General features: G+C 42.8%; 2 protein-coding genes and 1 non-coding gene across 7 annotated transcripts; all 3 read right to left on the reverse strand.

Moving 5' to 3' along the window:
• Positions 1-26,600: 26,600 nt before the first annotated feature.
• Positions 26,601-30,658, reverse strand: COPRS (coordinator of PRMT5 and differentiation stimulator). Of its 2 annotated transcripts, none has more exons than XM_032617976.1 (4): positions 30,504-30,654; positions 28,315-28,385; positions 27,700-27,917; positions 26,601-27,167 (listed from the first exon to the last, which is right to left on the reverse strand). In XM_032617976.1, the coding sequence occupies exons 1-4, from the start codon at positions 30,600-30,602 to the stop codon at positions 26,998-27,000; spliced, it is 558 nt and encodes a 185-aa protein (XP_032473867.1). In that variant the 5' UTR covers positions 30,603-30,654; the 3' UTR covers positions 26,601-26,997. The 2 variants fall into 2 exon arrangements, with proteins under 2 accessions (XP_032473867.1, XP_032473866.1); XM_032617975.1 differs by having other exon boundaries at positions 26,739-27,167; positions 27,700-27,921; positions 28,319-28,385; positions 30,504-30,658.
• A 2,201-nt stretch (positions 30,659-32,859) lies between these two features.
• Positions 32,860-60,380, reverse strand: UTP6 (UTP6 small subunit processome component). 4 transcript variants are annotated; one of them, XM_032617141.1, is made up of 20 exons: positions 60,174-60,380; positions 58,517-58,601; positions 55,566-55,668; positions 53,639-53,680; positions 53,310-53,402; positions 52,556-52,603; positions 52,053-52,116; positions 50,251-50,369; positions 47,177-47,254; positions 46,185-46,266; positions 45,659-45,740; positions 44,240-44,424; positions 43,614-43,693; positions 43,168-43,245; positions 40,755-40,934; positions 39,866-39,946; positions 39,550-39,659; positions 38,705-38,771; positions 36,037-36,109; positions 32,860-34,973 (listed from the first exon to the last, which is right to left on the reverse strand). In XM_032617141.1, exons 2-20 carry the CDS (start codon positions 58,522-58,524, stop codon positions 34,816-34,818), a joined length of 1,731 nt encoding a protein of 576 aa, XP_032473032.1. In that variant the 5' UTR covers positions 58,525-58,601; positions 60,174-60,380; the 3' UTR covers positions 32,860-34,815. The 4 variants fall into 4 exon arrangements, with proteins under 4 accessions (XP_032473032.1, XP_032473030.1, XP_032473031.1 ...); XM_032617139.1 differs by lacking the exon at positions 55,566-55,668 and adding an exon at positions 36,367-36,411 and having other exon boundaries at positions 60,174-60,365; XM_032617140.1 differs by lacking the exon at positions 55,566-55,668 and having other exon boundaries at positions 60,174-60,376.
• On the reverse strand, positions 46,976-47,098 carry LOC116746495. The gene has a single exon (XR_004347752.1). It is a non-coding gene; the product is annotated as a small nucleolar RNA SNORA54 (small nucleolar RNA).
• Positions 60,381-67,434: the final 7,054 nt, after the last annotated feature.

Raw genomic sequence — 67,434 nt, forward strand, 5'->3', positions numbered from 1 at the left:
AACCAACCAACCAACCAATACTGAAAACCTTTCCACTGTGGACCTGGTTGTGAACTCAAGTGAAGAACTCACCAAAATTATTTTAACATTGTAAAGAAACACTGGAAAGACTTAATAAAAGGTTCACTTAAGTAGTTTCTCAAACCACATTAGCAATCATTCCATAACAAATAAATTGACCTGGCTAGAAGAACAGATTTTGGAAATAGCTTCAGACGGTCTTGACACAAAAATCTGTTGAAGAGGAGGCACATATATCATTCTGATTAGAAATTCACTTTTAGTCTCCAATTCAATCAAGGCAGGCAGGTATTAGTTACAGGAACACTAGTTGCTATAATAGATGAACTCCAGAGTGTCAGTGGCTTAATATGGTAGGAATTTATTTCTCACCTCAGTGTTCCTGGTGGACAGGCAGCTTTTCTCCATGTGGTGACACAGGAACCCAAGCTCCTTCCATCTTGTGGCCCTACCATCCCCTGCAGCCTCTTTATGGCAAGTGGAAAGAAAACAAAAAAGTGGAAAAGCTTCATTGCTTCTTAAAATTTGACCCACAAGCATCACACGTCCCTTCCATTCACATGTCATTGATGGGAACAAGTCACATGGCTACAGTGGAAGTAAGACTGGAAGAAAATATTTGCAACAAATACATTTGATGAAGTTCTTTAAAGTTCAGTGTCTAGAATATGTTAAATATATTATGAAGAATGTATTATACATAATAATATATAGAATTTAAACTCAGAATATATAAAGAACTCATAATTCAATAACACAAACAATTGAGTTAGAAAACAGCAAAAGATTTGAATAGACACCTCATCAAAGAAGATATACAGCTGGCAAATAAACACATGAAAAGATGCTCAACATCATTGGTCGTCAGGGAAACTCAAACTAAAACCACAATTAGATCCCACTATACACCACTAGAATGGCTAAAATTAAGAAGACTGAGTATCCCAAATGTCGGCAAGGATGTGGAGCTACTGGAACTCACGTGCAAGGCCAGTCAGAATGTAAAATGGTACAAGCTCTCTAGAAAACAGTTTGGAAGTTTTCTTATCCATAAGGTGTTTAACTTTTTAAAGTTATGTATACCACTGGACCCAACTATTTTATTTTTATTATTATTCTTTTGGCTGCGTCGTGTCTTTGTTGCTGTGCACGGGCTTTCTCTAATTGCAGCGAGCGGGGGCTACTCTTCGTTGCGGTGCATGGGCTTCTCATTAAGGTGACTTCTCTTGTTGCGGAGCAATGGGCTCTAGGTGCGCGGGCTTCAGTGGTGGCGCACCGGCTTAGTTTCTCCGGGGCATGTGGGATCTTCCTGGACCAGGGATCGAACCTGTGTCCCCTGCATTGGCAGGCAGATTCTTGACCACTGCACCACCAGGGGAGTCCCCCCAACTATTTTAGAGTATACATTTTTTCAGAAATACATGGAACATTTAAGAAATTTAATTATATTCAGGTCTTAACAAATTTCAAAAGTTTGATATCCTGTAGACCACTTTTTCTGACAACAGTACAATTAAATTTGAACTCAATTACAAACAGAAAACTAGAGGGAATAAACGTGTTTGGAAATTAAGAGGCATATTTTTTAAAGTCATGGGTTAAATAATAAATCAGTGGAAATTTTTAAAATACTTAGAATTCTACAATAACAACAGTACTACATGTTAAAACTTATAGAGTTTACCTAAAGTATGACTGTGCTAGTAGGAAATGTATACTTTTATGTTTTTATTACATAATAAGTTTTTAAAACTAGATAGAAAAACTAATAGTAGAACAAACCCAAAGAAAGTTGGAAGAAAGAGAATTATATAAATAAGAGCAAAGAATAATGAAATATAAAATAAACATACACAGAAGGATCAACAAAACCAAAAGTATGGGTGTTTTTTTTTTCCTTTTTTCTTGGTCACACTGTGTGGCATATGGGATCTGGGATCTTAGTTGCGTGGCATGTGGGATCTTAGTTCCCCAGCCAGGGATTGAACCTGCTCCCCTTGCATTGGAAGCACAAAGTCTTAAGCACTGGACCACCAGGGAAGTCCCAAAATTATGTTATTTTAAAAGATTAATAACACTAACAAATCTCGTCAAAATTGATCAAGAAAAAAATAACAGAAGGCATAATATTAGGAATGAAAAATGGTATATAACTGCAGGTGCCACATAGATTGAAAAGATGGAGAATATTATATACAATTTTATGCCAAAAAGTTTGAAAACAGAAACATATGGACAAATTCCTAGAACAATAAGCTGACTCAAGAAGGAATTTAAAATCTGAATAATCCTATAACCATCAAAGAAATTGAATCAGGGACTTCCCTGGTGGTCCAGTGATAAGATTCCGTGCTCCCAATGCAGGGGGCCTGGGTTCAATCCCTGGTCAGGGAACTAGATCCTGCATGCATGCTGCAACTAAGAAGCACGCATGCCGCAACTAAGAAGTCTGCATGCTGCAACTAAAAGATCCCGCATGCCGCAACTAAGACCCGGTGCAGCTAAAATAAATAAATAATAAATATTTTTTAAAAAAGAAGAAAGAAATTGAATCAGTAGTTTAAAATCTCACCACAAAGAAAACACCAGGTCCAGACGGTTTTATTAGTAACTTCTATCATTCAAGGAACAAATAACTCCAATTTTTTTTTTTTTTTTTTTTTTTGCGGTACGCGGGCCTCTCACTGTTGTGGCCTCTCCTGTTGCGGAGCACAGGCTCCAGACGCGCAGGCTCAGCGGCCATGGCTCACGGGCCTAGCCGCTCCGCGGCATATGGGATCTTCCCGGACCAGGGCACGAACCCGTGTCCCCTGCATCGGCAGGCGGACTCTCAACCACTGCGCCACCAGGGAAGCCCAATAACTCCAATATTTAACTCCAATATTAACTCTTTAAAATTACAGTAAAGGGGCTTCCCAATAACTCCAATATTTAACTCCAATATTAACTCTTTAAAATTACAGTAAAGGGGCTTCCCAATAACTCCAATATTTAACTCCAATATTAACTCTTTAAAATTACAGTAAAGGGGCTTCCCTCGTGGTGCAGTGGTTGAGAGTCCGCCTGCCGATGCAGGGGACACGGGTTCGTGCCCTGGTCCGGGAAGATCCCATATGCCGCGGAGCGGCTAGGCCCGTGAGCCATGGCCGCTGAGCCTGCGCGTCTGGAGCCTGTGCTCCGCAACAGGAGAGGCCACAACAGTGAGAGGCCCGCGTACCGCAAAAAAAAAAAAAAAAAAAAAAAAATTACAGTAAAGGAAGAAACACTCCCCAATTTATTTTATACTAAAATTAATACCAAAACTGATATGAACAGTGCACGAAAGAAAAATTATGAGACAATTTCACTGAAGAACATAGACACAAAACTCTTCTTAAAAAATCAGCAAACAATTCCAGCAACGTATAAAACAGTCTTGACCAAGTTCAGCTTATTGCAGGAATCCAAGATTGTTTTAATGTTAGAAGACCAATTCATATAATTCAAAGATTTACAGGAGAAAAATGATATGGTCATCCCAGTAAATGGAAAATTTTTGATAAATTTAAATATTCATTCATGAAAAAAATAAATATAAAAAAAATCCTTAGAAATCTAGTAGAATTTCCTCAACCCCTAAAGAGTATCTACAGAAAATTGGCAACAAAAATCCTATTTAATGTGAAACATTGAATGTTTTCCCTTTGAGGCCAAAAAAAGAATGTCTGCTAACATTTTCATTCAGCAGTGTATTGGAGAAAGAGAACTAAAGGTATAAGGATTGGAAAACAATAAATCAAATATTCAATATCCATGTATATTATCGCTACACGGAAAAACATAAAAATCTATAGAGAAATTATTAGTTTTAATAAGTCCACAAGGTGGCTGAATAAGAAATTAATACACAAAAGTCAATGACTTTCTACAATCAGTAACAAATAAAAAAGTAATTATTAAAAAGATAATCACGCAAAAATATAAACTGAAATGAATAAATCTAACAAAAACTATGTAAGTGCTTTATGGAGAAAATTATAAAACTCTTGAAAAACATTAAAGATCTAAATAAATGGGGAGATTCATGGGTACTTTTTAATTTTAATATACTTTTCTTCTAAAATGCTCAAAATTAACTCTTTGGAAACATATAAAAACTATTTTAATTTTTAATATTTTTATTATATTCACTCAAACATCACTGGCCCATCTACAGGGTATCCAGACAGAAACAATTATGATTAAATTCAGTCATATTTACTACATTGCCAATTTCAGTAACAGGAATTACATAGCTGTACACGTAGTTTTATACACATTTACACATATGTATTTTTTGATCTTGCCATTAAAAAGGTGCGTTTGTCAAGGTAGAAGGATGGAATGCATATAGCACTTTGTTGGCCTGATTCACAACTTTTAAATATTTGGACAGATGGCATGTGGGCCTCCTTTTGCCTTCTTGTCATGGGATCCTCTGACATTAGGGGCAGGCCTGATGAGAGGCACTGCGGTGGTCCTGGCTGTGCACAAGGAACCCATTTCTGGTTTCCGCAGACTGTCTCAGCAGGCGCCAGCCCAGGTGAGTCAGGATATCTGTCCTGTTTGGAAACATCAATCAAACTCCATGAAGCTTGTTCCTGGGAGGAAGCTAGTGGACCTTCAGGGCAAACCTACTCAAGCTGCCAAGAGGGAAACAAGCATTCAAAGCCTCTCACTCTGGGGCTATGTTGAGTCAGGGCTGGAAGACGGGCATCGGTTGCGGGAGGTTCTAGAGATGAGGCTGGGGATCACAGAAAGGAGACAGAAAAGCCATTTCTCCTTTCTGTCTGTTCATAGCAAAGCTGAAATTCATTCAACAAATATTTCCAGAGTGCTAATCGTGGTCATCATCATCAAAATAGCTAAGATTTATTAAGCACTTATGTCCCGGGACCTGGTGAGGTGACTTTTACATATAACCATGTACAATACATGTTATACACAACAGTCAGATGAATGGGGTACTAGTATTTTCCCAATTTTACAGATGAGGAAACGGAGGCTTGATGTTAAATGACTTATCCAGGGTCATAAAATTTGTACATGACAGAGCTAGGATTTGAATCTGGAGAAACTTGGGTGAATCTGGAGAAACTTGGGTCTACACATTGGGCCATAAGCCAGTGCCAAAGTTGTAGAAGTGAGTTATGGTCTACTGGGAAAGTCAAATATGCACATAGATGTGTCTTGATAACTCAAGTTGGATAAAACTAGATGATCAAGAAGGACATCTAAATGAAGCAAAGTTAATGACCTGGGAGTGATGGGGCATGTTGGAAGTATAGTGAGGGGCCTATCAGACTCTAGAAAAGAAACACACAGAAACAGCATGGGTGAGTAGTAACCAAGTTAGCTTAATATTGGAATGTGGAGGACTTCTAATGCCTAGTTAAAGGAGTTTGGACTTTCTCTTCCAGTTAATGGTAAGGTAGAGGAGTGACAAACAGCCTTAAGATTCATTTGTCTCCTCTGTGTTGGGTGAATGCAGTAGACACAACCAATGACAAGATGACCAGTGGACCAGTGAGGAAGCCCATGGCATACAATGACGTGGCCTTATGGTGGTTGTTGGCCATCAGATAGGGAGAAAGGAATGGTTACAATGAGCTTGGCAAAGAAAGGATGGATAGGGCTTGCAGCCGTTTAGCTGGCCAAGGGAAACTAGTTAGGATTAAGACCAGGAATAATACTAGGGTACTACCAGGAATGCAATGTAGCCTCTAAAAATGATAGTTATGAACACTACATAGCAATTCAAGGAAATGCTTAAAAGGATAAGTGAAAGGACCAGAATTTTTACATTCACACGTACCTATTGATTACAAATCTCTTTTTAGAGCCCCAGAAAAAATACACCCAAACAAATTAAGTGAATCATCCTATCCCAAAATCTTATTTCTACTCGGTTAGTGTTATGGAGTGAACTGTGTTCCCCCACCTAAAATTTGTATGTCGAAGCCCTAACCCCCAATGTAACTATATTGGAGATAGGGCCTTGAAATTGGTAATTAAGGTTAGATGAGGTCATGAGGGTGGGGCCCTGATCCTATAGGACTGCTGACCTTATAAGAAGGGTTAGAACACCAGAGTTCTCCCTGTGCACACAAACAAAGAAAAGGCCATGTGAGCACAGAGCAGGAAGGCACCATGTACAAGCTGAGGAGAGAGGCCTCACCAGAAACTAATACCACCTACACCTTGATCTTGGACTCCCAGCCTCCAGAGCTATGAGGAGATACATTTCTGTTGTTTAAGCTACCGAGTCTGTGGTATTTTGTTACGACAGCACGAGCAGACTACTGTAATACGGTTAGCCAGCAAGTCACTAAATCCTGTCAACTCTTACCTTTGCAATTCTTGCTTTCTTCCTCACCATGTCCACTGCCAGCGTGCCCAGATGAATGCAATCGACTCTCTTACCTTTGACTTTGTACTTCCTGACTCGATTCATTTTTTTTTTCACATTCATTCTTTGGTCCTAGCTTAATCCACTTTTTCCTCAGAAATTGACAAGCATCCCTATTATACATCACAGTTACTAAAGAACTTTTCAAACAGTTGTAATTGCTTTCTTGATCTTTTCGAAATAGCTCCAATCATATCAGTTATTTTACATGTAAAGCATTTTGAATCTCTTTAATGATCCAACCTGTTCTCCTTTTATGTGCTTTGGATTGGCAAACACCCTCTTCAATTACAGCACTTATAAATGAATATGATTCTCAGAGTATGGTTTTACTAGTATAGAGTTTGCATAAGACTTTGCTCCATCTATATCATGTTAAAAAATATGAGTACATCCTTGCTCCCAGTCCAAAACAGTTAGACTCTAATACTCTTCTGCATCCATTTTTATTTATCTTAATGGCCTTTTCCTCATCTATGGTTCTTTTTACTTTTAATTTTTCTTTTTTACAGTAGGTTCTTGTTGGTTATCTACTTTAAATATATCAGTGTGTACATGTCAATCCCAAACTCCCAATAAATCCCTCCCCAGCACCCTTCCCTCCTGGTAACCATAAGTTTGTTCTCTAAGTCTGTGAGTCTGTTTCTGCTTTGTAAGTAAGTTCATTTGTATCTTTTTTTTAGATTCCACATAAAAGCAATATCATATGATATTTGTCTTTCTCTGTCTGACTTATTTCATTTAGTATGACAATCTCCAGGTTATCCATGTTGCTGCAAATGGCATTATTTCACTCTTTTTAACGGCTGAGTAATATTCATTGTATATATGGACCACATCTATACAATGACTTGCTTCTCATATTCGCAGCCACCAACCCCTACCTTGCCCCCTCCTGACTATCATCTCAAACATCTGAAATGTTTGAATCTGATGCCTGGTATTTTCCTCTAGTACCAACCCTTGGCTCCCTCTTTCCAGAACTCCCTGCACTCACCTCAAAGGTGCAAGTTCTCTGACCACTCCAGGTGAACTAGACTTTTGCACTGTAAATGCCCTTCATGCACATGTGTCAGTAATATCGGTAGGATCTATTCCTAGCAGTGAAATTTTGCTAGGGCCGCTGACGTGTTTTAAAATGTACACTTTAAATTTTGATAGACACCATCAGATGGTCTTCTATAGGACTTGTACCAGATTAAACTCTACCCAATAACATATAAAAGAACCTGTTTCCCCATACCACCATCAGCAGTCTTAACCATGTCTTTGATCTTTGACAGACTGAAAGGTAAAAATAGTATTCCACTTTTGTTTGAATATAAATCTTTCTGATGACAAGGGCTGAGTCATCCATTTCAGACAAGCACTCAAATAGCCGGCATGAAGACAGTCTCTTTCCACGTTTCCTGCCTCATCTCTGTGGGTCTTTCCTTAGCTCCACATTCCCAGGCTTCTATTGCAGACAGAATTTTCCACATGGAGGGGAAGAGGACCACCACAGCCTTAAGCCTAAATCATCCCAGCTTACCAAACAAACTTTGTTCTCCCAGCACCCATAGGTCAAATTCCAGGAAGGACTGTGACTGGTCTTTCTTGGGTCAAGTGTTTGCCCATGAGTCGGTCACTCTGGCCAAGAGGAAAGGAGATTCCACTAGGCCAGGGCTAGGTCATGATACAGCAGTTTGCAGTAGCAAGAGAAGCCCCTATTATCAGAAGAGGAAAGAGGTACTGAGCAGATAAAAACAAATGTCTACTCTTCCAGGTAACACCTGCGCTGATGGAACCCAGCACACAGGGCACCTTCCCCAGTGTCACATTCACTGACTTTGCCACATCCCAGCAGGAATGAATCGGATGGCACCGCCCCCCAAGAAAGAGCCCGGCATCCCGAGCTGACCCACATCTCCGGGGCCATAGGTAACCTATTCTGGTTGGTAATCCAGGAGAGGAGCATTGGAGCTCTTCCTGGAACAATGGGAATGTTTTTCTACTACAGTGATCTGTACCAACTTGGCAGTGGGGTTTTACAGAGAGAGGAAAATAGACACTGACATCTCTGATGCGAAACTGTGAGTCCCCCCAGAACAAAGCTGAGCCTCAGTTGGACAGGAAGTACTGGGGTTTGTGATGCAAAGAAGGAAAGTCTGCTGGCTTTAAAGGTTAGGCTAACACTGGTTTAAAGTACAAAGTAAGTCTGCAGAAGCTGCGTCCTGGGGGATCTTTAAATACGACAAGCCAATGCTGGCAATGGAAAAGTGAATTGGGCACACGTGTACATTGTTGGTGGGACTGTAAACTAGTATAAGCCTTTCCAAGAGCAATTTGGCAATCCTGTCTCTAAAATGCCAATACCCTTTGACCCACAAATTTCATTTTCAAGAATCCACTCCAAGTAAACAATACAAAGTGCTAAAGACGCTTTATACAAAAAAGATGTTCACTATGCTTATTATTTATAACAGTTAAAGTTTAGAAACAATATAAAGGAACAGTTAGATACATTATGGTAAATCCTCCCCGTGGGATATTTCTCAGTCATTAAAAACGAAGTCTAGTCAGTTCACAGAAAACAAAATATAAGTGGCTTATGAAAGATTATTCAGGGCTTCCCTGGTGGCACAGTGGTTAAGAATCCACCTGCCAATGCAGGGGACATGGGTTCAATCCCTAGTCCGGGAGGATCACGCATGCCATGGAGCAACTGAGCCCGTGCACCACAACTACTGAGCCTGCATTCTAGAGCCCGCGAGCCACAACTACTGAGCCCACACCCCACAACTACTGAAGCCCACGAGCCTAGAGCCCGTGCTCCGTAACAAGAGAAGCCATGGCAATGAGAAGCCCACGCACCGCAACAAAGAGTAGCCCCCGCTGGCCGCAACTAGAAAAAGCCCGCGCACAGCAACAAAGACCCAACGCAGCCAAAAATAAAAATAAATAAATTTATAAAAAAAGATTATTCAGCCTTTCTCATGAAAAAAAAATTATGTTAAAAGTGTAATTTTTACCTTTCAGTTTGTCAACACTCTGTGCTGGTGATGGTATGGAAAAACAGGAACTTTTTTTTAAACTTATTTATTTAATTTATTTTTTTGGCTGTGTTGGGTCTTTGTTGCTGTGCATACAGGCTTTCTCTAGTTGTGGCGAGTGGGGGCTACTCTTCGTTGCGGTGAGAGGGCTTCTCATCGCGGTGGCCTCTCTTGTTGTGGAGCACAGGCTCTGGTGCACGGGCTTCAGTAGTTGTGGCACACGGGCTTCAGTAGTTGTGGCTCGTGGGCTCCAGAGCACAGGCTCAGTAGTTGTGGTTCACGGGCTTAGTTGCTCCGTGGCATGTGGGATCTTCCCAGACCAGGGCTCGAACCCGTGTTCCCTGCATTGACAGGCAGATTCTTAACCACTGCGCCACCAGGGAAGCCCTTTTTCTTTTTTTAATTTTTATTTTTGCTGCATTGGGTGTTCATTGTTGCGCACAGGCTTTCTCTAGTTGCGTCCAGCGAGGGCTACTCTTCATTGTGGTGGGTGGGCTTCTCATTACTGTGGCTTCTCTTGTTGCGGAGCATGGGCTCTAGGCACACGGGCTTTAGTAGTTATGGCACATGGGCTCAGTAGTTGTGGCTCACGGGCTCTAGAGCACAGGCTCAGTAGTTGCGGCGCACGGGCTTAGTTGCTCTGCGGCACGTGGGATCTTCCCGGGCAAGGGCTCAAACCCATGTCCCCTGCATTGGCAGGCGGATTCTTAATCACTGTGCCACCAGGGAAGCCCGGAAACAGGAACTTTTTTTTTTCTTTTAATTTATTTTTGGCTGTGTTGGGTCTTCCTTGCTGCGTGCAGGCTTTCTCTAGTTGTGGAGAGTGGGGGCTACTCCTAGTTGCGGTGCGCGGGCCTCTCATTGCGGTGGCTTCTCTTGTTGCGGAGCACAGGCTCTAGGCGTGCGGGCTTCACTAGTTGTGGCACGAGGGCTCAGTAGCTGTGGCGCACGAGCTTAGTTGCTCCGTGGCATGTGGGATCTTCCCGGACCAGGGCTCGAACCCGTGTCCCCTGCATTGGCAGGGGGATTCTTAATCACTGTGCCACCAGGGAAGCCCCGAAACGGGAACTTTTATATGTTATTGGGTAGAGTTTAATTGGGTACAAGTCCTATAGAAGGCAATCTGATGGTGTCTATCAAAATTTAACGGGTGTACATTTTAAAATGCATCAGCTGCCCTAGCAAATTTCACTGCTACAAATTTATCCTACAGATGTTACTGACACGTGCATGAAGGGCAGCACTGTTGCCTGAAACATTGTCTATAGGAACTAAAGAAAGGAATAGGCTTCAGTAGGAGACTGGATAATATATTATGGTACTTCCATGAAATATATTTTATCAGCCATTAAAAAGACCATGTCAAGATCATATGTGCTTTTGTGGGATGACTTCCAAGATACATTAAGTGAAACAGAAAGAAAGCAAGGTGCAAACTAGTATGTCTGACACTCTATTATTTGTGTAGAAAGCCCATTTATGTTTGAATATGCATAGAATTTCTCTGGATACACAAGAAAATTATGACAATGGTTCCTCTGGAGAGGATGACTGAGGTCAAGGGTGGGAAAGAGACTTTTTATTGTACACACTGCCCTATTCAAATTTTTTAAAATCATGAGTATGTATTTCCTTTTCAAAAAAAGAAGACAATAAAAATAATACAATACATAGGCTAAAAAAGGATGTCTATATATGTTTACAGTTATATAAATATCTATATTATAACAAGCAAAAAAAGAAATTAAAACTATTCATAGAGTATATTCAGTTATGTGAAAAGAGAAAAATGTTTAGAAGAAAATAAGGAAAGGTACTAAAATGTTACCCTTGAAACTAAGAGTGATTTATCTTTCAACTTTTTCTGTCGTGTCCAAAATGTGTTTAATAATCACCTTTTACTCTTATAACAGAAAAAAATAAACTTTAAAAAATTGTGTTAAATTAAAATATAGTATCCATCCATCTTTATAGTCTAAATGCAGAAGGTAAAATCAGGTGAGACAAGAGGTATTAACTTTTCAACTCCATGATTCTGCATTAATGAAGTCTGCTGTGGTTTATTAACTCCTTTTCACTTTTTTGGGCTTGGGAACTGCTGCCGATAAAGACCTAGTTCATAAATCAGTCTCAAGAAAACTGTATTTATAATACCCAGTACCAATGGAAATGCAGTTCGATGAGCTTTTTCAGACATTACTGCATTCAAATTGATACCACCTTTTTGGAAAGCAACTTGGCTACATGAATCTGAAGCTATACAGAGTGTTTATGCCCCGTGACCCAGTAATTTGACTTCCGGAATCTTAAGGAAAAAACCTGAAATACCGGAGAAGTTTACACATAAAGGTCTTAATTAAGAATGGTATGCAATCATAAAAAATTACAATTACGAATAACATGTAGCAACATGGGGAAATGTTTATGATACAGCGTTAAGTGAAGGAAAAAGAATACAGAAAAGTGTATATCCTACTATTACAACTGCTTCATAAAATATGTGTGAAAAAATCCCAGAAGAGTTTTACACCAACATGGTCACGGTGCTTATGTTCAGGTGGTGGGACCTTGGGGGAATTCTTGATATTTTTCTCCTTTTCTCTTTTCCAAAATGTTTATAATGTATTTTTAATAATATATTTTCAAATATGTAAAAATTTGAAGTCTGGGCTGTAATGTCTCTCTATGTTATCATGTCTCTAATTCCCTTAACTGAAAATAAAACTCCTTCCCCTCACGTAATAATAACGGTCACTGATATTTATTAAGCAACTACTTTCTGCCAAGCTCTTTACACATTTTAGTTCAATGACTTCAGTGAAGTAGAAATTTTTATTATATACCATTTTGCAGATGGGGAAAACTGAGGCTCAGACCGGCTAAATGACACAAGCAAGAGGTGACAGCAACAGGATTCAAACCCACGTCCTTCTAGCTTTAAACTCAGTTCTTTCCACCATTATACTGTCACAATAACTACCCAAAACAGTTCTCAGGGTCCAGAGTGTGCCAGGGAGAGTACTAATGCTTTACACACATTCTCTCATTTAATAACACTATAGATGTAGTTGGTGTCCTCATTTGTGGCTGAAGGAGGTTAAGTCACCAGTACAGCTGGTAAGAGGTAGAATCATTTTTTTTTAATATATTTTTTGGCAGCACTGCAGGGCATATGGGATCTTAGTACCCGAACCAAGGATCGAACCCACACCCCCTGCAGTGGAAGCACAAAGTCTTAACCACTGGACCATCAGGGAGGTCCCAGAACCGGGATTCTAACCCAAGTTGGCCTGTGTTGGGAACCATGACACTGTCATGCCTTCCCACAACAAGGAAAAACCCAAACCCTCCGAGCCCAGGATGCAGGGCACCATCCCTGGTGCAGCCACTGTCAAAAAGGAAGCACCTGGCAGGAAGGTGAATGCAACAGGAGGAGGTAGGCTCCCGGGGCTCCCCCGCTGGGCAGGGCCGCCTCTGACACACACTGCACACCTGAGGACCCCGGCTACATGAGCTGGTGCTGTGCACAGACATCCGTGTGGCCTGGCCTGCGGCCAGCACACGTCACGTCCTCCTGCCAGCGCTGACAAGGCTGGTGCTAATCTACCCAAAGGCCTCAAGAAAAGCCCTTGAAGCTGTCTTTAAGGTTTCCTGGTTCTGGGAGGTGTGGGGAGACAACACCGCCTCCTCTATGGTGGAAAATTCCAGGGCCACCTGGCTTGGCAAGAGAAAGTGATGTCTAGCCTCCTTGACCCCCAGGAGCCAGAGGGCCCTAAGCCTGGACCCAGAGGCTGAGCCAACAATATTAGCCAGGGCTCCAACTCTCTGGGAAACAGGAAGTTCAGGTCAGCCTGGGGGTCGGGGGAGGGGGGACCAAACCAGAGGGACTCAGGCCAGAGGCCAAGTGAGACCAAGGGGCCTCTGAGATGTGGACACAGCTGAGTGGACAGACCAGCACTGAGGAGAGGAGAGCTCTGAGGATACGGAGCGTTAGGAACACTGCTGGGAGGAGTAGTGGACCCAAGTATTTGGAAGCTAGGTTGGCATTACCCAGTACACACACACTCTACGACCAAGTAGTTCTACTTGTCATAATGCACCTGGAGAATCTCTTCCACCACATGGGCCCCCAGGATGTTCATAGCAGCACTGCTCATAAGAAACCAAAGCTGCAAACAGCCCAAACACCCGTGGACATGAGAATGGGTTAATATACATACATTCTCTATTCAAGAACAGACTTGTGGTTGCCAAGGGGGAGGTGGGTGGGGGAGGGATGAACTGGGAGTTTGCGGTTAGTAGATGCAAACTATTACATATAAGATGGATACACAACAAGGTCCTACTGTATAGCACAGGGAACTATATTCAATATCCTGGGATAAACCATAATGGAAAAGAACATAAAAAAGATGTATATATGTGCATAACTGAGTCACTTTGCTGTACAGCAGAAAGTAACACTTTGTAAATCAACTATACTTTAATTAAAAAATAAAAATAGGGCTTCCCTGGTGGCGCGGTGGTTGAGAGTCCGCCTGCCGATGCAGGGGACACGGGTTCATGCTCCGGTCCGGGAAGATCCCACATCCCGCGGAGAGGCTGGGCCCGTGAGCCATGGCCGCTGAGCCTGCGCGTCCGGAGCCTGTGCTCCGCAACGGGAGAGGCCACAACAGTGAGAAGCCCGCGTACCGCAAAAATAAATAAATAAACAAAATAAAAATAAAAAAATATATATTCTCTATTCATACAAGGGAATACTACATGGCCATAAAAATAAATATGCTATAACTTCATGAGTGAATCCCATAAACACAATGTTAAACAAATAAGGGAAATCACAATATAATATATACAGTGTGGTTTCATTTAATAGAAGTCCAAAAAATTCTCCACACTAAACAATGTATTGATTAGGAAGGAGGAAAGGGGAAGGGGGGGTGTTTGCCAAGCCCTAAGCCTCTGTCTTCAGGACCTTCTTTTGGGGACCCAAGTTACCAGCACAAGGGCAGATCCTCACCCACAGACTCACCATGCCCATACTCTTGTCTCCACTACCCACCCAGCATCCGTGGCCCTTTTCCCGTGTGCGATGTCAGTCTCTTCCCTCCTCCATGCCCCTCCCCCAGTCTCTGGGGAATTGATAAATTGCCCTTCATTTCATATTTCTTACCACTGGCATTCCACATTTGTCATCTCCTCTCCCAAACCAGACCCAGGGCCTGGCAGATCATTGAGAGCACACAGAAAGGCCACCTGAACTGGGAGCTTTCTCCCCTCTCAGTCATGAGCTCCATCAAAACAGAGATGGTCTGTCAGTTAATGTGGAATCACAGAATCTTTGAGGCCACCCGCCCCTAAGCCCTTATTTTATCAGGCGAGAAGCTGAGGCCCAGGGGGTCCGTGTGATATGACTGGTCTAAAATCACAGCTAGTTTGAAGGCAGGGCTAGGACTGGAACCAAGGATTCCTGAACCCCAGTCTTTTCTTCTACAAGGTGCTGTCTCCCTAAAGCTGACGTTGAACGGACTTCTGATTCTGGCCACAGTGCCGACTAGACACCCCAAACTACTTCCTGCTGAAACAGTCAAAAGGCTGGACAAAACATTTTCAGTCCTTTAAAGGCACCAACTGAGCTGGCATAAAGGGTTAAGAATAGTCAGAGGCCAAAGAGGAAGGGAAAGCAGGAAACCGGAGAGAATGTAGAAGCTGGCTTTCTCCCTGAGGACCTGTGTCAAACCCACGTGATCTTGAGCACTGGTTTTCAAGGCCTCATAGAGTGTGTGGAACAAGGAGACAAACCCCGGCCCGGTCAAGGTGAAGAATTAAATGGAGAGCTTCCCATAAGGCTGGGCCCCGTCTTCAGTACAAGTGTGGGCGAGAAATAAACTCCTTTTCCCCCCAGAGGAGCAAGGAAAATTGCCCATGTTAAACATTGGAAGCAGGTGGGAAGGAAAACAAGCAAACAAAAAACCTTTACCGTGAGAATTCTTTAACCACAAGCCAGCTCTTATATATATATATATTTTTTTTTTTTTTTTTTTTTAAATAACTTCTTTTTTTTTTTTTGGCTGCACCACACAGCACGCAGGATCTTAGTTCCCCGACCAGGGATTGAACCCGTGCCCCCTGCACTGGAAGCGCAGAGTCTTAACCGCTGGACCGCCAGGGAAGTCCCAGCTCTTATATGTAAATTCAGAGATAGTGGGCAAAAATCCTCAAGCTGATTGAGCAAGATCCTTGGGGGGGGGGGGGGGGGGGGGCGGGGGGGGCGGTACGGGAGGCAAGAGAGTCAGCCGTAGACTCTCTGGGACAGAGCATTCCGGGCAGGCAGAGGTGATCGCCAACTCAAAGGCCCTAAGGCAGAGTCACGCCAGGCTTGTTCCAGGAACACGAGAAGGCCCAAGGGGCTGGGGTAGAGAGAGCCAAGGAGAAGTAGAAGGAGATGAAATCACAGGAATAACAGGGGACCAGGTTGGCCAAGGCCTGGCTGGCATGCTGTTGTAAGACCTTGGACTCTTCCTCCAGAGTGTGGGTCCATTGAAGGAGTCTCAGCAGAGGATTATAATGGGCTGCCTTATGCACCACAGGGATCACCCTGCGGCGATAGTAGCACAACAACGTGAACGTACTGAACGCCACCGAACCATACACGTTAAAATGGTAAATTTTATGGTATGTATATTTTACCACAATTTTTTTTAAAAAAGATCACCCTGGCAGCTGCTGTGCTCGTACGTGGAATGGAAGCTGGAACACCACATAGGAAGACATTCCAGGAATCTAGGTGAGAAACGATGGCTCCAGCAAGGATGGCAGCAGGATAAAGGATGAGGTCATATTTTGGACGTGTTGGATGTAAGGTATCAAAAAAGGGAAGACCGTGGTGACTCCAAGGTTTCTGGCCTGAGCAACTGGAAGGACAAAGTTGCCATCGACTAAAGAGGGAACATGTTTATAGGAGAACGTAAGAGTTAAGTTTGGGACTTACTAGGTTTGAGATATCTATTAAACATTCAGGTGGAAATGTCACGTGTTAGTGAAGCTGTGGAGCAAGTAAAACTTTCACACGCTTGTGGGGGAGTGAAAATTGCAACAACCTTGGAAAACCCTTTGGCAGCATCTATGACCCAGTGATTCCATTCCTAGGTATATGTCTGATAGCAAATCTCTACACGTGTTCACCACAAGACAGGAACGAGAACGTTCATAACAGCATTCTTTGCAACAACCCAGAACTGGACATGACCCATCAACAATAGATTAGATAAAAGTGATGTATTCACATAATGACATTTTATCGAGCAAGGCGAATGAGCGAGCTACTGCTATGCAGTAATTGAAGCCGGAAGTAAAGAACAGAAGGGAAGGGAAAGCAGGAAACCGGAGAGAATGTGGATGAATCTCTCATTAGAGAATATAATCTCCACAAAGTACAAAGTCAGACAGAAAAAGAAGATGAATCTGACCCAGCAAACCCACTCCTGGGCATATATCTGGAAAAAACGAAAACTCTAATTTGAAAAGATACATGCATCCCAATATTCATAGCAGCACTATTTACAATAGCCAAGATGTGGAAGCAACCTAAATGCCCATCGACAGATGAATGGATAAAGAAAATGTGGTATACATGTACAACGGAATACTACTCAGCCATAAAAAGAGAATGAAATAATGCCATTTGCAGCTAAGTGAAGTAAGCCAGATAAAGACAAATATCATATGATATCACTTATATGTGGAATCTAAAAAAAATGATACAAATGAACTTATTTATAAAACAGAAATAGATTCACAGGCATAGAAAACAAACAAATGGTTACCAAAGAGGAAAAGTGGGCGAAGGGACAAAGTAGGAGTTTGGGATTAACAGATACACACTACAATATAAAACAGATGAACAACAAGGACCTACCACATAGCACAGGGAACTATATTCAGTATCCTGTAATAACCTATAATGGAAAAGAATCTGAAAATGAATACATCCGTATAACTGGGTCACTTTGCTGTACACCTGAAATATTGTAAGTCAACTATACTTCAATTTAAAATAATTAATTCATTAATTAAAAAAAGAATATGAATCATGTGGCCAATTTTAAAGTTTGAAAACAGAAAATTGGCGTTCAAACAAAAATCTGTCCACGAATGCTCACAGCAGCACTATTCATGACCGCCAAAAGGTGGAAACAACCCAAATGTCCATCAACTGATGAATGGATACAGAAATGTGGTGTAGAAATACAACGGAATGTTATTCAGCCGTAAAGAAGGAAGGAAGTACTGACACATGCTACAACATGGATGAACCTTGAAAACATTTTGCTAAGTGAGAGACACCAGACACAAAAGGCCATATATCGTGTGATTCCATTTATATGAAATGTCCAGAATTGGAAGGTCCATAGAGACATAAAGCAGATTCGTGGTTGCCAGGGACTGAGGAGAAGGGGGGATGGGGACTGACTGCTAATAGGTGTGGGGTTTCCTTTTGAAGTGATGAAAATGTTCTCAAACTAGGTCATGGTGATGGTTGCACAACACTGTGTGTGTACTAAATGCCACTGAATTGTATGCTTTGAAATGTTTAAGATGATAAATTTAAGTAGTTTACTGCAATAAGATAAAAAAGATAAAACTCGGGCTTCCCTGGTGGCGCAGTGGTTGACAGTCCGCCTGCCGATGCGGGGTACGCGGGTTCGTGCCCCGGTCCGGGAGGATCCCACATGCCGCGGAGCGGCTGGGCCCGTGAGCCATGACCGCTGAGCCTGTGCGTCCGGAGGCTGTGCTCCGCAACGAGAGAGGCCGCAACAGTGAGAGGCCCGCGTACCGCAAAAAAAAAAGATAAAACTCATCTCTGGTGTTGTAAGTCGGGATAGCTGTTATCTTGGGGTGCAGAGAGGGGTAAGTGATTGGGAGGAGGACAGGGCTTCTGAGGTACTGACAATATTCCCTTTTTTCCGAAAACCTAGATGGTAGTTACATGAGTGTGTTCATTTTGTAAAGATTCATTGAGCAAAAGAGACAAGTACAGACAATTCTTGCAAGGTGTTTTGCTGCAGAGTAGGGCTGAGAAAGTGGGCAGGAGCTAGAGAGAGAAGTGGGATTACGGGAGGGTTGTTTTCAGATGGGAGAAATGAGAGTGGTAAGGAGGGCGAAATAGATGATGTAGGAAAGTAGGAGAGAATTGCTTACGTGGTTCGGAGTAAGGGAGAGGAGAGAAGATCTCATGCACGCACAGGGGTTCTGCAGTGAGCCCATGATAGAAACTGGTAACAAGCAGGAAGCTGATCTCAGGGGTGTCAATCAACGCTGGGGGTTGGGGAGAGCAGTGGTGAGTCTGTAGAAGTTCACTCCTGGCTTGTTTATTGCCCCTCAATTTACCAGCGAGCACTCTGAGACTCGGAGAGAAAGGAGGATTGATCACCATCACACCACTGCGGCCAGGAGTGGAACCCAGGTCTCCCCGATGCCGCGCGCAGGACACCGCGCTGCCCACATGCCTCCAGTCCACCTTCCCACCGTTGAAAAGAGCGCTTCCTATCATTTGCCCTGAAACAACTCCTCAGAGTTTCAGGAGTACCCCCCTAGACTTCTAAGGACTCTGGGATTTGAGGAACAAGTTTGTTCCGCCTTGTGGACATGCCTTATCATACAAAGGACTTTAGTTCTGTCCCCTCCTCAGCCTCCATCTTTCCCAGCTGGAGAATTCTCACTGTGGAGCTTGCCCTGATGGTAAAAAGCCCTTCATCACTCCATTGTTTGGCTCCTTTCCAGTTCTATTACGTCTTTCTTGGAATGCAGAGGCCATAACAACAGAAACCACAGTGGCTTCCATCTTGAAGAGCCTTTCGCAGGGACAAGGGCCCCATTTATGCATTCAAACCGATGGTCAGGGAGCCTGTGGTCTGCCCAAGGTCACACAGAGTGTCAACAATAGAGCCCAGCAGAGGAGAATTCCAATTGCTGTGATCCCTCCCCACACCCAACTGCCTGCATGCAGGACTCCAATGGGCACATATATTCCGTCAGGAGGCATTCAGCTGCAGGAGACGGGGGGAAAGTCACGTCAAAGCAATAGAGAGGATTTATTGAATTACATAACTGCAAGTCCTGGAGCAGGCAGGCTTCCGGGGTTGGTCCATAGGGGCTCAATGATGTCATCATGGTCCCAATTTCATTGTCTTGCCAACCACAGAGGCTGTAGTGGGTTGAATGCAGCCCCCAAAAGATATGTCTCCCTCCTGATCCCTGGACCTGTGAATGTGACCTTATTTGGAAAAATGGTGTTTGTAGATGCAATTAAGTTAAGGATCTTGTGATGAGATCATCCTGGATAACCCAGGTAGGCCCTAAATCCGATGACAAGTATCCTTACAAGAGACAGAAGAGAATAGGAGAGGCTTGTGAAGGCGAGGCAGTGCCTGGGCTGAGCAGCTACAAGCCAAGGATTCTGGCAGCCACCGGAAGCTGAAGGGGTAAGGAACAGAATCTCCCCTAGAGCCTCTGGAGGGGCACAGTCCTGCCGATAACTTGATTTTGAACTTCTGGACTCCAGAACTGCGAGAAGATAAGTTTTCTATTGTCTTAAGCCACCAAGTTGGTTATTTGTTTAAGCAGGCCTAGGAGACTCACACAGAAGATGAGATATACAGGTCAACTTAGACCTGACCCCCATGCCCCACCCCCACGTCCAGGGGTGGGGTTAGCTTTCCCCAAGGTCCATGAGAGACACGAGAAAGGGGTGATCATCAAGAGGAGGGCAACGGGTTTAAGGGAGGCAATCAGAGTGTCCACCCCACACACCATGTGCGAGAAGGTTCCATCTCCTGAGCAACTGCTCTCCGAGCATAGGAAAAGACAGAGGGTGCCCTGGACGTGTGAGCTTCACAGGAGTTCAAGGTGGAGGACTACACAGCCTCGGGGAGTCTCCAAACCCTGAGAGCAAAGCTGAACGTCTGGAACAGGGAGCACCTTCCTCTTAAAATACTGGCTGTGAAAGGTCTTATGAATCTAAAGATCATTCACTCGTAAGAGACTGTTTTCATCCACCTGGTTGCCCAAGCCAGGACAGACCTCAAGCTCATCCCAGACTCTTTCCTGTCTCTTGCTCTACCCTTACAGCCAATCTGTCCCCACTTCTATAAATAGTCCCAATCCGTTCGTTCCCCTCCATCTCCGTAGCTGTCACTCTAGTTTAGGTCCCCATCCTCTCTTACTAGATTACAGCCCCCAGACTGACCTCCCTGGCCTCCTCAGGGAGGTCTCAGCCTCCTCCCACCAGTCTCCACCAGGAACTGGAAAGTTCTTCCGAAAGTGAAAATCTGCCCAGGACACGTTCCTGCTAAGAACCCTGAAAGCCCCTTGGCATAGCTTCCAAGGACTCTTGCTTACCTTGACCATCCCTCACCATGTCCCCAAACACACAAAGACCTCTCACACCTGGGGGCCTTTGCACACACAGCTCCCTCTGCCTGGGCGATCCCCCATCCCACTGCCTGGCCAAGTCCTCCAGGACTCAGCTTCTAGGCGGTCTGCTTTGAGGGGTCCCTTCTTCTGGGTTCCCACCATACCCTGGGCTTTTGTAGTCTCCTTTGCTAACATAAGGGTCCATTTATGTGCCATCAACTTCCCCCTAGACTCTGAGCTCCCTGAAAGCAGGAACCAGGTCCATCCTGAGTACATAGTATATAGCAGGTGTTCAGAAATAAACTGATGACTAAAGATCAAATCTACACAGCAAGCATATATTAAGCACTTACTATATGCCAGACTCTGGGGTAGGTGCTGGGGGAGGGGAGAGGGGGATAATGATGACTCTTACCCTAAATTTCACGTAACTTTCTGAGAAAACCCATCTATAAAATCAGGAGTAAATCCTGCCATGAATTCACAGGTGAGCTTGCCAACCAGTAGGAAGCCCACTGACAGAAAGGTAACCCTGAGCAAGCTCAGCGTCCAGGGCCCCTCACTCTTCCCTCCCCGTGGGTCACGCAGGAGACAGAGCGGCGATGGGTCTTTACTGCCACCTGCTGGACGAATGGAATAACGCTACAGGCGGCAGCCAGGAGAAATTCAGGCGCCTGCCTTGAGTTGCCAAACACATGGCTCTGACTTATATCTGCCACATTTGTTCAACAGCTAATGAGAAGCTGTCAGAGGAAATGGCTTTTGAAATCAAAATCACCTCACCAGAAAACGGGGTGGGGGGGAAGAAAAAGAAAAAAAGAAAAGCCAAACTGTACCTTGCAATGGTCAGAAAGTGGGAGCGTGCCTCCTGGGGAAATTTCTCTCTCTGACTCAAAGGGGAGGACCAGAGAATCCTGTAAGATGGAGAGAAATATCTCCTTCTGAAACTGTGGCTGTTTGTTTTTGTTGTGTTTTGTTTTGTTTTTTTTGCGGTACGCGGGCCTCTCACTGCTGTGGCCTCTCCCATTGCGGAGCACAGGCTCCGGATGCGCAGGCTCAGCGGCCATTGCTCACAGGCCCAGCCGCTCCACGGCATGTGGGATCTTCCCGGACCGGGGCACAAACCCTGCATCGGCAGGCGGACCCTCAACCACTGCGCCACCAGGGAAGCCCTGTGGCTGTGTTTTATTCCCCAGGCCCGCAGCAAGCACAAATCCTGGTGGAACTCTCTAAACCTTGGTGCCCTGGAACCCAACTGAGCTCTCCTCCTGCCCATCAGCACCTGCAGGATCTAGCTCAGTCCTGGAACCAGCACAACAGAAACTGCCGGAAGCTGGGAGGCCGTTCTTTCCAAAGGCCTTGGCTTTGCAGCCAGACTCGCTAAGTCAACAAAGTGGGAGCCAGCCTTGCTGCTTGCCCTCCTGTTACACCCTCCAACTTCTCCTGGGCCTGCCACACTCACACACACATGTGCACGCTCACACAGAATGCTCCAGATCCAGCGTTCTGCTATTCGGGTGGGGAATCTGCTCTGGGAGAACTGGGAGGCAGAATCCAGATGGGCTACAGCCAGAGTGTTGAGTTGTTTTTTGTGTTTTTTCCTCTTTCTCCATATTCCAACCATCCTGTGAAAAGCTGGGCCCAAGAATGCAAACTCCGGAAAACCAAGGGCAGTGCAGCGCCAAGATATTTACTTAGCCAGTGAGTGTGCTTCCGTCTCCCTGGAAGACAGTCTCAGATTTCCTCAGGGCACTGGAGCCTTGCAGAGTCCAGCCAGCTGCTTATAAAGAGAATGATCCCTGCAGCCTTCACAGTCAACCCACCCAGCCACCCAGGCATCTGAGAGAAAGCTAGGGGAAGCACCATCTACCATCCCCGCCCTGGGGGTCTCAGGATGACCAAACTGTCCCCACTATAAACAGCACCAAACTAATTTAGGGGTGGGGTGAAAGGGTATATTCCCCCAGACCTTCCCAAAGGGAAGAAAGCTTTAACAGACAGAAACACGCCAGAGCCATCAAAAATACACAAAACTAAAAAAAAAAAAAAAAAAAAAAAAAAAAAAAAAAAAAAAAAAAGTTAAAAATACACAAAACTGGGACTTCCCTGGTGGCGCAGTTGTTAAGAATCTGCCTGCCAATGCTGGGGACACGGGTTCAAGCCCTGGTCCGGGAAGGTCCCACATGCCGGGGAGCAAGTAAGCCCGTGCACCACAGCTACTGAGCCCGCGTGCCACAACTACTGGAGTCCACGCACCTAGAGCCCGTGCTCCACAACAAGAGAAGCCACCGCAACGAGAAGCCTGCACACCACAACGAAGAGTAGCCCCCGCTCGCCACAGCTAAAGCCCGTGCGCAGCAACAAAGACCCAACGCAGCCAAAAATAAAAATAAATAAAATTTTAAAAAGAGTACCCAGGAAACTTCCAATGCATTTGTAACTTAAAAAAATAATAATACCCAAAACCACTTACACAAACTGTGAATGGCACAATTCTGTTTGTTCTGCCACAGTACAAAAATGGCAAGTTTTTCATCCAGATAGAAAATAAAAACGAAGAAAAAATTATCAGCACTCTGATATGAATCAACCCATGATGATACTTTCAATACGCCATTCTCTACCTACCTGATGGCCTGGTCCCCTGCCCCCAGCAGTAAGTCGTTCTCATCTAGGCTTCTGTTAACTCTGCATCTCCGGCATCTTGGGGGTTCAAGAAGCAAAACTGTCGTCTCTCTGACCATCCCAATTTCCAACCCCGAGCTTCCATCTGGGCCTTCTGGGGTTCTCACTTCCTCAAGCAGTGCATGACGTCATCCAATATCCATCTTCACGGGTCCTCCTTGTCCCACGGCCCCTCTGGGTCCATCAGGTTCTCTGCATGATCAAGGCCTGGGCACCTTTTGCCAGATGGTCCTGACCGCCTAGAAGAACCAACATCTATCAGTCTCTGGGGACCTAACTCCCCAGTGACACACCAAGAAGCAGAGCTCATCATTCCATCTGCTCTTAGCGTCTCCAGATCTCTCTCTCTCTTCTCTCCATCTTCCTTCTCATAGCCCAGGGATTTTTTTTTTTTTTTTGGCCTGGGGAAAATTCTTTCTTCCCAAATGTCTACATGATTCATAGTCTGTTGGCCCCAAACTCCCTTGCCTCCTTACCCAAAAAAAATTTTTTTTTAATTTAAAAATCCCTTTTTGTAAAACCAAAACTAAAAAAATTTCTTGGCTGTTTTCAACTCTGTCACATGCCTCCACTAAGGCAATGAGCCTGCTTGCATGGAGAGAGGGCAGGAGAGAAATGAGGGTATATCTGAAATGTCATCCAGCCACACGGTAAACACGTTTTTCCTCTCTTTTCCATCACCCAAGATTTTTAAAGTGGTCGGCTGTGGTTTCTTTCCTGGTAAATGATATTGTCTGAAAGAAACGCCAGAATAAGAGTTTCTCTTCTGCCCCTCTGAACAGTCCCTTTGTCCCTCTATTTCTCCAGCAGCCTCTGCCCACTTCTGTCCCTTTCCCTGGTCCCTCCTTTTCTGTCCCATGGCTGCCTCTTCCAGCCTGGCTTGTGCATTCTGAGAGAAGCTGGCCGGAAGTCACCATTGCCCCCCAGCCAAGAGAAACACTAGCACCAAAGGCTCAGGTGCATCCCCCAAAATGTGTTAGCCTGCAATGCCCTGTCGGCATCCCTGCACCTGCCCCAAGTCAATACATTCTCTGAGCACTTTCTGATTCCCACATCCCAAAATACCTTTTCAGTCTGCATCTTACTTTGCCTCTCTCTAGAAGAGATGGCCACTCCCTCTTCCTTAAAACTCTCTTCTCCTTAGGTTTGGCTTGAGTGGTGCCTACACTCACCTGGTTTTCCTCCTCCTCTGCCACAGCCTGCCCTTGGGATCCGATTCTTCCGTTTACCCTGTAATCGCTAACTCTCCCCAGGGCGCTGTCCTTTGGCCCTCTTCTATTCCACAAGCCCTCGCTGAACAAGTTCAACCTCTCTCAACCTCTCTTAGTCTATATTTTCACTTATTATATCATTAGTATTTTTCCACATCTCTACTTTCTTTTTCTTACTTGCACTTCACCCCTCCTTCACCCCACTTAACTCCCCTGGCTGTGAACCAGTGTTCACAGCCTGGGGAGTTACCCATCTCCATCCTTCTCTGTTTGATCCATCCTAGGAGGGGCACCAGAAAGATACCTAAATCAGAACAATTGACTAGCCCCTCCCCACTTTTCTTGTTCTCCTGACACACACAACTTTTGGCTGTGAAAGCCACTCTGATGTCTTTAACTCTAAGAGAATATTGCTGGAAAGAACCGGGAGGAACTGCAAAGAGTAACTTTTGAAAAGCAGGAGTCTAAATTCACAACCATTCCATGGATCCCAGCAGCGGCAGCTTGTAAATTTTCTTTGCTCAGATACTCATGCATGTGTACTTTCCTTACTCTTTCTTCCGTCCCTCCCTCTGACATAGGTGTAATCTCCCCACCTCGTGACTTCTTTTACTCGGTTTCAGCTGCCTCCTAATTGCACATGGGCCCACGTAGCCTGTCCATAACACCACCTTTCTATTTGGCAGCCCTGCCACGCTCCTCAAGCCCTCAGTGTTTCTTAGCTCAATTTCTCAAGTTCCCCTTTTCGCGTCCGACACACTCGTGGTCTAATCAGCCATGGCGCCGGGAGGAGTAAAGCAAGAGTGGTGTGGGGATGTGGTCTACGACTGTCTCTCCAGGAAGGACAGCGGAAGGGACCATTTTTTCTCCCTAGGACAACCTTGGCCATGAGGGTTCCTCACAGCCAAAGCTACTGCCCTCCCTCATAAGGTGCTGCCTTATTCACACATTTTATGGGGTCTCTGAAAAATAGCTTAAATGGTTAGTTGTTCATCGAACTGCCGTGGATTTCAGGTCTGAAACTTTTTCTTGATTCAGCTTCAATACAGAGGCAGGGAGGTAAGAAGCAATCCCCAACCTGCCCAAGAGGCAACGGTGACATGGTCTGGTGTGTCACAGACCTGCCGAGGTGTGGCCCCCAGGTCCCACATCCAGGCTCACACACACACACGGGCAACCATGGGAACAGACTTCAGTCATGTGAGGGTTCAGGTCACATTTCTGCTGTTTCCTGGCTGTGTGATCTGGGTGAGGTCAAAACATTTTGAGCCTTATTTTCCTCATCTCCCAAATGAGGTTAAAAAAAAAAATTTAAGTGACATGTAAGTAACTGTAAGGATTAAAAGGAAAGTAGAGTGTAAAATCCTTTCATGCCGGGCTTCCCTGGTGGCGCAGTGGTTGAGAGTCCGCCTGCCGATGCAGGGGACACGGGTTCGTGCCCCGGTCTGGGAAGATCCCACATGCCGCGGAGCGGCTGGGCCCGTGAGCCATGGCCGCTGAGCCTGCGCGTCCGGAGCCTGTCCTCCGCAACGGGAGAGGCCACAACAGTGAGAGGCCCGCGTAACGCATAAAAAAAAAAAAAAAAAAAAAAAAAAAAAAATCCTTTCATGCCAATTGAGGGCTGTACAACTGCTGGTTTAATTAATTTGCCATTTCATTTTCCAGCCTACAGAAAGTCCTTGTTAACTAAGTAAATGGTCAATTTTCCATCACCAGGAATAGCAGTCAGCCGCAAAGTCACCAGTGTCTCTTGGGTTCCAATCTCTGGTCAATAGGGCCAGATCTACAGTGGCAAAAACTAAAGTATCGTTTTCTTTCACAGAGTAGTTTCATCTCAGACAACATCAATCCTGAAAATGTAAGTGAAGGGCTTTAAATGAAGGAGTGAGGCTTTGCTCAGAAGTTTCTAATGAAAAAGGGGGGGGAAAAAAGTAGGCAAAAGCAGGCTGGTTTTTTTTTCTACTTTTATTTATAAAGAACACCATTCCTTCCCGACACAGACATAAACACTCACACATTCCAAGGAGGAGCTCATTAGAAACAACAACAACAACAGAACTGGGGGACAGAGGACCTTATTTAACACCAGTCTGTGTGCCCGACTCGGGATTCACTGGGAATGTTTCCTCAGATATGACATCTCACCTCAAAGAAAGGAGACGTTGACCTGGAGGGCCCACCCACTCACCAGGCAAAAGCTATGCCCTCAGTCTTCAGCATCATCAAACTGTCCCGTTTCAAAGACCATCTTGGAATAATGGGGTATCAGTGGAGGTGGATGGTGCCAACTGGGGTCATAGATCATGTCTCCTTGCGGGGCACAGCACACCCAGGGTCTGACCTCTTGAGAAAGGCAGCCCTGGATGTCGTCAGCATCTGTAGGCAGTTTTAAAAGACAGATTAAAGGAAGGAGGGAGAGTGAAAAGAGAGAGCCAAAAATGTCTACGGGACAGACACTTGCACTGTCTTTGCTTAAACACACGCGCGCGCACGCACACACACACACACACACACACACACACAGTCCTCCTTTGGTGGAGAATCCCAAGCACCTTCATTCTGACGCCACCCACAGTCCTGCTTCTCAGACGCCCGTTCCTAGCAGCGCAGAGGAAGCAACTGGTGAACGGAGCACTTCTGTCTACAGCCGCTCGATTCACACCAAGATATTTGGAGATGGTAACACTGTTTCAATGTTACAACTGACCAATACATTAGATAATAAAATGCAAAACTGGCACTGTTTCCCCCCCCCCATATGAAAGAGGAGCTGTCACAGAAACTTCAGACCTATGAGAGCTATCAGGCTAAGCTCATGGATGCGGGTCCCTCTTCCAAACTGTTTCGGGGTTCATGTGTAGGAGGGTCTCAGAAGCCTGGCCTAGGACCGCAAAAACCCCACACCTACCATATGGATTCCCTTGATCTTCTTTCAACTCCAAGTCCCAGTCCTCGTTAAAAAGATCACCAGCCTGTTCCCTGGGTGGACAGCCGGACACCCCTTCTGACAGCTCCCAGGGGTTCGGTTCCCCATCGGAATCCCCGTCATCCACAGCAAAGCCTTCCTCTTCACAATGGGTGCCCTCACCGTGGGCAGGACTATCATGAGGGATGCTCTGTGCTCCACTGGCTAAGAAATTGACAAAAGGAAGGAGGTCTTAAATAACTGGCAGACCAGAGAGGGCCTAGCCATGCACCCGGGAGATTTTTGGCAGACTTACTGAGAGGGCAGCAGAAACAAGTGTGCAGAGTTCCTCAGCCCACCGGAGTGCTTTATTTAAAAACTGTTGTTCTGTTTCCAGTTTTAGAAGTAGGGTTGATCATTTACTTTCAATAAGATGTTTTGCCTTAAATAAGGCCGTTAATTACCAGCTCTTTTCATTCACATGAGAAGGCAGGCACAGTTTATGTTTTCAGGTAGTTTAAATGCCACTGAGGCAAAGGGCCTCTGGCAGATGACAAGCTTTCACAATACAGACCTCCTTGGTCTCTCCCAACACCCACCCCAGGCTCTGCTGCCTACTTGCCTAGTCGATCCGCGGCCTTCTCAGTCTCTCTCTCCTGACCGGAGCGGCCAGCTGGGGCAAAGGCAGCCTGCGGGAAGAAGAAACAATTACCCAGGACTTGGATATCTCAGGTACGGCCAGTATTTCAGCCCCACACCCACCCTTCCACACCCTCCTTTGTGAGGCTGGGGCAGGGACTCTGCCACCCACATTTCTGCTGTGCCCTGTTCGACTGGGCCTTGCTGCTTCCTCTTCCCGTCAGCATCACCCCTGCCAGCAGGATCGCCTGTCTTCCTAGAGTGGCCACTGAATCCAGTGCAGTTTGCCAGCACGTGCAGAGCCAGCCTCCTCTCGAGCCCTGTCTTGAGCGGTCTAAGTCTCGGGCCTCAGGACCCCTCCTCCAAGCTCGGAGACTCTAGCACTAGCCGGGACAGTGCCCCCTCCTCAGAGGCTGGAATTTCAGCTCCCTGCAAAGCCTCTCCTCTGAGCTTGTACATTTCAGTCATTCCAAACTCACCCCTTTGTTCCGCTGTTTCCCGGCAGTGGCTACCTCCCTGTTTTTAGCTTTTCAGTTACTTAACTTTTTGTCTACTTAACAGCTCCTTTATCAAATTCTCTGTCTCCTGACTGACACATGGGGACAACAGAGCTTTAGTTGTTGAAGGGAAATCGTCTTCTCCCATAGCCACCCATATGCTTCTCTGCTCCCATCACTCAAAAGTTCCTGAAATCCTATCACCTGTTAAGACCTCTTTCTAAGTGGGATGAGAAATGTTTACAGCCTGCATGAGAAGACCTGATTTCAATCCCATTCATTCAGTGTGTACCCTGGACACATCACTTCAGCCACCACACCTGGGTTTCCTTCTCTGGAAATTGGGGATGACTGTTCTGACCTTGCAGGAGGTTTATAATGAGATAATATTTATGAAAACACAGCAGGAATATAACATCTGTTGAATTGAAATCCACCTTCTTTGCCCCTACATCTAAACTGCGTTTGGCACCTGCCCCGATTAGTTCATGATCTAGTCCTACCTGGATTTAATGAGTCAATTCCATCTCCTGTAGTCAGCGACAACTCCTGGTCACTCCTGCTGACCAGTAGTGGGACCTCTCATCTCTTCCACCGCAAGAGCTCCCTAACTGACTTCCCACTCACCCATCTTGCGCAGCCTTACACGCTTAATGACTCCTCTGATGAAAAACTCAACAGCTGGAGCACAAAATTCGCCGTGGCATCCACACCTCCCCCTTACGCCCCATCAACCTGTGCAGCATAGTTCTCTCTCCCAGCTCCGGGACCCAAGCTCCCAGCCATTTGCCCCGCATTTCCTCATCTCCACACCTTTGCCGGGACCACCACTGTCTCATCTTGGAGAGAAAGAAACAAACCTTCCTGCTCTGCTCTGACAAAACTAGTTTTATCCTAACCCGCACCCCAAAGTAATTTTCCTTATAAGCTTATCACTACATTTTCATATTATGGTTAAGATATGATATCTTTGATGCTTAGACAAGCATTCCATTCCTCCATCCAATTAATATGTGCGTCTACCGTGCCAGGCACTATGCTAGGCGCCGGGTTACAGCAGTAAACGGAGGGTTCCTATCCTCAAGGAGCTCACCCTCTAACACGGATTGCGGACTGTAAACAAGGGCAGATGACTGTAATAACGGTACTCTGAAAAGCCAGGAGCTGTCTGGCGCGCAAATGAAAACAAGTTTCTGGAAACCCTGCGTCAAACGCGGCCTTTTGGTTTCAGTGAAGAGAAAAGGCGAGAGCGCATGAGACATCATCTGGGTGCGCAGGCTTAGCTGAGCATCCCCACCAAGGGACACGGACCCTTCAGGGAAAGTCGCTCTCCTCGCTGCCCTCACCTGGCCCCAGCCCAGGCCCCCCAGTAGCGGCTCCAGCTCTGGGTCAGCAGCATCACCTCCCATTTAGCAAGGACGCACAGGCGCCCGGCGGCCGACAGCCAGCCCTCCCGGCCCGGCGCACCCACCCCACGTCCTCGGGGTGCCGCGCCCCACAGCCCGACCGTTTCCAGCTCGGGCGCGCGCCCAAACGTCGGGGCTGCAGAAGGCGGGTCCGAGGCGCTTCCCCGGCTCCCCGCGGCCCCCGCCCAGCCCGCCCCGCGAGCCCCGCAACTTCCCGCCCCGGGCCGCAGGTGGTAGCCGCGCCCAGGCCCCGCGCCGCGCTCACCCCCAGGCGGGGGGGCGCCTCCCGCGTGCTCAGCACCGGCAGACCCGGCGGCGGCTCCGCCGCCCCCAGCGCCGGGGCCCCGGCGATCTGAGAGTCCATGCCCAACGGCCCGCAGCTCGGCGCCCCGGACGCCGCTCGGCCACGTGACACGCCCGCCTGGCTGCCAGCCGGAGGATACGCCGCGGAGGGCCAATCAGCCGGGGGTGCTCCCGGCCGGGGGGCGGGGCGCGGGGGTCACGAGGAAGCCGGGGCCGGGGCAAGGGGCGGGACGGAGCACGGGGCGGAGCGCGCCCGACTGCGAAAGCCCCCCTCCCTACCTACCGGTCCCGGAATCTGATTTTTGTAGCTCCTGACGATGCAGATCCCAGGGCTAGACGACTAGCTGGGTCTGGAATGCCAAGTGTTATCCCTACGCCACCACACTGCGCATGCTTCCGCTTCATAAACTGTTAGAATAGTTTGATTACCCGCGTCTACCTGATAGTGTATAAAACTCAGCTCTCAAAACTTTTCATGCAACTGTAGCTCTAACCCCATTTCACTCTTTAAACAGGTTTCTCTAGAACTCGGTCTGGAATTAAGACTATAAATCACCCGCAAATGGATGAGACAACTCAGGAGCCCAGGATTCCCCACCTTGAGTTAATGTCAGTTCTTAAAGTTAACCCCTTAGTAACCAGGTTGGATGATCAAAACAAACTCTTCCAACGTTCCAGACACCCTATAGGCTATGACAATTGGTCACAGTAACCCTAAACATTCTGTGCTGGGCCGGTACAGTCTCACCTGGGCGCCGATACCAGCAGAGGTTAGGCAGTGCCTGGGCTGGGGATAAACCAAACTCTAAAGACAGCTTTCCCTGCCCTTCCCGGCACTGTCTGAACTCCAATAACAAATCTGCTCAAGGTGTGATAATGTTAACCTTTAAACAGCAGAAAAGCTGGAAGCTGGGAGTCCTTGCTCACCAGGCCACCTTATGACAATGACACATTAGCCTATCGGTTCATCTCCCTCAAAGAGTGTGTTTATACATACACATTTGAAAAAATTTAGCCTAACAGTTCATACATTTTTTTCTCTATGTAGACTTTCCTACAAGGAAGAGAATGTGACCAATCAATGTGTGTTCTGTTCTGACCCGAGTTAGTTTCCCCAAATCTAACTGGACCTAGGTCAAGTGTCCAATAGAAACTTATTTGATGGTGGAAATAAAAGTTCTGTTATCTGTGATGTTCAGTATGGTAACCATGCAGCTGGTTGTAAACAAGAAACTGAATTATCTAATTTCAATACATTTAAGTTCCCACACATGGCTGGAAGCCACTAACAGGGCAGCTCTGGGTCAACTGGCTACATGCATTTTCATTACCTGCAGTGGTTAGAACCGGGTACAGGGTGTGATGACCCAAGGGTGACCCACCTTCATAGCCTTGCTTTAAGGCAGAGGTCCCCAACCCCCGGGCCACGGACCAGTTATCAGTCCGTGGCCTGTTAGGAACCGGGCCACATAGCAGGAGGTGAGCAGCGGGCCAGTGAGCGAAGCTTCACCTGTGTTTACAGCCGCTCCCCATCGCTCGCGTTACCACCTGAGCTCCACCTCCTGTCAGAGCAGCAGTGGCATTAGATCCTCATAGGCACCTACTGTGAACTGCGCATGCGAGGGATCTAGGTTGTGCGCTGCTTAGGAGAATCCAATGCCTGATGATCTGAGGTGGAGCGGAGGTGGTGATGCTAGCGCTGGGCAGTGGCTGCAAATACGATTATCATTAGCAGAGAGGTTTGACTGCACAGAGACCGTAATAAATCAGTTGCTTGCAGGCTCATATCAAAACCCCATCAGTGAGTGGCAAATGACAAGCTGCATCTTACGGAGTAGACTGGACATAAGCCACACACTTCGCGTGTCACTGTCTCCCATCACCCCCTGATGGGACCATCCAGTTGTAGGAAAACAAGCTCAGGGATCCCACTGATTCGGCATTATGGTGAGTTGCGTAATTATTTCATTATATATTCCAATGTAATAATAATAAAGTGCACAATAAATGTAACGCACTTGAATCGCCCCCACACCACCCTCCCGCCCCCGTCCATGGAAGAAGTCTTCCACAAAACCAGTCCCTGGTGCCAAAGAGGCTGGGGACTGCTGCTCTAAGGGATCACCCACCACCCTCTTTACTCTCATCTCTTCTGTGCAACATGTATCTCTTTCCTAAAATAAAAAAGCCCTTTAAGGATTTAAATGTTGAACTTCCTGGGACTTAACGGAGAGGAGAAAGGATTTTTCTTATTTTAAAACAAATCACACACACACACCATTTTGGGTACAAAAGCTCATAATAAAGATACCCTAAAATAGACTCCAATATTCATAGGAATTTAATATATAATAAAGGTAGTATTACAAATCAGCAGAAACAAAAATGGCTACAAACAGTGTTGTGGAAAATTTAGTTAACTGCATGGGGGAAAAAATACTGAGTCGTCCTCAGCAAGAGGCAGGCTTTTCAACAATAGAAATCATACATACAAAACCTCTGGACCTCAAAAAACACCAAAAAAAAAAAAAGCTGGGGGCAAATTATTTGCAAAAAAAGAAGAGACGAACTAAAGATTACTATTCTTAGTACATAAAAAACTCTTATAAATTAGTGAAAAAAAAAAGGTCAAAAAATAGTCAAACATGAAAAGACATGAGAGCCAGGAAAAATGCATTAACTGCACTGATATCAAAGAAATGCACATTAAAACAAGGATATATCAGTTTTCACCTATTAAAATGGTAAAAAATAAGAAATATAATACCCACAGTGCTTGAAAGTATTTTCATACATTGCAAATTGGCAACACTTATCAATATTCTTTAAAACAGTTATATCCCTTAATACAGCAATTCTACTGTCAGATGTCAGTCTCCTAAAGAAATAACCAGGGATGTTAACAAAGATTTACAAGAATCTTCACCAACAGTACTTAGAAGAAAAAATTAGAAATGACAAGGTCCAACCATAGGGGATTAGTAAAATAAGTCATGCCTCATCTATACAATGGAATGTTCTCAATTCATTAAATCTTTTTAAGGCTATTTAATGGACATGGGAAAAAACCCATAATATTAAGTGAAACATAATAGTAAGTAAAGCTGAACTGAATGCTTCTCCCAGTGACAGCATCATAATGTTAAGTTACAGGATGTACAATTCAAACAACTGCCTCCCCTGCTCCCAGAACGCCCTTCTCTACTCCAAGCCATCCTCCATCCTCGCCTCTGAAGCCCTTCTCTTTCTAAGCTACTCCCTACCCCTGCCCTTCTTTTGTTGCTGGGCCTCCCCAATGTAAACATTTCTCTGCAGATCGGTCCCAGAGATAGAACACACTTTTATAATCGCTTAAATCTTCTTAAAGGACAACTTTTCCCCCAATACCCAGCATCCTTCCCTGCTGCTTCAACCAACTCAGGACATCCAGCTCTGTTCCTCCAACCCTTACCTCCATCCCAAAAAGCTTCTCCTCTTTCCTGCCTATGACGGGCACTCAGTGAATGAATGAATGAGTAAATGATCTAACAGTATAAATTCAATTCTAATAAAGGAAATCAAATTAGTGATTTTTAGTCCAGATGATAAAATTACAGAACGCTTTTATTTTCTTTTCCACATTATTCTATTCCGCCCATATTTTCGACAACAAATGCATACCACATATACATTTTTTTTTTTTTTTTTTTTTTTTTTTTTGCGGTACGCGGGCCTCCCACTGTCGTGGCCTCTCCTGTTGCAGAGCACAGGCTCCGGACGCACAGGCTCAGCGGCCATGGCTCACGGGCCCAGCCGCTCCGCGGCATGTGGGCTCTTCCCAGACCGGGGCACGAACCCGTGTCCCCTGTATCGGCAGGCGGACTCTCAACCACTGCACCACCAGGGAAGCCCCCACATATACTTTTATAATAAAGAGAAAATAAACAAACAGAACTGTACTTTCCTCTCTATCTTAACTGACCCCTGGGTCTAGATTAGAGATACTCAAGTTTGACCGGTGGTAATAAAAGAAGATCAGTGACACGATTTCCATGTATTTTGGAAAACATTTAGGACCTATGGTAGGTCTGGCCTCAACAATTGGCCTCTGGCCACTAAACAGCAGTTCTCTTTTCTGGAATTAAAGATTAGCGCATTAACAAAATTAAAGCATGTCTCAAAATCAGACACCATCTCGTCTGCCATCTCAGCAAACTGCAGATGAATGCATAATACAAAACTACGCAGAGGGCTTACAACACTATTTCACAAAGTTGGCTGTGTTCTTCCTCTTTTCACAGCTGGCCGGCCTGATGCACAGCATGTTTAGCTACAAACAGCTCTGCTGACTCTCCCTGCAACATTTTCATGGCTCGCCAGTAGATCTGTCCGCAGTGCTCAGGTCTACCAAGGGGGTGGTTCAATTCTTCTTTGATGTAATCCATCCAAAGATCTTTAAAGGGAACCCCAAAAATTACTGTAAACATACAATTAGGTAACTGACAAGGCTTTATTACATAAACTTAATTATTTAATATCAATTCAATGCAAGATTTCTAAGAAACTTAATAACTTCTTGCTGTTATTTTCCTAGAACCCTATGGAAAACCTATGGAATACCTCTCTCAGCTTCTTTACACTACGGTATTTCAAAGCCTTTTTTTTTTTTTTTAAAGTAGAAATCTTCACTTGGATCGTGACAGTCTAGTGCTCTCACCTTCTGACACAGCCCACATTCTACTATAGAATGTGTATCTCTCAAGAAAACTGCTTTCACTTTAAAAAGAAAGAATCATGACAGTCTATATATTTCATAAACTCAAAAATACTAAATATTGTAGAGGGAGGATTTTGCTGAGTCTCTTTCAAGGTGAAACAGACCTCAATGAGTTCATTAGGACCTTGTCAGTCTGCTTAATAAAACTTGCTTGGGTTAGTAAAAATGCCGTATTCATTCATTTCACCGGAAGGTCTGCTGAAACCTTGAAAAAGCTAATGTATTGTTTTAAATCTGAGTTTAACAACTCTACATGTCAGTTTTTGAGTTCACAAGTAAACAGACTTTACATGACTTAACCTAGACCAAGAAGTATGTTTTACAAGTCCTATAAATTAGATACAATGTGGCAACAGCCCGTGACAATCTTTGTCAATTAGTATCCCACTACCCTCCTGCTGTAATTCCCACCCCATTTTGTTCTGACCTACATTATTAACCTTTTCCTTACAAATATCACATTTTTCAAGGAAACCAAACCAAACGAACCTCCTTCTAGTCCAGAGTTCTTAACAGAAGACCCATGGATACCTGGGCTTGTGAACTTGAAATTATAAGCAAAATTATGTCTGCCAGCATTTATGCACTGAGGGAGGGAGGAGGCAGGGGAAGGATGCCAAGTTTTATCCTCAAAGAGGCCCATGACCCCAAAGCAGTTAAGAACCACTATTCTAACCATCATAGGTTACAGACCACACATGCAAACAGACCCATGTGTCTATAACTGAAGTTTACTTACCAGAATCTACAGATCCAAATTCTCTCAAAGCTCTCTCGTAATATTCTCTTAAGTTCGCCATCTTGCAGGATTCCTAACAAAAATAATCAGACAATCTTGCCTCAAAAGCCTAATTTATAACGTCACAAATTCATTTCACACGTATTGTTAAGCAGCTATCAACTATTAGGCATTTGAAGGGGAGGAGAGATAGGTTTGAATGAACACAGCCTGACTCTGAACTTATCCAGAGAAAAGTCAAAGACACTACATGGCAGAGTGAAGTAAACACCAAACAGTGATAAAAGCACTTTGTTTTGGTGGCAAGGAAAAAGCCTAATTAATTCTCACCTGGGGGAACATGGGCACCTCCACCGGAAAATATATGTGAAAGCCCTGAGGGAGGAGCAGGATTTAAATAAATAAATGGGGAAGGTTCTACTCCCTATGGTAAGGGATTTCTTCCTTTGAATATCTGGGCTCTAGCATATGTTAGCCATACCCACCTTAAAACTTTTTATATCAAGGCAAAATATATATAAATACTACTTATATGAACTTCAGGAAGTTTTCTGAACCTATCAGACAGACCTTAAAGTTTCCTCACCCATGAAATGAGGACAATAATATCTCTTAGGACAACTACAAGGATTCAATTAAAATGCTGATGAATTATGCACCAAGCAGAGTAGACAGTGCTAACTTCACAATCAATACATGTTAATTCTTCACCTCTACTTCCATTTAAACTATTCTCTTTGTTTCATTTTCAAAGCAGATTCTTCAGTTTAAAAATCTTTCTGTGTAGTCAAGTAACTATTTCCTCATTCCAATTTCTCTTCGCTGAGACTGTACTACTTTATAAAACGCCAGTTTAACCTCACATCTTACACATGCATGAAAAACAGAACCACACTTTGTGAAGGGCTCATAGTGTGCATGGAACTGTGCAAAGTCCTTTCCATCCAGTCTCCCATTTGGCCTTGTAACCCTCACACCCCTGGAACAGGTATTCCAACCTCCTTTACAGATAAGGATGTCGAAGCTTAGAATTAAGTGACTTGCCCAAGGCACATAACCATTGTGTTATTAATCCAAAGCCTGGCTATGAATTATTACGCTAGACTAAGTCCTATACTGTAAGACAAGAACAGATCACTGACCCACACAATGGTCAAATCTATGAAAATAAGAGTTCAACCTCATTGTTACTTTTTCAAAATTCAAATAAAAATAATAAACACCAATCCCTGGACTTCCCTGGTGGTCCAGTGGTTAAAACTCCATGCTCCCACTGCAGGGGGCATGGGTTCAATCCCTGGTCGAGGAAGTTCTGCATGCCGTGCAGTGTGGCAAATAAAAAGTAAACAAATAAACACCAATCAAAATACCAAAATAAAAGAGAGAAGGCGAAACTGAACACTTGGAGAAGGTATGGAGGAAACAGGTATACTGATATACATACATGGTGATTATCACTATAAATAAGTATAACTTTTATAGAACTATCTGGCAATATGTAAAGAACCATTTAAAAAGCCAGTATAGGGACTTCCCTGGTGGTCTAGTGTTTAAGAATCTGCCTGCCAGTGCAGGGGACACAGGTTGGAGCCCTGGTCCCAGAAGATCACACATGCCGCGGAGCAGCTAAGCCCGTGTGCCACAACTACTGAGCCTGCGCTCTAGAGCCCATGAGCCACAACTACTGAGCTCGCGTGCCACAATTACGGAAGCCCACGCGCCTAGAGACCGTGCTCCGCAACAAGAGAAGCCACCGCAATGAAAAGCCCGTGCACCGCAACGAAGAGTAGCCCCCGCTCGCTGCAACTAGAGAAAGCCCACGCACAGCAATGAAGACCCAACGAAGCCAAAATAAATAATAAATAAATAAATAAATTTATTTTAAAAAAACCAAAAAAGCCAGTATCTCCAGTCCTCAAAAGAGAAGAAAAAAAAAAAACTATACAAGCAAAATGCTTGCAGCGCTGTTTTCAATCTCAAAAATCTAGAAACAACCTAAACGTAATGGAATGGTTAAGAAAACTACAGGTTTAAGAATAATACAACAACCATTAAAAATGACGCCAGGTAAAAACACAAGAATGTGTTTACAAAATGATGTTAAGGAAAAAAAAGTGAGAACCTCCACATGTCACGTTAAGTCAGAAATAAAACATCATAAAACTGTGCATATGTATGTAAATAAGGATTAAAGAAAACAACAAAAATAAAAATAAATATGATCGGTTGTGTTATTGCGAGGGGATTACAGATATATTTGGACTTCCATGTATAATTTTTTTTAACTGACACTTTCCTGTATTTTTTCTCACTCACAAGTTCAGTTAAAGAACACCAGAAACAGTTACGAGTGCCTACTCTCTACCTCACAACCCAAAACAAGAGACAGACGGGGCACTGGAGGCAGAAAAGCAGCACCTCACACAGCCTGGCAGGGAGGACTTCCTGTAAGAGGTGACATCTGAGTTGTCTAGTTTCCAGACATGTACCTTTTCTTCTTTGCTTGATTACCATTCCTAAAGCCACATCTATGAAAAAGGGGTTGGAGGAAGGGACCAGAAATTATACTGTATTATAAGGACAGCTTTTTAAATAACAAAGTGCTACCATAGATTAGTTAGCACTAATCCACATTCCCAGACAAAAAATGCATAGACGGGACACTTACTTGCTCCTTTTCAAACTGGATCATCTTCCTGAAAAAATCAACTGAAAATGGACGGCTTTCCTGTAAACTAAAAAGGAACAGGGGGAACCGTTATCTTCCACAGTGAAGAAAGCCTCTTACATCGCATGAATATAAACACCTGCGCCAGTGCCTCCGCCACACGTAGCTGGATAAAGTCCTGGCTGCAGTTCAGCATGGCGACTGGACCCGGCTACCAGTCACTCACCATTTTCAATCTCCAGTGCCTTTACTCTTCACCACCACCAAACACCTACCCAGTTCTCTTCCTGTTCTCTTCTCTCTCACTCTCAGGGTTTTAAGTTCCCTCTCCTTCATCTCAAGGTCTTTTTGAAGGAGACCAAGAACTCCATTTCTAAGAATATATTCTAAGAAAATAATTTCCAATACGGACAAATAATATTTGTGCACAAAGGTTCATCAAAGCAGTTACTGTGGCCAAATAAATCATGGCACGTCCACAGGGTGGTATATCATATAGTTGTTTTTAATAAATGTTATTTATGAAGAATTGTAACTGGTAGGAAAAAGGCCAGTCTAATGTTCATCAATAAAAGTGGTACACCACGTGCGATTATAGCATAATCTCAGACATGTGAAAAACAAATTTTAAAATGATACATTAGGACGGTTTTTCTCTTGATGATAGGATTACAATGAATTATTAGTTACCTCTCTCTCTCTTTTTTTAAAATTTTCCACATTGGGTATGAACTTAACAGCCCTTGGATTTATTCCTCCATCTATTTGTGATTCATATAAGCTGGGTACGAGGGGCTGAGAAGGGGGTTGAGAGACTCATAATAGCTAGGCGTGTCTGTGAGTACCTTTTAAACACAGCTCTGGCCTTTTTGTAGCCACCACTTCGATAAGCCCAATCCAGGTACTTATCCTTCAGAGTGACTGAGTCGCCACCCGTGACAGCTAAGACAGCTTTCTAAAATTTAAAAGAAAAGAGAAACAAGCTACATGAGGAAATGTCTACATATCAAAACAAATTTTTCCAAACCCATCCCAGGCCATGCAATGAATAGGTGCTTTAAGAGGAGCACCTGCTTTAGAAATAACCCTTTGAAAGCTAGCCAACTAGCAGGGCTATCTGCTCATTCCCCACACACAAGACTTACAACAGGGGGCCTGTACCTTAAAGACTGCTTCAGTGTCTTCTTGGCTTTTGGCACCTTCACTCCACTCTGCCCAAGAAATCCACAATGGCAGACAAATCTGCTCACAATTTAAAAAAAAAAAAAAAGGTTAGAAAATGACATCTTATCACTATGCTCTGAAAACTCATCACTATAAAGACAGGTTCCTCCTGAGATAAACAATATGTGCAACACAGAGTCATTCCCAGTCTGCCCCACTGTACAGAACTCTCAGTGCTTGGCAGGAATGGTACACCGGAACACAGACAGCCTTCAGACCCAGTTGCCCAAAGCAATACTCTCCTGTTAATTCTACTTCCCCCTGTTGGGGAATACTGCCTAAAGTTATTATCATCAATTACCAGTAAGTTAAGCACTTAACAACCCCAAACTAGTCAGACCCAAGCTACCCAGGTCACGTCTCTGCTGTGTAGGACCACAACACAAGTGCTAACTAATCTAGGCTGAACTATCTAGCCTTTGTTCATGTCCCAGCAGCACATACAAATGAGCTGTAAAATAATTATGATTTTTTCCCCCTATTTTAACTCCTGGAATATCTTTTTCCTACTAGTATAAAAGATTCACTGCAAAGCTTTAAGGTTTAGTCTTTTAAAGTTTAGAAATAATATTCTATTAGTATTTCTCACTTATAAGATATATAAACAGGAATAGAAAAGTTTACATAATTTAGTCGACTTTCAAATAATGAATTAGAAATAGGCTGGTAAATGGAAGTAATTCTTCCACCCATAATCCCTGAACCATCATCACAAATGCACTCTGGGGCCAGCTTTCCTTAGACAAGTCTACTCCAAATGAGCTTTGGCTGCAGTCTTAAAAGGTTTCCCAAACAGAATGAAATACAAAAGACACAACTCACAGACCTGGGGTTTCAGGTGCACAAAGGCTTCTTCAAAAAGCATGGCTACGTCAGGGCTCTTTGAGGCAATCAGGACCTGCAGCTTCACCTGCCACATCGTCACGGAGCCTCTGAACAATTCCATCCCGGCTCCTGCCACCTCCAGAGCTTCTGTAAGGAAGTCATGGTGCAGCAACAACTCGCTCTGGATAAGACAAAGGGTCATTGGAAAAGTATCTACTGAGAGCTACATTATCTATGGAAATGGGGACAAATAAAGACCTCATGCGAGGCAACAGATTCAACAGCCTTTCTTCTAAACCTTTCACCATGGTGCCCAAACAGGCACAAAGTAAAAAATCTGGAATTTCTCCTCCATTCCCTGCTCCTATCCCCAAAGGCTATCAAAAAAACATAAGTGAAAAAAAAAAAAATAAATAAGTGAAAAGCAGATGGCCTAAATAATTTAGGTTGAAAGTTATATTTTTAATAAAATAGTTCACTATAATAAAACCCACATCCACCACCAGTATTTGTGGGACGGTAAAGAAACAAGTTTATTCATTCAAACAGAGTTGGGCACACTACAAACTGGTACCCATTTTTCTGAAAAGAGTCATGAGACTGTTCGTGTCACAAACTTGGGAATTTTACTTTAACAAATATGACCCAACAAATAGATTAACAGGAGGAAATATCTGTTTAAAAATGCTTCTGTCCACACTACTGTAACAGGGGAAGAAAAACCTAAAACCAATCCAATTCTACAAAATTGTGAAAAAGCAAGTAAATGGCAGTATATAATGCATGCATTCAGCAAGCATGTTAATTGCATGCTATACAGTCTAGACTCAATAATGAGGAGGTCAGGCGCATTCCCTACTGCCCACAGCGCCTCCAATTTAGTAGCAGTGAGTCTGATACGTACCATCACAGAAAAAGAATCATATGCTACAGGAGTACAAAGCAGAAGCACCCAACAGAATCTTTGGCAGTGATGAGAAAGGACTCCCAGAAAGGAAGCCCCATCTATGCTGAGACTTAAGGAAGAACAGGCATTAGGTGAAAGCAGAGATCCCCAGGAAAAAGAGAAGACTCTCCCACCAGCATGTGCAAGAAGCTGAAGATGATAGAAAGCTTGGATCCGAAAGGAAATCCAAGTTCAGAACGCCAAAAGAAACTAATAATGGAAAGAGACCAGGACTGCCAAGGCACTCTAAGCCACGCCCAGCTGAATTTACAGGGTGGGACGGACTGTCCTGCCAGCAGCATTCAGTAGCTCCAACAGAGCAGCTGAACTCATCAGGCCTGGGATTTTTCACAGATAGATTCCATAATGGAAGGGTACCCAGTCGTGGTACAATACAATACGCTACTAATATATATCAAGGGCTTCCCTGGTGGCGCAGTGGTTGAGAGTCCACCTGCCGATGCAGGGGACGCGGGTTCGTACCCCGGTCTGGGAAGATCCCACATGCCGCGGAGCGGCTGTGCCCGTGAGCCATGGCCGCTGAGCCTGCGCGTCCGGAGCCTGTGCTCCGCAACAGGAGAGGCCACAACAATGAGAGGCCCGCGTACCACAAAAAAAATAAAAATAAAAATAATATATATCAATAGTTTATGTCGATCTACGTATAAAATATAGAAAAAATGTTAATGTAAAAACAGTACAACACAGTACAAAACAGCAAGACATGAATTGCAATTACATAAAAATTGTGTAAATTATATAAATCAAAAGAGGTTAAGAGTTATACAAATAAAAGGCATTCGATAAATATAAAAATTTTTGTCCTTTTTTTTCCACTAAGAAAGTATTTAAATACATTAACACATTCACCAGCTCATGGAATGCTATCAACAACTTTGTGAGGTGGCAAAAAAAAGGATCACTATCATTATTCTAAAATCAAGTAAACCAACTCAGAAGGGTTAAGTGGTTTGCCCATTACCTACCTATTAAGTCACAAAACCCAGTCTAGACCTGTGTATTCCCACACTACATTATTCTGGTCTCTATATAATAATCCTTACCCACTTCAGAGTATAAGGATGGGTTAATATGCCTCTTACTAGAATGTCAGCTTCTAAAACACTGAACACATCTAATTTGTCTTTATTGTACCAGCGGTTAATCTGAGCCAAGCGTAGGTTCAGGAAAACATGAATGGATGGACAAACAAAATACACCCAGTTGTGACTCTGTTCTGCATGTTTTCCACTATATATTACAATATTCCTCCCTCTACTGGTACAGATTTCATTTCTGGCACACACTAAATACTGACAGCCAAATAATAAACACTCTCTACATCTACCATGCCAATCTTCCAAATGTGCTTAGTCATAAAACAATATATATTAAAACACATGACACCAGCCTGAACCAACCAGAATTAAGTACATGTAATTGACACTGAATGTGTCCAGGTCCTTACCCACTGCTTGTACTGGAATTCTGATAGAAGTTTGAGATCATGTGCCTTCCTGAATGCAACCATGGTTCTTTCCAGCCTCTGAAATCAGAAAAAAATCTCTCAGTTCATCACAAAGCTCCCAGCAGGGGTCTTTGGCCTCTGACAGGAACGAAAGCAGTTTTACACCTTTCTGAGAATTGCAAGAAGGGACAGAGGTGGTTTCACTTATGATTAAATGATCTGGGCAGTGGCACCAAGCACAGCCCAGGAAGAGAGGACCTCCTTACCTGGTGGCCAGAACTAGGGCAAAGCAGACTCAGACCTTCAGAATGACAGGTCATTCACAGGACAAAGAGTGGTTATGCAACAAGTTCTTGGAAGCTGTCTCAGACCCCAAAAACCTGTGCCTATGTCCTTTCAGAAGACACTTTCTAGTCAGCCACTGTAACACATAACAAAGTCAGTACCTTCTCTCTGAGGTGCCGACTGCTTGTCTTCTTAGCAAACCTTTCCATGCAAAAGTTGATGTAACACTTGCACATGGCCTCTGGAAAAATCAGAGGGATTATGTTGATCAGACCAGCAATTCTTTTAGTTTAACAGTCATCGTACATCTTTTCTTTGAAGGGAAAACTCCTCTGAGGAAGAGTTTAAACTGGTTTAGTCTGGTGAAAAATATAAGTTATTCTGATTACAGCCTATCAAACATCTCAAATACTGAGGGCAAACAACTGAGTAGTGACATAAATACAAAAATTAAAAGTCTTATCCACGTCATGCACCCTTTACCTTTATTTTCCAATATTACAAAATTATCAAGTAAATCTATAATAGAAGATAATTAAGTAATGATAATGAAACAACCTTCTGAATGATCACATTCTAAGTATCATTTATTTCCCCAAATAAATGAACAAATGCCACAGCTATCGAGGAAGGTCATAAAAGAGAAAGAACAAGTTGGAAAAGCCAGGCACACTGTAAACTACCACAGAGAGGTTCCAGAAATGGATTCTGGTCATGGGAATGGAGCTTCAGGTTCATATTCAGGAACACCGTTACTCCTCAGCACACAGGGCCTGGTGAAGCTCACCTGTACGCAGAGTCTTCACCGCCTCTTCATACACAGCACAGCACCTCTCCTCCCGGCGGCCCACCTCTGCCACTTTGGTTTGTTTCGTTGTGGGCGGCTCTTCTCCTGGCTGTGACTCGATCTCTAATTCTCGGCGGGCCACATAATCCCAAGTGAGGGGGTCGTCTGTATGCAGAGCCTGAAGGCTGAAAAATACTGCCATCAACCTAGGACATAAGATTAACTCAGAACATCAAACAGAGAGACAGTCCCAATGCTCTGAAAATGTACCCAGGACACCCCTTTAACAATTCCAGCACCAAAAGGGTCATTTCCCAACAGGCTCCCCAGATGTCTCCACCCTCACTATGTAAATGTTGTCAATGGATCAGAGCTGTCACACACTTGTTAGTTTCAGATTGTTTCAGACATCATTCACAAACGTTAACTTGTAGGTTAGCTCTCAAAGTCAAATCAGCAGGTATGTGTGACAAGATACCTGGTTCTCGAGCCCAAGAAAACCTTATCATATCTAGACTCTTGATTTTCTCTAATAGAAGGAGCCTAATCATGTACCAAAACCCTAAAGGTATCCACAGAGCAAACTGATCCAAGTTCTCTCTTATCTCCTACGAAAGTAAGAGTCCTATTAAGGGTGAAGTACCCACAAGGTAGGCTGCAAATAATTCTTCAACTATATAACCAGACATTAAAAGAATAATGTCTGGGGCTTTCCTGGTGGCGCAGTGGTTAAGAATCCGCCTGCCAACGTAGGGGACACGTGTTCAAGCCCTGGTCCGGGAAGATCCCACATGCTGCGGAGCAACTAAGCCCACGCACCACAACTACTGAGCCTGTGCTCTAGAGCCCACAAGCCACAACTACTGAGCCCACGTGCCACAATTACTGAAGCCCGCACGCCTAGAGCCCGTGCTCTGCAACAAGAGAAGCCACTGCAATGAGAAGCCCGTGCACCGCAACGAAGAGTAGCCCCTGCTCGCCACAACTAGAGAAAGCCCGCACGCAGCAACGAAGACTCAATGCAGTCAAAAATAAATAAATTAAATAAATAAATTTAAAAAAAGAATAATGTCTGATTACCTGCAGCACTCAACTATAAACATTCATGAGTACAACTCTCATGTTAAGGACAAAAGACATGCCAGGAAAGCAGGAATATAGGTTTTTATATAAGCTATAAGACATATTTCTTATTGAACAAAGGCAAACTATTTCCCAAGGGAAGCCAGTAAGTGAGTCAAACAACTTCTCCAAAAATACACTTTTTATGTATACATAAAATACTATACAATAGTCCTAAAACAGCTTTCTTCCAAGGATTTTGTATGGTATCTTCTTTCCCCCTTTCTAAATATCCAACTTCAAACCCTTACCACGAGATCAAAACAGACATATTCACTTTTCCACTATTTTACTTACTCATCATAAATTTCTCTTTGCAGATCTTTGGCAAAGTCGAATAGCTGTGCAATTGAAAGCAGTGACACATGAAATTCTGCACCTAAAATTTAAAAAGCGGGGGAGGGGAGTAAGACTCTAAAGGAGCACTTTCTTAAAAGTACTGGAGTTAGTTTTGGTTTTTTTATAAAGTGGGAAGATAAAACAAAAAAATCACCCATGGTCCCACTATACAAGCAAAGTCATTATTAATATTTGAGTATTCATTAAGGACTATATTCTAAACATCTTTAGGACACAAAAGAATGTACTAAATCATTTATTCTTTTCAACTCCCCACATGATTTAAGTACTCAAAAACTTATTGAAATGTTCAGTTATAATCTAAGGGGAAATAAGCCTTTTCTGAAAGAATCGGGGCACTATTCCCTACAATCAGAGTTTTATACACATTTTAACAGAAATTTTCAAAATAGGCTAAACGTTCCTCATTATAAATTGAATGTTTCACTTTCCCAACATAAATAAATTTTCAAAGGATACCTACTTTTAATTATGTTTACAGAATTTTTGTAGATGATCCTTGCCAACTCGCCCATAAGGATTTCTTCAGCATACTCGAGATTCCCCTAAAGAGTATGATATTAAACAACTGAACGGGTAATGCCAGTAAGTAGAAATAGCCCTAGAATGAAAATTAACAATCCTAGACTACCTGTGCCACATGACCTCTGGCAAATCACGTCTCTCTCTGGGCCAGTTCCCTCACTTGTAAAATGTACAGCTTGAATAAGATCACCGATGTTCCACTGTATTCTCAGGCTCCCAGAGTTGTAGCAAGATTACACGGCTTAAGGCCTCACTCTCTACCTAGACCAGAATAGGTCAAGTTTTACATGCCACGTTCACCCTTCTGTGTAAGATTTTGTCTGGATAAAAAAGTTCAAAGCTGGTAACCACAATAACAGGTGATAGTGAAGTTCTTTTTTCAGCTCTAATATTCTCAAACTTGTTTCTTTAAACTTACTCTGTCACGTAAAAAATTACATAAAAAGAAAAAGAAAGAAGGCTAGGAATCACACATTTCACAACCTTTCTTGAGCTCCTTCGACCCATTAACATATCATTTAATGAGACCATAAAGAACAGTATGTAGCCATTCCATCAGTAATAATTTCAAGGACCACTCCAATTAGTCCAAATGTCTATTTTTAAAGCACAAAATTCTATTTTTATTACTAAGCCCATTTTAATTAAATCAATGCAAGACATTTAAAAGTTTCAAAATATTAAGTTGGAAAGAAAAGTACATTCTAAAGATTTTCTTTTTTATTCCCACTTTGTCTCCAAGACCTGAAACCAAGAGCCACCAGGCAGTCAGTCGCGTGGTGCTGGAACTGCTGTGGCACTGGAATGGAACCCGCCAGCCACGGGCAGACCGGCAAGTCACGAACAGTGCTCCTAAAGATTTTCTGTTACTCCTAAGCAGGTTCAAAACACTATATCTTGTTAACAAGTGACAATACATTAGGATCTTACCACATCCATCTTGGCTTTTTCAAACTCTTGCTTTTCCTTCCTCAGTTTCTCAGCATGCATCAGCTCCATCCTAAAATACTAACAGAGAAGGGAAATAATTAACTGAAAACCTTTGGAGATAATTTTTTAATTAGAAATATATAACGTGCTTCTTTTTACTCATAAATATCAGATCTGGGGAAGTGTGGAGGGAGTGTTATAATCTATCTTGTTATGAAACTAGCTGATGTTGATGAGGCTTTTTTTTTTTTTTTTTTGGTCGTGCCACGTGTCTTGCAGGATCTTAGTTCCCCAACCAGGGATCGAACCCGGGTCCCCGCTGTGACCACCAGGGAATTCCCTCTCCCGAATGTTTCTATACAAACATATGGTTAACACATAATACAAAGTTGGATTTGTCCAGAATTTTTAATACTTTGAATTCTATGTTACAAGACATATTAAAATGACAAGTTTAAAAACGATGTTTGGGCTTCCCTGGTGGCGCAGTGGTTGGGAGTCTGCCTGCCGATACAGGGGACACGGGTTCGTGCCCCGGTCCGGGAAGACCCCACATGCCGCAGTGAGCCATGGCCGCTGAGCCTGCGCGTCCAGAGCCTGTGCTCCGCAACGGGAGAGGCCATAGCAGTGAGAGGCCCGTGTAGCACAAAAAAAAAAAACAACCATGTTTATATTCATTAACCCAAAAATTCTGCTTCCAGAAATCGATCATAAGGAAATAATCCTAAATACCTAGAAGTTTCATACACAAGGGTATAAGAGCAAATAACGCAGACAATCTAAGTGTCTAAAAGTAGGGAAAGTAAAATATATTATAAAAGAAGCAGACTGGTGATGCGGCCATAAAACAGTTACAATAATTTAGTAATGGTGCACCACATTTCTAGTGATATTCTACTTTGTTTTTAAAGCTGGCTACAAAATTTTGCATGTAACACAATTACATTATGTAAAAAATGTGCACAGGAAAAAAGCCTATGAAGAAATGTTAATAGTATTTGTCCTCAATCAGTCACACTGTTTCTTTTTCTGTGCTTTTCTGGCTTTTTTCCCCAAGATTTTCTACAAAGTACATATTACTTTTAGAGTGTAAAATAAAAATATATATTTTTTTTTAACAAATGCAACTATCAGAACAGATAATGTATATCTCAAAATGTGACTTGGAGATACCTGGAGGTTCTCAAAACCCTTTCAGAGGGTCTACAAGGTTAAAACTATTTTCATAATAGTATAACATGTTATTTGCCTTTTTCACTCTTATTCTGTCAAGAGTTTAAGGTTTTTCAGAGGCTATATGATGGGTGCTATCACCCACAATGAATGCAAAAGTAGAGATGAGAATATAGCTTGTCTTCTATTCAGTCAGATATTCAGGAGATTAGCAAATATGTAAAATAGGCCATTCTTCTCTTTAAACTTTGTTTCAGAAGAGTTTTTTTCATTTAAAAATAAGTAACCTATAGTGACATGTAATGGGTTTATTATTTTTAAGTGAATATTTTTGACTTCTTGGTTTTAATCTTCAATTAAATATTTAATTTTCAAATAAAAATTAACAGATAACCCACATAACGAAAGAGCCTAGGGGATTTCGGTAATTTAAGATTGTAAAGGGGTCCTAAGACCAAAACGTTTGAATACCACTAATATAAATTAATATATACTAACATGGGACTATATTCGTGATGTATTTAGGTAAAAATATAGAACACAAAAATGTGTAGTAGAATCCCACTTTTCAGAATAAAGCCTGTTTTAAATATCTGTAATATGCATAAAAGTATGGGAGGTAAAATTATGAGTACTTTTTCTGTTACTTTTTTCATAAAACTGCTTTCTCTGAACCATTTATAATAAATAAATTCTACTTACTTTTGATAAGAATAAGCAAAAAATCTATTTCCATTTTAGAAAATACAAGTCTAGGCAATTGTGAAAGCCTCCAAAAAACATAAACAATAACACCATACAATAGCACTCTAATAGCAGGGATGACTGATTCTTATAACAGTTTCTCAATAAAAATAATAAAGGCCACAAAGAACTGTCTAACAGAATATGAAGAGAAAGGACACAAGACTATAAAATAAAACATTAAATTACTACAAAACCAAAATACAGGGCTTCCCTGGTGGCGCAGTGATTGAGAGTCCGCCTGCTGATGCAGGGGACGCAGGTTCGTGCCCTGGTCCGGGAAGATCCCACATGCCGTGGAGCGGCTGGGCCCGTGAGCCATGGCCACTGAGCCTGCGCTTCCGGAGCCTGTGCTCCACAACGGGAGAGGCCACAACAGTGAGAGGTCCGCGTACCAAAAAAAAAAAAAAAAAAAAAAAAAAAAAAAACCAAAATACAGTTGAGACAGCTACAAAACCTATTAGCTTTAAGACCCATCACACATAGGGGTCTTAATGAGGGTCTCCCTCATCACATAGGGCTTAATTTTCCTTTGAAGGTTCAACAGTAGTTTCTCCCTTATTCTGACAAATACCTCAGAAAAGGGTGCAGTTTCAATAATAGGTCATTTCTAGCATTTGTCGGGGTTTTTTAAAATTAAGTCTGGCTATCATTCATTGTTCTAGTGCACCCCTCTAAGAGGGAATAAGTCCACCAGGAGGGGAAGGAAATATCTATCTCAAGAAAACTAGATGACGAGAATAAAAACAAAGTGGGAAAAACAGCAAGGGAAGCCAAAAGAAGCAGGAAGGAGATGGGAGGGGAGAGCAGGAGAAGGGGAGGGGAATAAATGAATGAATGAATGAATACATACATAGAAAGATATAAAGATGGCTGAACCCTGACCCTCAAGTAAAGAAAGGTAGGGTCCAGTTCCCTATCCCTCCCCACAGTAATGGACAGGTAGGAGTTCCAATCTCTCACTGAAAACCTGGAAGATGAGCAAAGTCAACACCTACTACTGGCCAAGAAATACCCTTCTGACCCCCTTTCCCCAGCAGCTCCCCTACTTATTCCTAGTCTCCATAAATCGAAGCCTTTTTAACTTAATAAAGTATATACGTCTCCAGAGGACCAAACTAAGACATGACTCTCACCTTATGTTCACACACACTCACCTCTTGATAAAGTTTCGGGCACTCTGGATGAAAGCGCAGAGCCCGAAGAAATAGTTGTCTTGCACTTTCTGAAGACAAGCGATCTTCCATTTCCCACTTGGCCGCCATAATCCACAAGGCTGTAAGTGAAAAACATCAGACTTCATTTCAATAAAGTAATCAAGTCAGGTATGAAAAGACCAATGCTCCAATTTTGATACCCAAAGATCTTTTCTTTAAAATCTTATCAAAAGAGAAAGAGGATGGAGATAAGGAATTTCTAATGGTTATCTGTAAAGTATTGTTGCTTTATCTAAAATTTAGAGTGTTCTAAACCAAATCTGTAAATGTTAACATCTGTGGGTACTTATGTGCCCGTTACTCTATTCCATCAGATCTAAGGTCAACATCATCATTAACTCACATACAAATTTTTAATGTCTCAAAATGCTGGACAAAATTGTGCATCTTAGAGTCAGTGAAATAAATTATTTTGCTCTTTTCTCTGTATTTAAAGTAGTTGATAGTTTTTTTCAAATGACTCAATTTTTAAAGTAAATTTTTTATTGTACAGACTGGGAATAAAGTCTTCAAACAAACAAACAAAAAACCTTTGTCCTTCTACATAAGAAATTAACCTTGAGGTAACATTCTAGCTATCTCCCTAGAAACTTCATAAAGGTCAGCGATTACCAGACACAGATAATGGACCTGAGGACACAGGGAGAGAGAAGGGTAAGCTGGGACGAAGTGAGAGAGTGGCACGGACACATATACACTACCAAATGTAAAATAAACAGCTAGTGGGAAGCAGCCGCAGAGCACAGGGAGATCAGCTCGGTGTTTTGTGTCCACCTAGAGGGGTGGGATAGGGAGGGCGGGAGGGAGACGCAAGAGGGAGGGGATATGGGGATGTAGGTATATGCATAGCTGATTCACTTTATTATACAGCAGAAACTAACACACCATTATAAAGCAATTATACTCCAATAAAGATGTTAAAAAAAAAAAAAAAGATCAGCTATTACCAGGCAAGATTGCTTTCGGTAAAAATAACCCACGGTTTGTAACTGTGTCTGGACAAGGAGGGCTGTGAATGGTAGACAGCCACTGCTCTGGGCTTTCTTGGGCATGTGACTCCTGAAACTGAGCACAGTTCACAGATATAATACCTGGAAGCTGCGCCCATCCAGGGGTCCTCTACGCCAGTGTGGCTCCTCTGCCCACTCCCGTGCTCTCATGCCCTCCCACCAAAGACAAGCCTCTGAACGGCTGACAGTACTAACGCTGTCTTGTTGTATCCTTCGGAAACAACTGGTGCCAAATGTAGCCGATTTTGAGTCTCATGCGCTGTAAACCTAATACTCCAGAACAGACACTGAAGCACTTTCACTATAAAATATCGTACTGCTTACAGTGTTCACAAGAGAAGTCCTTCTCTTACAAAACTTGAGTACCTACTCTGCGCTAATCGCTCTTGTAAAATCTGTATTAATATTTTCCCCTTTATGTTTCTGAAATCCTCAGACTTGACTGCCTCCAAACAGAATTCCCCTCAAAGGACTGAAGAGTTTCTTTCACCATCAGCTAAAAAGAAACTCAGTCCTTCTTGCTCACAGATACAATACCTGGCACAGTAACTAGTTCACAGTAGCAGGGATGAACTAAGAGGCAGCTATTCAGGAATAAAAACTGCTGAGGCCAAGTTCATATGCTCAAGTTCTCAAAATAATTCTCTCAGGTTTAATCAAGCAAAATCAATTCCAAAATGGCTTGAGTCTACAAATAAGGTAGGAAAAGAACTGACAAGGATTTCACCATACCTGGCTTGTTCGAATGAATGGCCAACATGGCAGAGAATACCTTGCTAAGTTGAACTTTGGTAGCCTGTAAAAGAAGAAAAATTCTACTTCCTGCACAGCAAAGTCATTGCTATTAAACTCTAAGTGATCTGTACTGTACCCTCACCAGCTATGAACTCCAATGAGGCGACACCTGCTATTGCTAAGGACATATAAACAAATACAGATTCACTCAGGGTTCTCTTCTACCTAAACCGCTTAACATAAACATTTTAAATATCTAAAAAATGTTTTCAACTTTACTGAACATATATGCATAAAGACCCTTTTCTTTTCAGCTGATATGGAAGCTATTTATATAGTCATTCAAATATGCAACAGCCTTCTTGGGTTCTTTTCCCATTTGTTAACCTTACACACCTTTGGAGAAAACATGGAGTTCAGCAGAGTCAAGGATGAGGTTTAAAATGCAGACTAACCAAAAGCAGGAAAGAGGGACCAAGACAGGGTTGCCCAATACTCACCCACTTCTTACAAAAGACTACATAAGACAGCCAAAGTTGAACATCATCCTGCAAGAAAAGCAATGGAGTAAGTTGCCTGAGTTTGAATTTTATATACAATACACCTTTGCATTAATTTTGTTTACAACAGAGGCAGATTTCAGAAAATCCAATGTGCCACATCCCTCAGCCTATTAGGCTGTTCCTTACCCGCCTTAGATCTCTTAACCATGACAACTTGTTCTGTCCCCCAACTCCCACCTACTATGATCTAAGACAAAATTTGTCATCTATCCAATTTGTTCAATGCACTTCTGAAATGGTCTCAGTCAGAGGCAGCAAACTAAAATTTGTCATTCCCAAGAATCCAAAGTACTTCCCATATAATATATCTCGGTCCCAGAACCAAACTTGAAGAAAACCAAGTTACTGAGGTGCTGCACCTACTCTAACCTTATCTTCCACGTCCAAGTACCCCAGCTCGGGGTACTTTATTTAGAGACATATCCAAATCCCAGACAATTTTCTGATCCTTACATATGAATCAAATCCACTGTTTTCAGCATCATTCTCACAGACTAACTCTAAGGTAATGCGATCAATTTTCTTAATGGTTTGTTTCATAAGTGGTTTCAAGTCATGATATTATCATTAGAATAAGTATTGCGATACCCAAGATAAGAATCCACAACCATACATTTGAATATCCATATTCATAATACGTATAATACACATCTTCACATCCCTTACAGCTAAGGGCACTCTGAACACATACTTTCCACTTGGCTGACGCACGTCGGAAGACACCTTGTACCCGGTGTACGATAGAATTTTCAATCTCATCCTTCTTAAATGAATACCCAATACGCTAAAAAGGGACATTAAAAAAAAAAAGCCTCAGTTTAATCCCATTTATCCAAAGCAGCATTCCCAGTTGATCTTTAAACAGTACTGGTAGAGAAAGCAAATAATTACAGGTATCATTATGAGCACATCACCACACAATTATCAATGCCAACTACTTCCCAAACCCAAGTTCCAGCTTTGCAGTCACACTATTTAATTCTATATATTTTTCCAACTTCCAGAAAATCATCTACTTACAACTCGTCTTCGCTGGATCAGTTCCAAAAGATTGATTTCATACTATGAAAGAAAAACATACAAAAAAAGAGAAAACAAGAAAAAGTATGACTTTTTATACAGAGGAGGTGCATTTAGTCAAAATCATAAAGTAAATAAAAATCAAGAACACAAAACAGAAAATAATTTGCTATCAAGAAACCTAATTTACAGTAAATGTCTAGCATTCACTAAAAATTCACCTTACATCTGCAAAACTCAAAAATACATACATTAGCATGCATCTAAACATCTTAGATACAAAGAAAGCATGTTACTAAAACTCTAAGACTTCTAAGATTTACAATATCAATCTAACTTCCTCGTCTACAACAGTGTGTTCAGACTTTTAGGAAACTAACCATTCAAAAATTTTAGCTGACGCACAAGCAAATAAAGCAGATAAACAGGGTTGTACTAGCTGAAACAGGGCACCTAATTGGCTCTCCCTACCCTTGCCTCCAAAGGACCACTGAGAACCTCTAAGACTCTCCAAAAACCACTACTATATAATTCCTCTCTAAGCTGGAAGACTACTAGAGACAGAAGGCACAGAACCTTACAAGATCGCCTGCTTCATTTTAAAACTGTCTTATGAAATATTTGAAGCATACAGAACACCCACGCAGCTACCACACAGCTATGTCAAAGCCTACATTTTACTATATTTGATTCAAAACGTTTTTAGAAATAAAACATTTCAAATAAAGGCAAAGCCCCCCATGTCTGATTCCACCCTTCTCCCTCTCCAGAGGAAATGATGATCTTGACTCAGGTGTTTATCGTTCACAAGCATGACTTCAAACTTCATTATAATGTTGTCTTGAATGCTTTTAAACTTTATACAACTGGTATCATACTGAATGAACCCATCACTCCATATTTTTTTTTTTTTTTTTTTTTTTTTGCTGTACGCGGGCCTCTCACTGCTGTGGCCTCTCCCGTTGCAGAGCACAGGCTCCAGACGCGCAGGCCCAGCGGCCATGGCCCACGGGCCCAGCCGCTCCGCGGCATGTGGGATCCTCCCAGACCGGGGCAGGAACCCGTGTCCCCTGCATTGGCAGGCGGACTCCGAACCACTGCGCCACCAGGGAAGCCCCCCACTCCATATTTTTACTGAACATTTTGACTTTAGATATATCCCTGCTGTCATGTAGAATTCAAGTCCATTCATTTTAACTGCTGTATAGCATTTCATTATATGAACGTGCAATTTACCTATCCTTCCTCCTGGGATGCGTATTTGTTTCCAATTTTTCTATTACAAAAAGCTGCAATGAATATTCTTGTACACATCTTCTTGTGGATATATCCAGGAACTTTACCACTAACATGTAAGCTCATCAAGAACATCATTTCTGTCTGCTTAATTTATTGCTGTACCCCATCAGTGTCATGTACATAACAGGTACTCAATATACACTGTATGACTGAATGAATGGAATTGCTGGGTCACACAGTACATGCATCTTCAACTTCATGGGATATTGCCAAATTGCTCTTGAAAGTGGTGGGACAAATTATATGCTGATACTGTCAGTCTTTAAAACGTTTATTAATATGATGGGTATAAAGTACTACTGCACCCTGGTTTTAATCAATACTTACCTGATTACTAACGAGGCTAACATCTTTTCAAAAGTTTACCAATGACTGATGTTTCCCCTTTGTGAACTGCATGTACCTATTTCTCCATGTACCTGCTTTCATTTCCCCTTTGTGAACTGCATGTACCTATTTCTCCATGTACCTGTTTTCATTTTCTTTCCACTTGTTTGTCGTTTCTTCTTGATTTGTAGTTTTTTACATATTCTAGATTCTGACTATATATGTTGCAAATATTTTCTCTCATTCTGTGGCTTATCTTTTTACATTATTTACGATGTCTATTTTGCACAGAAATTTTTACCTTTAACATAGTCAAATCAATCTTCTCTTTCATGGTTTGTGCTTTCACAGTCTTCTTTACTTTAAGAAACTTTTCCCTACCAGAATGTAAACTGGTACAGCCACTATGGAAAACAGTATAGAGTTTCCTTAAAAAACTAAAAACATAGAGTTGCCATATGATCCAGCAATCCCACTCCTGGGCATACATCCAGAAAACTATAATTCGAAAAGATACATGCACCCCAGTGGTCCTAGCAGCACTATTTACTATTTACCAAGACATGGAAGCAACCTAAATGTCCATCAACAGATGAATGGATAAAGAAGATATGCTATATATATACGTAATGGAATACTACTCAGCCATAAAAAAGAATAAAATAATGCCATTTGCAGCAACATGGATGGACCCAGAGATTATCACAGTAAGGGAAGTAAGTCAGAAAGAGAAAGACAAATACCATAAGATATCACTTATATGTGGAATCTAAAATATGACACAAATGAACTTACTAACGAATCAGAAACAGACCCACAGACATAGAAAACAAACTCAGGTTACCAAAAGGGAAACAGGATGGGGGAGGGATAAGTTAGGAGTTTGGGATTAGCAGATACAAACTACTATATATAAAATAGATAAACAACAAGATCCTACTGTATAGCACAGGGAACTACATTCAGTATCCTGAAATAACCCATAATAGAATAGAATATGAAAAATATGTATACATATGGATAGCTGAATCACTTTGCTGTCCACCAGAAACTAACACAACATTGTAATTCAACTATACTTCAATTTAGAAAAAAAAAAACCTTTCCCTACCTGAAGTCATTCATATTTTTTTGTAGAAGATTTAGTTTTCCCACCACATTTATCTATTCAATTCCATAGGAATTTATTTTTGCATGAGGAAGGGATCTAATTTTATGTTTTCAATGTGGATAATCAGAATCTCAATATAAAATGCCACTTATGTCTCATAGCAAGTATATATGGTTGTGTGCAGGCAGAGGGGGTATACATGTAAGAGAGGTGTGTATGTGAGTTTTTAGATCAACTTATTTCAATTTGTGCTCTAAAACTAAACAAATCAACCTAATCCACACATAGCTCTTCAAATATATGAAGAGTGAAATTATTTGCCACTTCTTAAGTCTCCCTAAGGTTAAACATCTCCATTTCCTTCAATGATTCCTCCCAGAACAAGGTTTACGTCCTGGCTGCCTTCTAACCAAAGTCTTCTTAAAATGTCAAAGTCCTTCTTAAAATGTCATCCTGAGCTGACAATGCTCCAGACATAGTCTGACAAATGCAAAATATTTTTTCAAACCAACGTCTTCTGAGTGCCTACTATTTGCAACCTCCTCTGCTCAGCTAACTTACCCAACACTCTACTTCTGTTCATGTAATCACTTAGATTATATGTTTTGACATGACATACTTCTTGATCTATTTTGATATAGCAATCTACTGAGCTTTAGGACCTCCTTCAAATACAAGATTCTTAGCCAGGTCTCATATATTGTTCATTCAGTAGGTTTTTTTTTTTTTTTTTTTTTTTTTTGCGGTATGCGGGCCTCTCACAGTTGTGGCCTCTCCCGTTGCGGAGCACTGGCTCCGGACACGCAGGCTCAGCGGCCATGGCTCACGGGCCCAGCCGCTCCACGGCATGTGGGATCTTCCCAGACCGGGGCATGAACCTGTGTCCCCTGCATCGGCAGGCGGACTCTCAACCACAGCGCCACCAGGGAAGCCCCAGTAGGTTTTTTTAAAAGCTAAACTTAGAACCTTTTATAATGTTTATATTAGTGTTAAAGTATAAGATTTATTTGTTTTGGTTTTTAATTTTATTTATTTATTGGCTGCGTTGGGTCTTCGTTGCTGCACGCGGGCTTTCTCTAGTTGTGGAGAGCGGGGGCTACTCTACATTGCGGTGTGTGGGCTTCTAATTGCAATGGCTTCTCTTGTTGTGGAGCACAGGCTCTAGGCGCGTGGGCTTCGGTAGTTGTGGCACACGGGGTCTAGAGAGCAGGCTCAGTAGTTGTGGAGCACGGGCTTAGTCGCTCCACGGCATGTGGGAACTTCCCGGAGCAGGGCTCGAACCCGTGTCCCCTGCATTGGCAGGCAGACTCTTAACCACTGCGCCACCAGGGAAGTCCCAAAGTAGAGGATTTATAACATCTTATTATTGGATTCTTTCTGAATCCTGATTTTATCATCCAACACATTACTCTCTCCCACTGAAAACTGATCTAGCATGTGTGTGTGTGTGTGTGTGTGTGTATATATATATTTTTTTTTTTTTTTTGGGGGGGGGTGCTGCGTTGGGTCTTCATTGCTTGTGCATGGGCATTCTCTAGTTGCGGCATGCAAGCTCTAGAGTGCAGGCTCAGTAGTTGTGGCGCACGGGCTTAGCTGCCCCACGGCATGTGGGATCTTCCCAGACCAGGGATCAAACCTGTGTCCCCTGCATTGGTAGGCGGATTCTTAACCAGTGGACCACCAGGGAAGTCCCAAGCATATATATTTTATCTTCAATCAAATCTTCCATTCATTTACAGGACTGAAGAATCTTGCAGTGTACCTCACCTCTCTCTAAATCGACAGACCTCAGGCACATAAGCATTGTGCAACTTCCTAACCATGTGCTATCATCAAACTCACTTTCCTTTATTTTTTCCCACAAGACATAATTGATCAAACCTCTTGCTGAAATCCTGATACACTGGGTCTTTGGCAGACTCTGATCTACTAACCCTATAGAAGAAAAAAATGTTCAGTTTGCCAAGGACCAAAGCCTTAGTGGAGCAACACTATTACCAAATTACCTCTATTCCTGTTCAAAAATTACCTGTCTAATCATCAGTTCCAGAATTTTGTAGAAAACTGACATCAAGCTCACTATTCTATAACTGATTTTAAATTTGTGAGGGGATTAAAAAGTAATAAAATTATTCACTTACTTGAACATAATTGATAAAGTCTTCCTTAAAAAGAGTTCTTCGCTGTATTCTGTATTCTAGATCTGAAGCCTTTTTAATGATAGCCCTAAGGAGAAAGCCATTTAAAATGTAACACTTGAAACAAGAAGTTAAATAAATAACTTTGGAATTTTTAAAGTTTATTTTTAATATATTTGAAACATCTATTTGCCAAAATATATAATTCCCAAATAATTATCCTTCATAAGCAAGTACATATTTTTTTTTATAAATTTATTTATTTTTATTTTTGGCTGCATTGGGTCTTCGTTGCTGCCTGTGAGCTTTCTCTAGTTGTGGTGAGTGGGGTCTACTCTTCCCTGCTGTGCAGGGGCTTCTCATTGCAGTGGCTTCTCTTGTTGTGGAGCATGGGCTCTAGGCACGCAGGCTTCAGTAGTTGTGGCTCACAGACTCTAGAGCACAGGCTCAGTAGTTGTGGAGCACGGGCTTAGCTGCTCCACGGCACGTGGGAACTTCCGGGACCAGGGCTCGAACCCGTATCCCCTACATTGGCAGGCAGATTCTTAACCACTGCACCACCAGGGAAGTCCCCATATTCTCTTACATAATTACCTCTGTGCTCTTTTTTATCATTATTATAAAGTATAGTTGATTTACAATATACTAGTTTCAGGACTTCTGTGTTCTTAAGGGCATGAAGATGTACCTTAAAACTTTCATGAAAATCACGTCAATCGATTGCCAGGACCACTGACATTCCCACCAGCAAAGTAAATAATGTTAAGTAGTACTTTACGTTATTTATATGTGGTATTAGTAGAGATTTCTTTTTCTCCAAATTCAAGTCATTTGGGTTTTAATAATAATCAAATTTCTTTCCTAAATTCCTCTTATTTCTGAATTTTCAACAGGTAGATTTAAAAAACAAAAAACCCGAGATTGTCTCTACCTATATCACTACTGCAAAGGGCTTATGGGAGAAGACTCACTGTATTTAGCTAAGGGGTGAACTGAATACAGAGTCCACTCTTAGCAAAGAGTCCACAATACGTTGCATTTCATAAACAAATGTTTACTTTAAGGTTCCCATAGCCACAGTACTACGTTCGCAGTCATTGTAAAATGAAGAAATAGTCACAGTAAACTATTAAAAACTATTATACAAATTAATGAGTAACAACTATATACTAGTTGTTGGCGAAGCCCTGGGGTAAAATATAAAATCGAATTAAATGATCCCCATCTTCAAGTCTTGTTAGAATTATCTACTCCTCCTGGGCTCCCACGGCTCTCTGTTCACATCTCTAGGGCAGTACTCTACTACAATCAACCTACAGTACGCTGCACTGCGATCAAAATGTTTCACTTGTCTGTCTCCCCCACCATACTGTGTCAGGGCACCTAGCTCTTGACGGGCGGGTATCCTGGTTTTATCCCCTTTATAGCCTCAAAACCTCCTCCATGAAGCGCTGTCTGTATGTTTGAGGGGTAAATGGACGGATCACCTTGCAATGAATGAGAAATTAATTCTGGGCATCATCAGAATCTGGAAATGGGCTTCTACCACATTAGAAAATATAAACACAACCCAAGTGCCCCCATCCCTGCCCCCCGCCACACACACGCCCCTGCCTCCCCTCTCTACCCGCCCCAGCCCTTCCTCTTCCTCCGCTCTCACTTAATCTCCGCACGACTGAACAGTCCAATGCGCTCCAGCTGTTGCAATTCGGGGAGTCGATCCTCTATGCGTTCCTGAATTATCTCCGCCATGAGGTCGAACTCTACAACCCGGCAGAGACCTTCTCACAGCCAACACGCGCAGGAAGCGCCCCCTCTCTATTCCGGGGACCCGGCCTTGACGCTCGCACGTGCTGACGTAACGTGCGCCCCAGGTCCCGCCTTTTCCGCTTCCGCCGCCTGGCCCTTGGACAGGGACCCCTGGCTCTTGCAGCCGCTGTCTCCCCCTGGCGACTGACTGTGGGTTTGCAGCGAGCACCGCCCCCCCTTCTCTGGAGGACTCAAGACGACGGGAGTCGAGGGGTGGGGCCAGGATGGGGGCGGGGCTCAGTGCGCGGGATCTGGGATCGCGAAAATCACCTCGGGTCTAGAGGGGTTACCTGAAAGGGGCGTGAAATGCATTTTCTGCAAGATATTATCTCCTTTTATTCTGATTTCCAACACCAAGAACCAAAATACAACCAAACCGGGACTTCCCTGGTGGCACAGTGGTTAAGAAGCTGCGCTCCCAATGCAGGGGACCTAGGTTCCATCCCTGGTCAGGGAACTAGGTCCCACGTGCGTGCCGCAACTAAGAGTTTGCATGCCACAACTAAGGAGCCCGCATGCCACAACAAAGACCCAGCGCAAATAAATAAATAAATAAATACGTTTTAAAAAATACAAACAAACCGAGGGGAAAGGATAGAGGATATCGTAAAATTATAGTAAACATTTCAATGAGGCGTAATGAAAATTGTAGGGGGTGCTAAAATGGATCAGGCTGTCCCAAACACTATGTCTTTGCTTTCAACCAGATTTAGTAAACCAGCGTGATACTGGTTTTCCATGTGCCAATTAGATGGCTGGTTAATTTTTAAATAGGAAGACATTTTTATTACTTAAAACACTATACTGGCTTTGTAGACGCAGTCTTTCAAAATATGGCCCTGGGTGGGTATCAGAAATCGTATTTTTTTTAGAAGAGGGAATCTTGGTATTGAAAAGTTTGGGAGTTACCCAAAGAAGAATCAATAAGATATAGACCCTCCTTAAACCTTTGCCCAAGCAACTTAGCATTTCTAAGAGAACCGTCAGACAACCAAGCTTGAAAGCGACATTGCTGGTGTAATTACTAAACCTAAAATATTAACTACATGGTTCAGTTTTTTTTAAGTTCTGGAAGGTGATTTAAAAAACCAAAGCTGGAGTTCTTGCTAGACCTGTTTACTTCAACATTGGCATTAGCACCTTGATCCTCCGTGTGATTTATTAAAGAGGAATATATGCTTAGCAAGAGTTCCACCCTTGACCCTTGTGCCTTTCCTTTCCACTGGTCTCAGAATTTAGGCTAAGGTTGGCTTGATTCTTGATCCCCTCAGCTCTAAGACATGAGGGAAGTGGATGTAAAACAAAGATGGAATTTCTTTGTAACAGGAAAGTCTTTAGGGGCCTGTGTTAACAGTAAGAGCAAGAATGCCACTAGAAAGTAAGGTCCATATGGGCAGGTGATTTTTGTTTGTTTTGTCTACTTCGATACCTGGGCACTTAGAACAACGCCTAAAATATAATAAGCACTCAATTAGTAAAATCATGACAGAATAAGAAAATGTACTAAATGTTCTTTAGGTCCAAAGGAGTCAGCAAGCTCTGAGAGATTGTAATCTTTCCTTTCAAGGCAAATTTGATGGATAACTACATCAAATCAACCCAACTATAAACACTTTCCTCCCTTATTTTCAAATTTAGCTTCTATGCTTATCTTGCTCTAGGAATTATCATAACAGTAATGGCAAAGCCTTCTTGTGTCTCTTCTGCATCTCATAATAATAGCTATCACTTATTTAGGACTTACTATGTGCCCAGCTCCTATGTGCACTGTTCTAAGTTTCTCATATATTAACTCTTCTATTCCTATCACAAACATTGTAAAATATCAACACAAGAAGGAGCTCTTGAAGAGGTAAAAAGCACCTAATAGAGAAAGACCAATACAGCAGAAGAAACTGTGTTTGCATAATGGCCACTGGGTCTCAGAATCCTTAGCTGAGCACACCTTCTAAGTAAGGAACCCAAGGGCCTGAGAAAAAGTGCTCTTGAGTCTGGAGTTCTAAGGTGTACCTCAGAAAGCTTGACATATCTTTAGTCTTTTATTTGACCTTTAAAATTCACCATAGATGTCAGATTAGTAAGCAGGTACAGACTGGTAGGGGGCACAAGGGAGCCTTCTGGGTGCTGGAAATTTCTATATCTGATCTAGGTGGCCATTATATGAATGTATACGTATATAAAAATCCATCCATTGAGGTATACACTTAAGATTCATGCACTTGGGGCTTCCCTGGTTGCTCAGTGGTTAAGAATCCGCCTGTCAATGCAGGGGATACGTGTTTGAGCCCTGGTCCGGGAAGATCCCACATGCTGCAGAGTAACTAAGCCTATGCATCACAACTACTGAGCCTGCGCTCTAGAGCCTGCGAGCCATGACTACTGAAGCCCACGTGCCACAGCTACTGAAGCCCGCGCACCTAGAGCCCGTGCTCCACATCAAGAGAAGCCACCGCAATGAGAAACCCACGCACCGCAACGAAGAGGAGCCCCCGCTTGCCGCAACTAAAAGAAAGCCCGTGCGCAGCAACAAGGACCCAACGCACCCAAAATAAAATTAATTAATTTTTTTTAAATTATAAAAATTATTTTTAAAAGATTCGTGCATTTTATGAAAATTATACTTTAAAAGAAAAAATTAATGACCAGCTCTCTCTTTGAGGATATTGTTCGCTTCAAGAGCTTCAACTATTATTTTTAGGAGTGTGGCAGGGTCAAAATACTGAAACAAGAAAGACCAAAGCCTTCTCCCTCTCTGAAAGAGTTCATCTGAATTTTGCATTCTAGCCCACAATAGATTAGTATTTGTTCGAACACAAATTATTGTGCGTTTTTCCCCAGCTTGTCAAGTAAGATTAATCCCAGAAAGATGTACCCTGCTCACCCCACGATAGAGAAACACTTGGCCCCATTGCAATGCTCGCGAGACAGTTTGGAAAATAGTTTAGAGGGGTCTCAGTTAGGGTCCCAAGACAATCTTTTAAGGAGTCTGGCAGATGAACAGTAACCAGATGTTTGCAAATCAAGTTAAAATTTCTATTATGGCCTTCAAATTATTTAAATGTTAATTTCAAAGTAAACTTGAACTCTTCCCTAGAGTATTCATTGTCACGTCTGAAGATTAAGTTCACCAACAGCTCAGTGGTTAAAAACAGCAGAAAAGGGAATTCCTTGGCAGTCCAGTGGTTAGGACTCGGCACTTTCACTGCTGGGGCCTGGGTTCAACCCCTGGTTGGGAAACTAAGATCCTAGAAGCTGCATAATGCAGCCAAAAAAAAAGCAACAACAGCAGAAAAAGAAACATTCCTTTCTTTTTTTCATTATTATTATTGTTATTATTATTAGGTAAAGAGAAGTACCTAATTTCAGTGATAATGAGAGGAGAGACACCTGGAATCCCATCCCTCTACCTTGTTCAAAGTCCCCTGTCTGCTTCTCCCACACAGAGAACCCTGGTAGACTTCAAAGTCAGAGCAGAAGTGATAGACAAGAGTCTGGTCTTTGATGCCTAAGAACATCGTATCCCTCAGTTTGATGTGAATGCAAAGCATCTGTACCTTTCAAACCTTTCATGTTACCTCACGTTGCTAACAACAAAGCTGAAAAGTTTGAGGTGACACACATTACACACATTAAAATATTTGCAACCAGGAACTTTTTATTTCTTTTTCTATCATATATAGCTTCTTTTACTTTGTGAACCACACTGGATAGTAAATTACTTCTGGCACGCAGCCTTGTCAGCTTGCCAAATTTCAGCCAGAGCAAGTTTTTACAGCCGGGCTAATAAGCCCTGAAAATTAGGAGGTAAGTATAATGGAAATAATGACATGGTCTTTAACTGCAGGAGCCTAGAATGACAACGTGAGAGTCTAATAGATTCTACTTTTCAAAGTTTTTTTTTTATTCTAGTGAAGTCCTTTTTAAAAATTTTAGGTTCTTCAAGTTCAAAACACATGTAAATGGAGTTTCTTTTAATTGGTGAAAAGCATTTTTGTGGGTTTTTTCCCCTGTGGCTTAAGTTATTGCTTTTTGCAAACTCGAAAAAAACAAAAACAAAAAGAAAACCAAGAGTATGGTAGTTTGAGGATAACAACCTACTATTAAAACGAACTAACATCTTGAAAAAACATGTTCGGAAATCATTGGCTTCCAGGATGAGGCCTGGCGATTGTTTGTGTATGAAAACATTTCATCAAAACCATAGCTGATTAGTTAACATCAACTTTTTTTCAGTTTGCCCCCAATCCAGATAGAAACCCCAGTCCCTGCTAAGTAACTTTCAGGTCTTTATGGAACAAATCTTCAAAAGATAGAAAATTAATATCACATTTAATTTTTATCGCTGAAAGAAACAGGTAGTATCTATTGCAAGGTAGTATCCATTTCTCTCAATTTAATTCTTACATCCGTTCCCCTTTACAGTTTACAAATGACAAGGAAAATTCTTTTTCCCCTTCTCATTCTGCCCTACAGTTAGACCTGGATTGATTAGCTTCAGCATCCCATGCTCAGTCCCAAACTGTTTAAGCAAAGAAGAGGTCTGGAGTTGTGCGTGTTTTTTTTTAACTATACTAAAATAATATGGCCTTGCTCCAAAACTGCAGCTCTCTTATAGTTCCGCAACTATATTGTGCTGTTTTATACTTCTACTAACACCCACTATTCCCTGTGCCTGGGATGTCTTTGTCCCCTTATCCACTTGGCAAATTTAGTTCATGAAAAAAAAAAAAAGGAAGGCTGCCCTTAATGCCCCGCCATCCCATCATCACCACCGATTTGTGTACTTATGTATATACATTTATATCAAGGGCTCAGTCTTCCTGTTTTGTTTTGTTTTGTTTTGGGCTGCACCGTGAGGTTGGGGGATCTTAGCTCCTTGACCAGGGATTGAACCCAGGCTCCAGTAGTGAAAGTGCCAAGTCCTAACCATTGGACCGCAGGGAATTCTACTAAAGAGTTCAGTCTTTGAATCCCTTTTTCTCCATTCTCACTAATTATCTAGGTCCATAAAACAAGAAATTTATCCAGGTCCGTAACATCAGATGTCATCTTTCAGTGCTGTCCAATAGAACTCCAGGGATGATGGGAATGTTCCACACCTGCAGTGTCCAATACAAGAGCCTCAAGCCTCACGTGGCTGTTGAGTACGTGAAATGTAGCTAGAGCAACTGAGAAACTGAATTTTTAATGTCATTTAATTTAAATTAATTTAAATTTAAATTGCCACATGTAGCTAGTGGCTGTCACAATGGACAGCATAGATCTATGTGACTTCCATATTTCTAACACCAGTTCATAACTGTCCCCTGAACTCCAGACTCATGCCAATATACCCAACTGCCTACTCAGTATCTCCACTTGCGGATCTTACAGGCATTTCAAAATTAGTACATTCAAAACCAAGCTACTGATGTTCTCCCCCAGTATCTGCTCTTGCTGTAATCTTCTCCATCTTAGTTAATGGCAATTCCATTCTTCTAGTTTCTCAGAACACAAACCTTGGAGTTGTCCCTGACTCCACATCTAATTCGTCAGCAATCCTCTCTGTTCTACAAAATATAGCCAGAATATGACCTCTCCCCAGCATTACTACTGCAATCATCCTAGCGTACACGGCCATTATCCCTCACCTGGATTATTGCTAAAGCCTCCGACTCTTGTCTCCCTGCTTTCTTCCTGGCCCCCTTGAGTCTGTTCTTAACAGGAGTCTATTCTTAAGAACAGCCAATGTTATTTTGTTAGAATATAAGTCGGACCACATCACTCCTCTGCTCAAAGCTCTGCAGTGCCTTCTTGACTCAGAGTAAAAATTAAAACTCTTTCACAAGCCTAGAAACTTCCTACGATCTGGTGCCCTGCCCCTCCCTTTCCTTTCTGACCTTATTTCTCACCCGCTCTAGTTTCCTCCACTGCAGGTACATTAGCTTCCTTGGTATCCCTCCACAGGGCAATGCAGGGCCTTTGCACTGGCTCTTCTCACTGCCTGGAATTCTCTTATGCAGATAAATTCTTGGCTCATTCTTTCACCTCCTTCAGATCTTTCTCAAATATTACTCTCTTGGGGAAACTTTTCGTATTTAAAATTGCAGCTCCTATCCTCAACAATCCTTAATTCTACCTTCTTGCTTTTTTTCCCTCCATATCACTGATCACCATCTAACATATTACAGCAGTGTTTATTATTTGTGTCTCCTCAAGCTTACACTGAAACAGAAGATCCATGGAGCTGACATTTTTTGCTGTTCAATCTCCAGGGTTAGGCGCATAGTAAGTGCTCATTACCTATTTGTTGAATAAGTGAATGAATATTTGTGTAGTTTACTACTTAGTTTGTGCTGTAACTTTTTTCTTTAATCTACGTCTACCTTTTATAATACTGTGACTTCCATGACAAAGAGAAAAAATATTTTATTTATCTTCGAAGTCCCTAAAACCTAGCATTGGAAAACATTAGGTACTCAATAAACATTCACTGAAAAGAAACAACTCTACTAACACATACTATCTAAGAGTCACTCGCAGAGTTTAATATGCCCAAAACCCTTCCTGCAGGAAACTGATCTACCCACAGCTACTTTTTTTCTTACCACCTGACCCTGGGCAATTTGCCACTACTGCTCAGACCACAAGTAAGCTCCTGACTCAAGAACAACCCATCCATCGGCTGGCCAAAAACCTGTAATGTACCCTGGCATGAAAGGATGAACGGAACTAACTTAACTCTCCTTCTTTGGATCCTGAATTAAGAAGTAAAAAGAGAATTACATGGGGCTTCCCTGGTGGCGCAGTGGTTGAGAGTCTGCCTGCCACTGCAGGGGAAACGGGTTCGAGCCCTGGTCTGGGAGGATCCCACATGCCGCGGAGCAACTGGGCCCGTGAGCCACAACTACTGAGCCTGCGCGTCTGGAGCCTGTGCTCCGCGACAAGAGAGGCCGCGACAATGAGAGGCCCGCGCACCGCGATGAAGAGTGGTCCCGCTCGCTACAACTAGAGAAAGCCCGCGCACAGAAACGAAGACCCAACACAGCCATAAATAAATAAATAAATTTTTAAAAAAAATAAAAAAGAATTACGTGATGGGAACATGTGAGTTAAAACAAAAGAGAATCCAA

Source organism: Phocoena sinus, chromosome 20, assembly GCF_008692025.1.
Source record: "Phocoena sinus isolate mPhoSin1 chromosome 20, mPhoSin1.pri, whole genome shotgun sequence".
Taxonomy (NCBI): Eukaryota; Metazoa; Chordata; class Mammalia; order Artiodactyla; family Phocoenidae; genus Phocoena; species Phocoena sinus.

Coding starts and splice junctions, on each gene's coding strand:
- COPRS (XM_032617976.1), bottom strand. CDS start 30,602: ATGGACTCTCAGATCGCCGGGGCCCCGGCGCTGGGGGCGGCGGAGCCG. Junction 28,386..30,503: donor AGGCGCCCCCCCGCCTGGGG/GTGAGCGCGGCG, acceptor TTCTTCCCGCAG/GCTGCCTTTGCCCCAGCTGG. Junction 27,918..28,314: donor GCCGCGGATCGACTAGGCAA/GTAGGCAGCAGA, acceptor TTTCTTAGCCAG/TGGAGCACAGAGCATCCCTC.
- UTP6 (XM_032617139.1), bottom strand. CDS start 60,265: ATGGCGGAGATAATTCAGGAACGCATAGAGGATCGACTCCCCGAATTG. Junction 52,604..53,309: donor GTGCGTCAGCCAAGTGGAAA/GTATGTGTTCAG, acceptor CTTTTCTTGCAG/GATGATGTTCAACTTTGGCT. Junction 36,110..36,366: donor AGGTGCCCATGTTCCCCCAG/GTGAGAATTAAT, acceptor TATTTTTGTTAG/GAATCCTGCAAGATGGCGAA.